This window comes from Catharus ustulatus, chromosome 2 (genome assembly GCF_009819885.2).
Source record: "Catharus ustulatus isolate bCatUst1 chromosome 2, bCatUst1.pri.v2, whole genome shotgun sequence".
Taxonomy (NCBI): Eukaryota; Metazoa; Chordata; class Aves; order Passeriformes; family Turdidae; genus Catharus; species Catharus ustulatus.
This window is the reverse complement of record NC_046222.1, coordinates 5,226,619-5,297,066: the sequence shown is the minus strand read 5'-3', so window position 1 is coordinate 5,297,066 and position 70,448 is coordinate 5,226,619. Positions and strand designations below refer to the sequence as shown.

The following is a 70,448-nucleotide window of genomic DNA, read 5'->3' as shown; positions in this document are numbered from 1 at the left end:
GGTTGAAAATTTAAAAAAAAAATACTTTGAGAAAGACAAAACTCCAAACAAACCAAAACAAGCTACTGTTTACAGTTTTTCAAACTCCTGCATCTCTGATACTACTCAGGATGTAGACTTCATAAGCTATTTGGCAAAGAAATTATTCCTAGCCTTTGCATGCTTTTAAATTCTTGAAGAGCAACTTCCCTTTTGGGGCAGAACAAAAAGAGCAACCCTTCTATTGCAAGGGATCAAAACCATGCGAGTTTTTTCTTGCTTTCATAGGCAGGGTGAATATTGTCATATTGGAACTTTTCCCAGAGAAGTATCTTTTTTTTTTTAATGCATACAAATCTCATATATGGGGTTTATTTGCTCAAGAGAACAGGCATTAATGATTAAAAATGGGACCTTACAGAAAGAAGAGAGTATATGACTGTTTAACTATTAATGTATGAAACACAGAATTTAATCTGCAATTTTTAAAACTCACAACCCTTGAACAGTTGCGCCTCTGAGCGAGAAGGAAGACAGAAAATCCAAAAAGGAACAACCAAGCAGAAATTAAGCAAACCCATTTAAAAGCAGCAAATGAATACTTGGTGGCTCGCCTTGTGTTCCTGCCTTTGATGGAATTAAAGTGCCTCAACAGCTGCATTAAAATAAATCAAAATTTTTACTCAGCCTGGGTGGTGGTGGCTGGCACGATGCATGTGTCACTCTTCCAGGTGTGGAATGGCACTGCTGCTGCTCAGATTCATCCCAAGGAGTGCTGAGCTGGGGGAGATTCACTCAGTTAGGCTCAGGAGGAGCCTGGGAGGGGAGCAGCAGCAGCTCCAGCTGCTCCAGCGTTCCAGTTCTTCTGGGGTGAGCAGGGAGACTTCAGCGCCTGCAGCCGCTGCCACGGGATCCCAGTGCTGATGGCTGATCCCAGGCAGCTCCTGCACACCAGGGAACTGCAGGGATGTTCCTGGAGCTCCCCTCCCTCTCTGTCCCCAAGAAGGGCCCAAGTATAACTGCAGTGGGGACTATCTCAGTTTAGGAGATTCCATCCCAGGCAGTGCCTGTGTTCAGCTGTATGGTCCATCAGTTTCTTTGTTGGTTCTGAGACCTGAACATGCAGCTGATTTTTCTCACAGGCAGATAAAGCCTCCACCCCCTTCTCACCATGAGTCAAAAAACGCACTGGTGGAAGTACACTGCCCTGAAGAGGATGTGGCAGAGTTAAATTGAGAGAAACTGCTTTGTGACATGTCACAACCTTGACTGTCTGTTGTTACACATCACACGCCAGCCACAAGCCTTGAGCTGTGCAAAGCACCAACTTAAAACCAGGTAAATGCATGCAATGTTCAACATTATTTAAATATTTACTAACAAAAACTGAAGGAGGAAATCAACCTCACTTGCTTGCTCAATGGTTTTTTCTACAGCTGTCTCCTCTAGGTTGTTAATCTCAAAAACAAAATTTTAAGTCATATCAGCCCCTAGTTCATTGACTGTGGAGTTAAATAGATCTTCTGTTGTCACTCCTGTGGCATATGATTGCTAATGGTTTTCAGTCTGGATGACTAAGAAAATTTCCTGTGACACAAATCTCTGGAGTGTTTCACTCTCTAAAATAGTGTTCAGTAATTCTTTATTTGCATCCAAAGTCAACTCCCCAGTGTATCCCAGGAGGGCTTCCTTTGACATCTTTTCCTGGAATAATTCTGATGGGAACTAATCTACGTTATCCACGTTACCACTATTTTTTCTTCACATCTTTAAAATGTGTTTCTACATATAAACAGTACATGCTCATTTACCACACTAAGAAACACCAGCCCAGGATTCCAAGTTCAGAGCTGACTGGGCAGTTCCTTAAGCAACAAGAGATCTTCCCTCTTTTTCAGAAGCTTCAGGTCACAAGTGACCCCTTGACAGAACCTTGGACTAAGGCGCTGCTGCAGATTTCACTACAGCTACAAAATACTTTCCACTTTTACTTTAAAGAATGTCCAAAAATTGTCCAGTGATGTTTCTCATTTCCATATCCAGTATAATATCAAATTGGGTTTATTTTCCATCAATTAACAATGCAAACAGAAAGATTAATTGAAAAATAAATATGTCAAAAATCCAAAAATAAACAAAGATGTCAAATACTACATCATCATCTGTCATGTGCAACCGTCTACCCAGAAAACAAAACAAAACAACAAAAAAACTCTAAAACTCTCTTATTTTTGCATTTCTGCTGGATATATTGCTTTGACCTTCTGTGTTTGGAGGTCCCTCATGTCACCTCCAGTTTCCAACACAACTTTAAAGAGAATGCAGTTGCCAAAATGGAAAGAAAAGTGCTATCTTTACACCAGCAGTCTTTTATCTGGCACTGAAAAATGTCCATTATTTTTTTTGAGGAAGGGCAGCACACACATCAGAGTCCTTTCAAACAAAATTAAGGTATTTCCCTAATTCAATCTTTAAAAGTTCCAACTTTTTCTAGAGTTGTACTGATATTTAGAGAGAAAGAAAAAAACTTATTAAACAGTCCTTTCTGCCCCACCACTGTCAGATCAGGAAAGACAAAGGCTTTTGTGGGTAAGGTCTGAGGCGTAAGAGTTGAAATACAAGTTTGAGTAGCTGAGTCTCATTAGTAGCTGAGCTGGCTACTTCTGCTTACACTGTTGTAAGCAAATATAAACAGATCTTGGGCTGTCATTCTCATAGATTCTCTCTGGAAATTCAGGAGGCTGGAGTCTTCTCACACATGAAGATGGGAACTTGCAGGTATTAGTCTGCTACAGGAAGAAAAACAAGTACCATTGTATTACACTGTAGAATTTCGTGTGATCACCATTGCTACAAAAAGCAAGAACAGAAGAAACCTGGTAGGTAACATTACTGTTGCAAAAGAAATGTGATTTCTCTGAGGGCAGAGCACACAGGGTGAAACATGACCTGGCAGACAGATGCAAGAAGAGCCTTCACAAAGCCTCAACAGGACAGCATTTGAATTTTTTTTTCTTAATATGATCGAAAACAAATTTTGAACTGCTGGTATCTACAGCAAAATAGATAAAAATGAACAATGCTAGCTTCTAACACCAAAACAAAGCCGAAAGCAAAACAGACAGACTACAAACAATCCAATTTAACAGCTAAAATCATTGGAAGCCTTTGATCTCTGCAACTCCCTCTCTCATCAATGAAATTGTCCTGAATGCCACACAAGAGCACATCAGGAAATGCAGCATTCTAACTTCAGAGCACTCTGACTTGTTTGCAACAAACAAGACACACAACCATTAATTAAATCATGTTGCAGAAAAAATAGGAAATAATTGGTCTTTCCATGTGCATTAAGTGAGGCAGAAGCCCTGAGGAAAAGCAGCACATTTTAATTTTGTTAAGCATGTATCACAACGCACTGGAATTGGAGAGTAAGTAAAAGTTGTGGTGGCAGATTTATCACTGCTGACTTGCAAGTATATGAACTGCCACGTAAAAAATAAAAATTTCATAGCAGTGTTTGTCTCCAACACAGCTAAACAAAGTGGGGATTTTTCCCTCTTTGTAAAAGACATGTCTGGTTCCATCCAATCTTTAATCGGGCAGGCTTCTGCCATTAAGAATAAACATTCTTAAGTAAAACATCTGAGCAAAGCCTACTCTGTGAAGCAGAAGTATGAAAATACTAAGTTTTGGAAGAGTTAAAATTCAGCATTGTAAGTGTAACTTATAGATAGGAAATGCACTGCTCCACTCTCTATCCAGTACTCAAACAATTGCTCAAATACTCTGATTATACACGAAGGTAAGGCCATCCAAAAACAGACATTCTCACAGATGATGTGTTCCTCATTCCCCCCTCCAAGTGCTCACAGAGGAAAATGGGAGCTTTGTCAGAGTAGACACATTGCAAAGAAATTAAAAGTTTTAAAAGTGAAGAATACACCAAAACCTGCAAAGCTCACACACGCACAAAGCTCACTTACCGTCACACTCCGCCGTGCCCGTTTATCTAACCAGCAAGCTGAAAGGAGGATTTCAAGAAGTTAGAAAGGTTTGATGGTGCAGGGTACACAGCTGTTATATCTGGGGCTCTCCTCTAGCTGCTCCCAGCTCTTGAAAGACTTTCCTCAAAACACATGTTAAGTTCTTTTTTTTTTTTTTTACATTCTGCTTTTTAACGCACTCTTGCTTTATTTTTCCCTTCATTGAAACTTTTGGTCATGCTAGGTGTCCTGGTTTCTGCTGGGGTAGAGTTCATTTTCTTCTTAGTAGATGTGTTTTGCATTTAGCATGAGAAATTAAACAAATCAGCTATCTAATATGCCCCATGCTCAATTATCTGAAAGATATCAAAGTATGTACACTTGCCCAAGGGAAAACTTATTACTGCTCATGGAAACAGAGCAGTTTGTGCTTAGTTTATGAACTGTCATTTTCAAGTATAGAATTTTATGCCAGTAAATGCAGAACAAAATAATTCTAAAAATTCAAAGCCTGTCCTATTCTCAGAAAGAACACTTTTCATCCTGAGTGAATCTCTGACATGTCAGTAATGCATTCATATCCCAATACCTATGGCTCTTCCCAAACTCCAGACTTATTTTAAATTGCCACCCCTTATTTTGTTATGACTTCTCCAAAAGGACTGTGCATGTATGAAAATCTTCCTCAACCCTTGCCTTCCACCTCAGTCTAAGCAATAAAGTGCCTGTCCTTGTACCTGCACATAGTCAGCTATGAGATTGTAATGCATTTCAGGTTCACCAAAGGACTCACCTCTGCACCTGAAAATCAAGCATAAAGTCACCCCAGTGACAGCAATGACACCTGCAGCTGCTCCTATCAGGATGTAGAGAAGCATTTGGGAAGTGTCTGAGCAAAGAGAAAAGAGAACAAGTTACAGAGCTACATGTCAGGATCCATTCATTTGTGACATAACTGCCTACCTTAACTGGAGAAAAAAGCTAATCCTCTGCTTCCAAACAGAGAGAAACAGATGAGTTGTCTGCATGTCAACCAGCTATAAGGAGCTGCCTCACACCCCCAGTCCTCTGTGTGTACAAACACATTTTCATTTTCAACTCATCTGCCTTTACACTCTCCTTTTCTTCAAGTACTATTAGCTCTGAACAACAAAACTGAGCAGCCATCCCTGCAAAATGTTGTTATTAATGACTGGTCTATATACTGATTCCTGTTCTTCATGCCCTTACTGAGATATTTTGGGGATATGAGCATTTATTCAGCTGTTCTTACAAATCCTACTGCAATAGACTTCCAACAGGTCCAGCACAGCCAGAGGAGAAGTTGAATTTTAATCTTTACTACCTTTGGAACACTTGCAAGTCTCAGACAGACATGTCCCAAGGAAATCTTCTCCAGGCCATCACCACTGTGGAAAAGCTGGACAAAATATTGTGGGGAAGGTCCTTTTAGATTCTTTCTTGTTTCTCGCTATCCTGCTTTGATTTGTCTGGCAAGAAATTACTTTGTCTCAAGCCTCTTTTGCCTGTGACAGAAATTGGTGAATGATCTCTCCCTGTCTTCACCTTGACCCATGAGCTGTCCATTGTTTTTTTCTCTCAACATGTCTTGTTGAAGAAGGAGAAGCAGTAGAACAGCTTGGAGAGCACCTGGCAGCCAGCCAAGGTGAACCCACTGAAAGCAGAATAAGGAATTCTTGTAAAACAGAAGAGGAATTGAAAAAAATCATGCTGAAAGCTTCTCCATACAGTTTCACGAAAGATTTGGTTTCAAAAGTACTAATTTCTCTCTCAACATGCACTAGGACATCCCCTTATAACCTAGTTCCAGGGCCCTGGCATTTAGTGGGAACAGCTACACAGAACAGCAGAGAGGAGCCCAATACATGATGAAAAACAATCACAAAATAACATTATTTACATCTCAGGTCCAAGTCCAGAGTCTGGTTCATGGCTGGGTGAGTCACCAGGCAGGTGACAGAGGGCAATGAGCTGTTGGTCCAGCCAAAGTAGCTCACTCTGGTCACTGTTCCATTGGGGTGATGGAATTCTTCCTCAGAGCTGTGATTGCTTGCAGGGATCCAGGAGATGTCAGCAGGTGGCTTTCCTGCAGTTGCCTGACAGACAGCCACCCTGCTCGTGTCGTGGGTCAGAGTCACCGTAGGAGGGACTGCAGAAAAAATTTTTTAAAGCCACAACCATTACTTCTATTCATATTTTATGTTTCTACTTCATTTTTAACATAAAATCACTGAGATACTGACAAACAAGTGGTGTTTTTTAGATTGTGTAACAATTATTGAGATTTTAAAAGAATATTAAATATTAGCAATCTTTAAGGAAAAACAATATATCAAAAAGTCCAAGGTGGACATCTCAAAAACTAGCTGGCTGCATCTAAAATACTGCTTCCTCCTGTTTTCCAAAAGGTAATGACTGATTAACAGGAGATGGGATGACAGAAAGGAGTGGATTAAATAAAGATTTGCAGTTTAACTGATGAAAAGGCAGAATGCTCAAGCTTCAGGTACAATATTTAGGAGTTTGAATATGTAGAATCAAAAATCTGATAGCAGGGAAATAGAAGAGGAGTTGGACAGAACTGTTCTGCTTGAAGTCTAACCTCTCACATTCTGCATTTGGTAAAGCCAGGAAAGGCTCACACTACACCTACATCTTTATCAGAAAGGTAAGATTCTGCAGGGAACAAAAAACAGATTCTGCAGGAAACGCAAAACCAAAACAAACTAATAGAAGAACCCAAACAAAACCCAAAAAATTCAAGTGACTAAAATTAGTAAGAGCAATCATAGAATTGAAAATCTGTTTCTTATATTTTTTAGTTATAAGGAGATGATTTAACTATTATAGCCAAAACAAAAGTCTTCCTGTGTTTGTTTTGCGTTTTTTTAATTTATGGAAGCCTAGATACAGTTTAGATGAAAAAAGTGATTTGATGTCTTTATTATGCTTCCTAATATTATTTTACTCCTGCCTATGTTGCAAATAGACTCATTTAATTTTTACTTTAGTGATGCAGTCTTACCTATCACAGTCAGAGAAAAGAAACAATCAAAATTCCCTTCCACGCTGGCAATTTGACAGGTGTAATTTCCCTCATCCTGGAGGTTCACGGGGTAAATACGAAGTGCAGGGTCACTGTCAGGTGAATATTTCCATGTGATCCTCTCACTGCAGTTGTTCCTGTTTATCTCATTTTTATCCCTTCTGTAGGACAGCACACAGCAAGTGCTGCAATTCATCTTCCATGTCACCAGCAACAAATCCACCTTGGAGATCTTGGGGCAACTCAGCACAGCTTCATGGCCAGCCTCTACACTCACCCTGTTGTGAGCTGCATAAAAATGTAAAAAAGACATTAAAAAGATGCTACAGTTGTTGTAAAAGCACAGGAAACTCTTGGCTTCAGTTAAAATACACTTCCTGACTGTACTGGCTGCCTTGGGGCACATACTGGTATTCACCTTCCAGATCCACCTTCCTGAAGTTTGGAAGAGCAGTGGAGATGGTGCCTTTCTGCTCTGGACAGCGATGCTGCAAGTCCTCCACCTTTATTTTAGGCAAAAAATTCCTATCACTTTAAGACAGGCTTTGAAAAATTGATGGGGCAGGCAAAATTCACTCTTAAGGGAAACTACTTTCTAAGAATTGATTGTGTTCCTGAATTAGGTGCCTTGCTTCAAGTGCCAGTAAAACTCGGGATAGCGGTGGCACACACATGTGGCACGGTTAAAACCAACATCACTTGGAGCAGTAGTTTATAAGAGACATAGGTGGATCCCTTTTATTCCAGAAATCATAGCTCCCCTGCCATTGTCCCAGCTGAAAAGCTGTGTCTTTAGATCACCAGTTTTGGATTCCTATCAGATTTATCATTCTTTGCCACTCCACAAGGCACTCAATTATTTTGCCAGCTGAGGTGACATTACTTTTTCCATTCCTACTAAACAATAGACAAAATTTGTTCTGGTGTATTGAAGTTTCAGTGTCCTGGCAATTTGGAAATACAGAGTACCAGACAGTGCTAGATGTAGTTTTGGATCTTTCTCACTTACTTTCAACCAGGTTGATTGGCAAGAAAAGGAGCACAGCCAGAACTGCCTGTTTCTGAGCCATCTTTAGCAGAAGGAATCAGCACTGCAGAAAGTGAAGGCAAAGAAAATGGCATGTAGTCACAAATCATTGTGCTCATCCCTTCAAAGAGGACATACAATAAAACCCCTGTTTCCTTTGAAAGCAGGAGTTCTCAATATGACCCCATGTCATACTGAAAAAAAGTAAGGCAAACAGGGTTGAAAATTAAAAAAAAAAGTTTAAGAAGAGAAAGACAAAAACCCCAAACAAACCAAAGCAAGCTACAGTTTACAGTTTCTCAAACCCTGCATCTTTGGTACTACTCAGTATCTAGACTTCATCAACTATTTGGCAAAGAAATTATTCCTAGCCTTTGCATGCTTTTAATTTCTTGAAGAGTAACTTCCCTTTTGGAGCAGAACAAAAAGAGCAACCCTTCTATTGCAAGGGATCAAAACCATGCGAGTTTTTTTCTTGCTTTCATAGGCAGGGTGAACTAGAGAGCATTTGTTAACTCCTGCTATTCTACAACTATGTAAACTTTTAAACAAACCATGTCTTATAAATGCTATGCAGCATTAAAGATTTCGTTTTAAATGTGAAATAAGCCACGTGAGGATGCTTGGTGTGGAGCAGAGAAGCCACAACAGTGCCACAAATGTGGCACAGGAAGAACAAACGTTGCCACAGTCACGAGCCAAATGCAAGAGCTGGTGTTTTCCTCACGCAATGATACAAGTGCAAATTCAAGTCACTGAATCACAGAATAGTTTGGGTTGGAAGGGACCTTAAAGATCTTCCAGTTCCAACCCCTTGCCATGGACACTTCCACCAATGTTGCTCAGAGCTCCATCCAACCTGAACACTTCGAGGGATGGGGCATCCACAACTTTTCTGGGCAACCTGCACCAGCATCTCACCACCCTCAATATAATTGCTTTCCTCAAGGAACTGTTTTGCTCACAATTCTAGCAAAGAATTGTAATGCATCTGGATGAAAAGCTTTCATTACAACCTGGTAAAAATGCTAATAAAACTATAGATCTCTGTTCTGTTACTAATGTGCAACAAGCAATCTAACTCTTACACTAAAAACATCTCAAATTTAATTTTCGTCCATGCAAAATATTTGTCATAAAGGAAATATTTTGTTTTGTTTAATTTTATTCAGTGCTGTCAGAAGTTTTGGGATATTTTTTTCCTTTGCAATTATGCGTGCAAAAATTGCTTTCAATTTAAAAAGTTTGAAACATTAAAAGCTGATTTTTTTAAATCAAAACAAAATTTTAAAAATACATTTTGACCAGACTTATGCACTGAACTTGACCCAATTTGCAAAGAATTTGTCTCTTCCAAAAGGAAAGTAAAAGACAAAAACAACAAAACTTCCACAATTTCTATCAACAAATTCAACATTCAGCAATTTTGATGGGTCCCATAAATATTCATAACAGAATATTGTCATATTGGAATTTTTCCCAGAGAAGTATCTTTTTTTTTTAATGCATACAAATCTCATATATGGGGTTTATTTGCTCAAGAGAACAGGCATTAATGATTAAAAATGGGACCTTACAGAAAGAAGAGAGTATATGACTCTGTTTAAATATTAATGTATGAAACGCAGAATTTAATCTGCAATTTCTAAAACTCACAGTCCTTGAACAGTTGCGCCCTGAGCGAGAAGGAAGACTGAAAATCCAAAAAGGAACAACCAAGCAGAAATTAAGCAAACCCATTTAAAAGCAGCAAATGAATACTTGGTGGCTCGCCTTGTGTTCCTGCCTTTGATGGAATTAAAGTGCCTCAACAGCTGCATTAAAATAAATCAAAATTTTTACTCAGCCTGGGTGGCGGTGGCTGGCACGACACATGTGTCACTCTTCCAGGCGGGGAATGGCACTGCTGCTGCTCAGATTCATCCCAAGGAGTGCTGAGCTGCGGGAGATTCACTCAGTTAGGCTCAAGAGGAGCCTGGGAGGGGAGCAGCAGCAGCTCCAGCTGCTCCAGTGTTCCAGTTCTTCTGCGGTGAGCAGGGAGACTTGAGCGCCTGCAGCCGCTCCCACGGGATCCCAGTGCTGATGGCTGATCCCAGGCAGCTCCTGCACATCAGGGAACTGCAGGGATCTTCCTGGAGCTCCCCTCCCTCTCTGTCCCCAAGAAGGGCCCAAATAGAACTGCAGTGGGGACTATCTCAGTTTAGGAGATTCCATCCCAGGCAGTCCCAGTGTTCAGCTGTATGGTCCATCAGTTTCTTTTCTTTGTTGGTTCTGAGACCTTAACATGCAGCTGATTTTTCTCACAGGCAGATAAAGCCTCCACCCCCTTCCCACCATGAGTCAAAAAGCTCACTGGTGGAAGTACACTGCCCTGAAGAGGATGTGGCAGAGTTAAATTGAGAGAAACTGCTTTGTGACGTGTCACAACCTTAAATGTCTGTTGTTGCACATCACACGCCAGCCACAAGCCTTGAGCTGTGCAAAGCACCAACTTAAAACCAGGTAAATGCATGCAATGTTCAACATTATTTAAATATTTGCTAACACAAACCGAAGGAGAAAGAGGTTAGGTATCCCATCAGTACATCAGTTGTCACCAGAACTTTTTAAAGGATATGCAGTATAGCATAGAGTCATTCCTGTGTTTAACTCAGCAAAATATGGTTCTGTTTGGAACTGAAACCACATTTTAAAGGGTACACAAGACCCTGCCTTAGAAGTGTGTTCTGTGTGTCTTTGGGCAAGGAAGGGCTGGAAGGGCTGGCAAAAGGAGGAAGCAGTGGTACACATCTATATCAACTCTCTTGCTTCCTCTCATAAGGATAAGGTTTTGCTCTGCAAATCAAGACTACATTATTTAAAATCCAAACCCACACTTGCAGCAGTCGGAGCAGCAGCCGCGCCTTCTATGAAGTATTTGATGTTTCTACCTCATCACCAAGACCACACAGCACCCAGCTCAAAAGCTGCAGCTTTTCTGAAGTGAGACATTTCTGAAGTGAGTGACTTTTTCTGAAGTGAGAGTGTTTATGCTGTACTTTCAACATCCCCAGGTCAGCCTCTTCTGCTCCTGTTTTTCCCTAGCAATGGCCCTCTGCTGGGAATTCCTCAAGTCTCTCCACTGAAAATGAAGCAACAAAATATAGCAAGACTTTGAATGCCCTGGGTGGAAGACAAAACATACCAAAAGGGTCAGCAGGTAGATATTCCCCAAGTTGAAACTGAAAAGCTCTGGGGGGAGAGGAGAGGCTGTGTTCTTTCTCTGTTCTTAGGCATCTTCCTTGGCCCCTGACAATGCTGCTGGGTAATGGACCTCTGCTTTGACTTTAGAGCCTCCTGGTGTTTTTATTCTCTGAAAGATATCCTGGCCCTGAAAACTGATCCCTGAATTCCTGGGCTAGCAAAGCAGAAGACTGTAAGCACTACCAGAACCTCCACAGTGCATCTTCTTCTCAGGCTCCCCATTTGTCTCAGTTGCTGGCATCAGTTGAAGCCAGAGATGACTTGAAGTTTAGTCCAGCCAGTTTGTGAGCTAGTTTTATTCAGTTCTAAACCACAAAGCTTCCTCTGCAAAATGGGAAATAGAGGGTGGATGGCTTTCTGAAAGAGAGAATTAGCCTAATAGAATGAGCTCTCAAAACAATCACAAGCAATTTACACAAAACAACTGTAAAATTACAGTGTTTAGGTAAATATACCTAAAGGTAAATAGGTCTGAAATTTTCTCCACAGCAAGGCAGGGATTTGTGCTATCTGTTGAATTCATCAATATACCAATATTTGGAGTAACACCAACATTACAAAGTGTGGATTTTTCCCCAGGGAAAAAAAGAAGTTTATCATACACAGTAGCTGTAATTCCAGAAAGCAGTTGGGCATCTCCCTTCTTGTCAGATATATTCACCTTTTTATCACTAGCTCATCTGGAAAATGGCTTGGCCCCATGAAGTTACTGCACAAGCCAAGGCATATTCCTCACATCTGTAGCTGCCTTGCAGCCAGTCCCCTCAGAGAATAAACCCAGTGTTGAGAAGGGGCAGTAGCAGCAAAGGATGAATGAGAACAACACCCCCAGTAGCTCATTTTCTTCCTTTCAGAAAGAGAGAAGACATTTGCTTTATCTTTCCCATTTTAGGCAGGAAAAAACCCCAGTTCTTGTTCCTAACACCTTGACTTTCCCAGGTATAAACCATTTGTGGCTCTCACCAATGTCAGCAAACAGATGAGGGAAAGCCCTGCTGATAATGAAGCCTGTAAAACCTGACACTTCCATGTTCAAATATCCAGAGGCAATTCTATCACAGTCTGCAGATATCAAGAAAATGTATTTCTTTCTTAACTGTAGCTGATTGCAGTGGGCCAGCAGGGCCATGCTCAGCAACTTCTACTCCTGGTCTTAGAGAATTCCCTTATTACTTGTAGGTCATTAACCTCAGGAGCTTCTCTCTCTATCCCTGCAGCAGACAAATCCACCACACATATGTTCATGATCTTAACTGCTTTAACTCCTGCCCCCTATGGGCATACAGCTTTTTGCTGTTGATTTCCTAGGGAAAAAAACCTGGGATTTAGCAACCCACAAGTGCAATTACTGCTTTCAGGGCTGTGGATAACCAGAGAAAAAGTCTTCCACACAATGATGTATGTTCTTCCATTCAGCGATGAACAGAGAGGAGATGGTTTATAGCTTGATTTATAATTCCTAAATCACTCTGGTCAGCATCAGAATGTGTCTCAGGTTCCCCAGATGAAAGTTTCCTCCCACTCCACAGCCAGACATGATGGAATTGCACCACACATCCTGAACTGCACATATAGAAGCTACAAACCTCAAGTAATTCCTGCTTTAAAAATATCAGAAATAGCAGAAGATCTGGTGTATTGCAGAAATAAAATCCCCAGGTATTCCTTCCTCACCTGTCAGTCTTACCTGTATCATCACTAACCATGGTTTAGGCAGTGCTAAGCAGGAATGGACACATAATTTTCTCTGAAATGTACAGCTTCTCCATTCCATGGACAGCTGTGAAGATCCTGCAAGAACCCCCAGGATCCCCCATCAGCTGAGAGACAGCTTCTCCAGCCTCAATAAGCCCTCACTGAAGTTATCACACAGAAGATATTTTACTTACTTTGTATTTAAGGAAGAAAAAAACCTGCCCCCTGTGTTAATGGAGCAGCTAGATCAACACTTAACATGAAATACATACTGCTATTGAATGGCAAAGGAGGAATAGTTTTCTCCCTTTCTGTGGTTTTTTTTTTTTTTTACAAGTAGAATAAATTGGTTGTATAACAAAAACAGAAACCTAAAATAGAAACCCACATCTATACTGGAAAAAAACTCACACATCCCACCTCTCAAATGCCAAATAAAGTCATGTCACCAGGGTCAGGATGCCATTTATCACCACCTACACTCTCTTGGTGCAGTGTAATACACCAGAGGGGATGCTTGTGCTGTTTCCTTCCTCACCATACAGGTTTCTTTGCTGTCACAGACTCCCTTTTTCATGAGCCAGTTAGCACCTATAGCTCTGTGTCAGTGGTCTAGGAGAATTCTCTCTGGTGGTTTCCAGTGAAATTTCTCACCTCATTTCTTTTCTGGTTACCAGCACCTCTGGCAGATTTTAAGCTCTGTTGGAGGCAGGATGGTGCAGGAGAGGAGGAGTCCTACAACATGTCCTTATTCAGGTTTCTGCTGAGAAAACTTCCCCCCATATTTTGTAGACCAGTGGTCTGCAGGTGAAAACCACAGCATAAATTCAGGGCATCTCCCACAAATTTTAATGCTGCCATGGGACTGTGGGAATTGCTGATAAATAATCTTAATTTTCTCATTTTATCAGAGTGGTTTAAAGTACAGCCCAGAGGGGAAGCTCCTGAGGATGAGGTGGCAGAGCTTCTCCAGGCTGGGGGAACATGCACATCAGTGTCTCCTGATTCAGTGTCCAAAGGCGCTGTGTGAAAAGTTGAGGTGCAGCACTACGACAAAAATTAAAGAGAAGATTTTAAAAAATAATAAATTTTTTAAAAAATAAGGTCAGCTAGTACAAAGAATGCAGAAGTGTCAGACAGAGACTCAGGAAGCCTCTAGCTCTGACCACAACGACTTTGCTGACTGAATTCATGCCACAGACCACAGCTTTTTTGCCACCCCTGTCCTCAGGCCTGTATAGGCTATGTACATACATAGGCTACAGCCAAAAGGCTGTGTCTGTGCACAGCTAAGAGTTCACTTAAAACACATGAAAAAACATGTCTTAATTCACTAAAGTGTCTGTGCTGTGGACATGTCTATGTGTATTGCTACATTAATATTTTTTTTAATCGTTATATAGAGGTACAACTTTATGCACACTCTTGGAGCTGCTGCACTCAGAGCCCTCTGATACAGCAGAAAAAGTTAAGTGGCTTGTTTGGAAAGTCTCCACCACTGGAAATCTGAGTTTTGCACATTGCTTCCACATGGTTTGCTGTCAGAGTTAATTTATGGGCTTTTATGATTTATGGGCAAAATGATTTTAAAAATGCATCCAAAGGGATAAACTAGAGGCAACTCTGAACTATACAGGCTTCCAACAAACCCAGAGAAGGTAATTCCTCATGTGAAAGAAGATGACCTGTGGACAACTGATGGCACTTTGCATGGGGGATACCTGCAACTGAACAATGAAGAAAACAACCTCACTCAAAGTCCAGATTCAGTGAGTCCATCAGGGTTATTGTAAGTATGCTGCAAAACTTCTGCAAAGTACTTTTAATGCAGTTAACAAGGGGATGAGGAACCTTGGGGTTTAGTTTTTATGTTTTTCAGATTACTGCTGATTGGTGTGTAACTCTGAAACTTCATATTAGGTGTTAGTAAGTTCTCTTCACAGGGTAGTGACCAAACAATCCCTTCCCAGCTAGAGAATCAAGGACAACCTGTACCCAAAAAGTATAAACAGCAAAGGGAAGGGGGCAAGCCAGGGGGCTCAGACTTCATGGCCTGGGGCTGTGGTTGGACAACTGACCCCAATGTGCAGATGAACCAAAACTTATAAAAGTGTAAAAACTTGTGACCTGGATCCATCTGGGATTTGATTTGGGTGTAGCCCCAGCCAGGCTCTCACACTGCCCAAGGTGTATCCTTTCAATAAATTCCTATTTTATTCCATTTCCTCTGCCTAGTCTCTGTGCCTGGTCAGCCTTTCCAGGCTTCAGTGGGGTGAGGGATCCTGACTGAATGCATGCCTGGAGAATTAGCTTGAAAACCCATTTTCACTGAAAACAACATTTTGATCTGGGAGCTTTGGACTAACAGTCTCTATTTTTTATAGGCTCTAGGAACATGTGTTGCACAGTCTACCCAAAGTTTTATTTTGCTTGTTTACAAGGGGTGGTTCTGAGATGGATAAAGAACTTTTCATTCTTTCCTGTGAAACAGGGAGGTGGCATTGCCCTGGCATGGGACAAGAAATAGATTTCTGAGCAGGTCCTGAAAAAAAACCCAGCTCTGGCTCTACTGTTGTCAAGGACAAGGAGAGGTCACACTGCCTTGTGCAACAGATTTTTGTCTGGGAAAATTAGTGTTTTCTTTCTACTGAAGGACACTCACAGAATGCCTCCCTCAGTCTCCTCGGGCTGCACTCTGATTTTAAAATGCTCATTAGGCCTTGGCCTTCATTAACTGCATCTGGGCTGAGCTTCTCCTGAGCTTACCAGAATCACTGTCTGTTCCCAGGAACTAGTGCTGCCTAACAAGCTTTTGGTTTTTAACAAACAGCTTTGGAAACTTATTTTTCTTGCCCAAATAATAACCTGAGTTTAGGCCTGAGATGTTGGCCAGGTCCAAGCCGTAAGTTTGGCAAGGCAGACCTCTCTGAACATTGGGAGGGCCTTCCTTTACTGCATTTTATCCTTATCTTTTCCTATCTTTACCCTTTTTCCTTCTCCAGCCTCAGTGTAGATCATTTGTGGTTGATTTTAGTTTTAGATTGATTTATTTCACAATTTAGCATGATTTTTCTCTGTGCTTTAACCACCTAACAAACAGCAGAGTGAGCCTTGCTAACTCATTTTGTCACGCTTTCACTTTAATATTAAACCTGCTTTTGCCAATTCCTTTGATTTTCTTTGAGCTACCTAAAACACTCATTTGTGACCAAAAAATTTGCATTTTCTTGTTACCCAAGGCTACTCACATCACAGAATTCCTAGTCTGGATTATATCTCTTCCCTAACAGTACCTGGCTCTGTAAAACTGTTGTGCCTATCAGACAGGATGTCAAGAGCTGGAATTTCACTAGGTGTGTTCATGCTGTTACCATGGATATACACTGATGCTCTTTCCCTCAGAGTGAAGTGTCTCTCTGGTGTTTTACTACTCACAGACCTGCTGCAAGAACCTTGTTTTTATGACCCTTCACCTCAAGGACTCATATTCACAGTTGTTGCAAAGCAGGGTGTTTGAAAGCAGTTTCTATCCTTACACACAGATAGAATACTGAATGCCAAGGAGTTAAAAATCCCCTTGAGCTCAAGAGAACTGCCTCTTTAAAATTCCTACTTCATCTTCTAGTGCCTTGCAAAAACAAAAACAAAAAAAATCTCCTTAGTCTCTCCACAGCTATTCCTCACAGTTGCCAGGAGGTGGAAACATAGCTACACCAAGCTACAGGAGAAGCATCGTGCTGATGTGCAGCTCTACAGCATCCTGCCTGCTGGAGAATGGTGCTAAAAATAGCTGCAGCTTTAATATGAGCAGTTTTGGATTGTTGGAGCCCAAACCAGCATCACACAATGCTCTCCCTGAGTCTCTCCACATCCCCACCTACAAGATATCCCTACTGCTTGCTTTGGGTGTCCTTAAAGCTGCTGGTTCTGTCAGATGTGCCGCACATTAATTCCAACAGGAATCCAAAATCAGGCTGCCTGTGATTGAAAGGCTCCCATAGCAGCCATTGCAGCCCTTCAGAACTGATAAACAATCAGATCCCTTGCAAAGGGACAGGGAGATAAATTTTCACTTGGTCTGTGTGTCTGCTCTGACAATCAAATGTTACACACGTGTCCAAGTGTGAAAAACATGTCAGAGATCAGCAGTGCTCACCAGACAAGCCTCAGTCACCACAGAAACAGACACAGGTTTGTACCTGCACAATCTTCCCCTTGTCCTTTGGCACCAAATTTTAAGGCCTGAGAGAGAAGTCCCTTCCCAAAAGGCAAATTTACATCAATACTTGGAACACAGCAGTGCTAAAAGGCTGTAGGTGAAACAAGCTTTCAAAATATCACAGAGTTGGGTAAAACATCCCAACTTCTTTTGGTTTCTGTTTATACGAGAGTGAGTTTGACACCAACTTCATTTCTGCTTCCTGTGCATTCCCCACCTTGAGTTCATCCCGCTGAGAGTGTTCTCATCTTTCCCAGCGCAAGCTGAAGAGCACAGAGGATGGACTAGGAATGAGTCAGAAGATATTCCAGAGGACAGAACACAGGAAATCCTTCTTTAGCAGAGAGCAGTAGAAGAAAGGAAAAACCTCCCTGCATGGGAGGCAGGTCCCAGAAAGTACAGCTGGAAAAAAAATGGGAAAGGAGTGTCAATAAATATACAGACAATGCCAGAAATCCACCCAAGAGGCTTGTGATTTTATAAAATCAATCATACATCTTATTTTCAGAAAAAAATAAAGTATATATCTTCTTACCTTTGACATACACAATTATCCAGGATATCATGACCACAGCCCACATCTTTTCCAGCCCAGAATCCACCCTCAGAGCTCTGTTCTGTTCCTGGTAAACCCCTATACTCTCTGTGGAATTGGCAATGCCACACTTGATGTAACAATGATGAACATGCAAATAAAAGTCTGCAGAGCTGCCTCTTTCCTTACCTAAAAATTGGTGTCAAAAAGGTGACTGAAGCTGTAATTTTCTTTTTAGCCACAGTATTTTGGAGAAAACTTTAAGAAGGAGAAAGGTGAATATACAAATCCCTCAAGACCCACTCCCCCTAAGCACCAATCCTCCCTGAGGTCTACATATAGGAAAATGAATTCCAGAGGTGATAAGGCTGGGATGTTTGCATACACAAAGCTCTCAATTTGAGAAAATTCATGGATCTCCATTTTAGATAAAATAACTTTGCTGCCTGTGAATGCAGCTGCGGCTGTGAACCCAGAACAGGTGCTACTGAGCTGGGGTAGACCTGCACCTAACCCGAGACTAACACACATTTTCCCACACTGCTTTTTTCACCCAAATTCCTTCAGCTCTGCTAACGGTGCTCAGAGTAGAAATCCCAGGGGAAGCTATTTCCATTAGCTCAGAGGAATCCACAGCCAATCTAAAACAAATCCCTAACATTTTCCAGCCTTACATTTAGCATGCACAGATGAAGAGACAGAGGAGTATGAAATGTATTTCACATGCCACAGCGTGGCAGCAATCAATTTCAGTTTCACACCCTAGGAGGAGAGGATACATCTTCATGAACATGGTTTTTATCATGCAGAAATTTCTGCTGAGACACCCTCGTGTCAGCTCCCAACTCCCTCTACAAGCAAGCCCCTGGGCACACAGAGCTTATAAATTCACTCACCATACTGAAGTGGCCCACAGGAGTTGGGAAAATATTCTTTATTTTGGCTTTGCACTGATAGCAGGCACTGACTGACTGCTTGGCTTCCTATATTTTCAGGAGTTTCCAGTGTAGATGTGAATTTTGCTGTGGAGTCTGCATTTTGTGAGAGGTGCAAGCTTTCCATCTCCTTTCCATCTCCTGTCCTTTATTGGCTCTTTCCTGCCAGTGAGCCTCGGTTTGTGATGACTGATTCTGCTGGTGCCTGATAAGGCAGTTTCGATTCAGCTTCTCTCCTTCTTCCAGGTATTTCGTGGCAGATGCATAAATGATTTCCAGCATGCTGTGTTCTGGGGTGGGAGAGTGCAGGCTTAAACTGAGCTGAGCTTTGTGCCAGGCCAATCCCCCTCCCTCTCCATTCTTCTCCTTTTTCATTCTCCTTCTCCCATTCTCTCTTCTTTATGCACTGTGAAAGGAGGGGCTGTCCTGTGCCTCAGATGCGCACAGAGCACCCAGGAAAACAGGCACAATGAAAACAATACTTTTTCCTCCACATGAGAGGACAGAAAATCTATTTCCTAACATAGATCTTGCAGCAAAGGCCTTATACCAACAGAATATTCTCTATAAGCTTTGCTGTTTTTATAAAAATGGAAGATGAGGAAAGCGTCCTCTCTTCAAAAAATAAGTGAAAGCATCAGGAGGGAGGGATATTTGGGAGGGCTGTTTGTTTTTATTTCTTCAATCTGAAAGTTTTTCTTTTTATCAAATATTGAGCTGTCCTATTGAAAAGATAATCTGAAAATACTGATTGGCTCAAAGTAGTTCTCTTTTGGGATAAGGTTTCACCCAACAGGTTTCTGGGCAAAACTGAGTATAGAGAAAACAAAAGACTGAAATAAATGATGCCTCAACAGAAGCTTATTGCAATAGATGTTCTTTCTTTCCCAGAACCCAGGCAGCACCTCCTGGCCACACCAAGTAACTCCTAAACTGGACTGAAAAAAATGCCAAAAGCAAGCAAAATTCCTTTGCAATTGTTTCTCCTCCTCAAGAGGGCACCTGTATCAAATTATTTGACAGGCACAGGTAAGAGCTTGACAATATGAATATATAGAACAACATGCTACTGGCATCTCTTTTTCAATAATGAAAAAAAGATCAATTCGTATTAATTCTTATTATCAATTCTTATTAATTTGTACTTTAAGTAGGAGAATTCTGATGTGAGCATCAGGAAAAAAAAATTCTGAAATAAAAAAAATAATGCTTACCACAACATCCTCCTGTTTCAGCCTAGCGTTAAGAGGCAGGAGAGTTTCTTTCTTTACTTCAAAATACAGATTTTTCTTTTTCCTAGAGAAACAAAGTTGTCTTTTAGAAACACTTTTAGGTGCTGGACCAGCAAGTGGAATTTGGTACACAGCTGGAAAGGAGAAAACAGGAGTGGTTTGCTTTGCCTCCATTTTCTAAATGGGTAGGTGGCTTGAGAGGTTCTATGGTTCAATAGGAAACTGAAAATCAAAATAAAGTGTTTGTCTGCTTGGGGATTGTTTTTTTTTTTCCCTTCTCACCTTAGCCATAGAAGGATTTCTGATTGTTCCACATTGCCAGGTCCTTGTTAGCTGTGTGCTTGTGTGAGTTAAATCAGTTATTTTGGGTGTGCCCAGATCTTCTGGTTGGCAGGAGAGGACAGCAAATGGGATTGAAAATTACAAAAATGGGATTGAAAATTACTTTTCTAAACTGCATAGAAATTCCTGTGAAGGCTGGACTTGCAAGAAGTTAAATGTCTGGTTGGTTTCTGTGTTATTTTAACTACTATATGTATTTTTCACTTATCTTTCAGCTCTCTGTTGGTGTTCTAAAAGGGTCCACATTGCACTTTCTGGTGTCAAACTTCCAATTATGGGTCAGCTAGCCAGGACCAGGAGATTGTGTTGGATTTACTAAGGCCAGCTTGGCTTAGACTTTCCTGATGGCCAAGCGACTTTCAGACTCTCAGAAGACATTTCAATTTCAGACTGAGGGAAACAGGCAGAAGTTCAGGTGCTATTTTAGCAGCTCCAGAGGTGCACAGAGCCCATTGGTTCATGGAAGGGGAAAAGTGGGACCTGCCAGCTCACAGCAAGTCATTGAAGCAATCCAAGCCCTTACTACTAACAAAAAGCAGTTCAGTGTCCCAGACATGCTTACTGAAAATGTAAACTCTCTGTGCAGGAAAGCATTCACTTCCAGAGTTGCTTCCAAACTTCCTTAAGAAGACATGAAGGGTGCTGCTTGAGACCTCAGACACAAGCAGCAGCCATTCACAAAGCATGCACAGCTCAGAGCAAAACAAGATTTTTTTTTTTCTCCTTCCACTTTCCCCTGTCTCATGCCAATCCCAAAGCAATCCCTTCTCCTGCAGAGCCAGCAGTGGACTTTGGAGTCCTAATCCCAGTTCCTCAGCCTCCTCAGAGAAGCCTCTGGATTCACACTCACCAGCAAACAGCACTGGACATGTCTCCGAGGTTTTTCCCTCAGAACAGGGTAGTGAACAACCTCTTTATCTGAGAAAAGCCTCAACATTCTCAGCAGTGTGGGAGCTGAGCAACACAGGAAGACAATGTGCTTAGGGCTTAAAAGAGGGGGGGAAATCTCCTATTTCAATTAAAAAAAAAAAAAAGGTAAATATCAACATAGCAAAGTTTCTCTTGATGAGTAAATCCAAATATGTGCCTTTTGTTTTAAGGCAAGCGAGACCTCCTCAGACAGCCCAGCCTTGGTAAATCCATCAGATTCAGTACAACAGTTAAAAAACTTCATTACAGCATTGCAAGGCAATCAGGACTAGGAAAAACATAGATTAGAAGATCAGTGTGTTCTCCACTGTGCTCCTGTATCCTAAATATGTTCTGCTTTAGGAACCTACCTCCTCTTGAAATACAGTAATTTCACGAATACAAGCCGCACCAATTTGACTAAGATTTTGCTCCTAAACCGGAAATGCGGCTAATAATCAGGAGCGGCTAATACAACCTCAGAAGTGCCTGCCAGAGTGCTGAGCCGAGCAGCTGCAAAGTCGGCATTTTGCGATTGTTACAAATCGCTACTTTGTTGCACCGCGGGTGGAGCCTGGCTCCGTGTAGGCAGAACAGGGGGCGGGGAGAGAGGCGGGAGAGCTCTCTTTCCTCCTCTGCCACAGCCCAGGGGAGAGACGGGGGGGGGGGGCCCGGCGCCGCCATTGCTGCAGCTCGGGGAGGAGAGGGGGGACCCGGGCCGCCCCTACCGCGGCCCGGGGAGGGGGGGGAAGCCGGCGCCGCCATTGCTGCGGCCCGGGGAGGGGGGGGGAAGCCGGCGCCGCCATTGCTGCGGCCCAGGGAGGGGGGGGGGGGAAGCGCGCGCCGCCATTGCTGCGGCCCGGGGAGCCGACGGGAGCCCCGCGCAGCCATTGCCGTGGCTCGGGGAGCCGACGGGGTGCTTTGTCCCCGCCCGCCGCCGCCGCGGCAGGAGCGGGGAAACTCCGTCCCTGCCCGCCGCCGGCGCCACGGGCGCGGGAAAGCTCCGTCCCCGCCCACCGCCGCTGCCGTAGGAGCAGGGGAAGCTCCGTCCCTGACTGCCACCGCAGGGCAGCGCCGACCCGGGGTGACCGAGCCCAGTGGCAGCGGCGGCCGGCCCCGAGCTGCAGCACCGTGCTGGACCACCTGGCCCCGTCAGCGGCCCCTAGCGGGCCGAGCCTGCACAGCCTTAGCTCAGCCAGTAAACCCCGCCCTCCCGCCGTTCTGTTAATAATTGCACGCGGGTCCTCGCTGCGAACGACAGAGCGGCTTATATTCGTGTGCGGCTTATCTATGGACAAAAACCAAAATATTTGCCAACACCCAGAGATGCGGCTTATAGTCAGTGCGGCTTGTATTCGTGAATTTACTGTAAGAAGAAAAAAAAAAAAAGATGGTTTGAGTTCTTGTGTATTTATATTAACCCAAAAGATTAAATAGTGACATTTAGCTACTGAAATCCTGATATTTTTATCCTATTTTGTTTTTTAAAAATGCATCTTCATGGGGAAGAATACATATCCAAACAACTCAATGATGACAAAAGGCACCTGCTTACCCTCCTGCTTTACCTCAGTTTCAGACTTAGTTCTCTGGGTTTGTTTTTCTAGAGTACCACTTCATTATAACATACCTAATACATTGGCTTCTAGAAATGATAAATAGACTGTCAGTTTTACTTTCTTTTATCAAGATAGAAAAATAAAATTTAAAAATTAACATCAAAACCCAAGAGTTCTATATTGAATTAAAACAGGATACCAATTAGTGAAAAGATGAACCTTTTTTTAATCAATATAACAAAATTAATTATGTCAATCAGATAACAAGTATGCAAACCTTGAGAAATCAACACTGCACTGTTAGCTAAATTAATTAAAGATGTTACTTCACAGTATTACAGTGGAACAACAGAGTAACACTGTCAAGTGATCAAGCCCTCAAACTAAAATAACAGATTATTGTCACTCAGTAAAGTAACCCAAAGAGAGTTTAAGATAACAAGATCCTTCAGTTTCAATTACCTTACTTAATATAAATGCACTTAGAGTGTGCACTACGAACTTCTTTCTTTTATTATAGGAGGGTTCATACTCCATCATTCTCTTTTTCAAAAGGACACAGTGAGCTTTTAAAAAAAAAGGTCTAATACTTAAGTCATGCAACAGCTTAAAATGCAACCATTATTATGAGAAAATCTGACTCAGTGAGAAGTTCTGGTTTAGGTTTAGGAAATCATTAAAGAACTCTGCTGGGAATCTCTCATGTGCATAGAGACCTTTAAATTCTTCTTCTGCTGGATGACCTGCCAAGGAATCAACTTCAGTTGTGTCTGTGGATAACAGGATTTTTTCTTTTTCCTTCTCTGCTCCTTACTTTATGAAAGAGCATGTCCCACTCACTGCAGCTCTCAATCCAGTTCAGCATTTCAGGATCATTTAGGATCATTTTTTTAGCTCCAGATATAGTCATGTCAGGATGATCAGGGTGATTTTCAAGGCAGGCAGTAAGCTAAGATGTTGGTGGGTATTTTCTAGAAAATTTGTGTCATCTTCCAGTTAAATCAGGGGCACAAGTTCTGCTGTAACCAAAACCAGTTTTAGTCTTACAGTTTAGCCAACCTTATTTCCAGATATACATTTTATTGACATTTATCCTTAGTACTTAGGCATGGTTTCATGGTAGGATCTGTTGTTTATTGGGAGGAAATTTTAAAATAATAAATTGGCTTTTACACTATATTAAAATAATTTAATTTTATACTGTTTTTAATTTATTAATTTTGGGTTCAAATAGGGTCTAGATTTATATCCCTCCCAAAGCTTATAATAATGCTTTTCAATAGTTACACAGGAAAAGGGCTGCATTCTGCACTTCTGCAGTGCCAAACATAGCAGTAGCCATTTCCTTTTTGTGATAACAGATAACAAACCTTTCAAAGCCACAAAGTGACAAGAACTAATAAAGACCAGGCATTATCCACCCTCACGTTTCTATTAAAAGTTCTATAAGCATCACAAAAGCCTCATCAGAGCAGAACACAATAGTTCTCCCAACACAAAAGCCAATATACAGTGACCAAGAAGATGGAAACCCACAGGAAGTTTGTATTTCTCTTTGCCTTCAAGGCTACATTCAGATTTTTTCCATTATGTTCACTGATCTCAGATAGAAAGGTAAATGAATGCTAGTCCAATTTAAATCTTTCTTGCTGCAAGAGTGAATGCACCCAATGAGAAATTTGATGCAGAAGTTGGGTCCTAATTAGCTGAGGCTAAAGCACCCAAGCACTCCCAGTATCAGTTCAGCCTGACCTCAGGGTAATGAAATTTCAGAATTGAGTCTTTACTGGCAAAGGGAAATTAAACACTGACTACTACAGAGAGGTTAATGCAGAAATTAGGGGCATTTCCTTGAAGGATCACAGACTTGGAGGGTGGGAGTGGGATGAGATGGGACACAGGGAACAGGAAGAGGAATGGAAGATGGGAAGAGAAAGAGAAATCAGTGCCTTAGGTTTGGATACCTCCTGTCTAACTGGGCTGTATTTCTGGAGGAAGAGTATATGCTTCCTCTGGTAATTGTATAAGCACTTTTTCATTCTACTCCTTGAGGAAAATAGTGAATTAGACATAGTGGCTATTATTGATACATTTCAAAAGCTTAAAAGAAAAGGAACACAGATTTCTGAATTTGACAGTAGACTATCTCCAAAGGGCAAGAAATGCACTTGCAATAGAGAGATAAGTAGCTTACACTTTTCTTTCGTTGGTCAAGGGGAAAAAAAAACATTTTATAAGGGTACATACTGTTGCAAAAAGAAAGATCCATGAGCTGAATGTGAGCTGGATGGAAAAATCCAGACTTGCAAATTTATGACATTATTTTTTATGTCTCATGCAGTGTCCTGCATGTCCAAAGACTACCAAATGATAGAGCAACTGAAAGGCAAAATTGAAGAAATAGAAATCCAAGAAATGTCCGATGGGATGAGCTGGAATGAAAAGTCTTCTCAAGATACCAGAGCCTGAGGGAAGAGGAGAATTCCAAAGGCATTTCCACTCAAGCAGCATTAATCACACCAACATCAGCTCCAGTTACCCACACAGTGCTGCAGACAGCCTGATTGCTGTGCATGCATGTGAACTTATCCACGTGTGTTCTTCCATTTGCAAGAGCAAACACAGCAGCTCCACCAAAAATGTCTACTTATCTTGCATAAGTCCTCATTTTTAAGACCTTTGAATTTTTGCTGCAACAGAAATTTTCAGGTTTTTAAGTTTTTAACACTGATTTCAGTCTGACACATAGAAGACTTCATTGTTACCTCAGCAATAAATTCTGCAACTAAAAGCCCAAATTCACGATCTGTACAGAACATTCTAAAGAAGAAATCATTGTTCAGAGTTTAAATTCTCCAGTAAAAAGGGCACTAGGGAAGACAATTCAATATTTAAAGCACAAAGAGCAAAGCCTGGGGCAAGAGGACTGCCACTTCAGTTCCTTACTGGCAGGTCCAGGGGATAGAAAACCTCTCTTGGTTGCAAACACAGGAACAGCAAATAATTTTTTTACCTCTCCTACTTTTTAGTAAGTCATAAATCCAAAATGCTCAAAGGAGGGTTATTCTCCCCTTCCTCTAGGATCCTGCAAACCAGTAGGATTGCAACATTTGCTTTCCCTCTTTTTTTTTTTTCTCTGAGTCTCTATCATGTCAGGAGCATGTGGTCACCAGAAGAGAAAGAATTAATTACCACTTGGCTTCGTACAGGATGACTGATGAATATTCACTTGGCAGCTCAAATGGACTTTGCTTCAGTGGAGGACTTCAGTGAACCAAATATTTCTATTACCAAATCACATGGTGCTTTATACAACACTTGTCAAACTAAAGTGGGAAAACCATCCCTGGCAAAAGAAGGGGCAAAAGGAAAGGGTTGCAGTGATTTAGAAGGGCTCACATAGAGGAACAAATAAAGTATGCTTCCAAATATTTGACAGTGAATTTTCATTAACTGCTTTGTCATGAATCCAAGAAAAGGATGGCACAGCAAGGAGAGAAGTGAGCCTGTGGTCAGCAAGTCTACAGTGAGCAACAGGTGAGCAAGCACTGTTTAGAAATCCTCATCACAGCAATTTTTAAGGGAGGTACCTGCTCCCAGGCAAGAAAGTGAGTCACCATCATAAAGAAGGAACATTTTTACACCAAAATAGCCACATAAACCTTTTGTGAACAGAACAATGCTGGCACAGTTGCAGATAATTTGAGCACAACTTTGTTTTCAGAACCAAACATATGAAGTATATTCATTCAATGTTAGGGCTTGTAAAAGTGTGTTTATAACAAAAAGCACCTTTTAGTCGACTGAACTTTGTGAATTTACACTCCTGTTAAAGACATATAAATATATACTTTACCTGTGAATTTACTGAAGTCAGAGATCCCAGCAAGTACCAAAATCAAGAACAAATTCCATTTCCTCCATTCACCCAACACCCTGAGGAAATTATATGGACACTTATAACTACTAGAAAACCCTTATTTCTGACCATTTTTGCTAACACAGGTGAGTTCCACGGAAACTTTTCTAACCAAACACCAGGAAAACTTTGGTAAAAAGAATTACAGAAAATATTTTGTAAATGTCATTCCACAGGATAAATCCATGACACTAGAAACAAAGGTTCATGTGTTACTACAACCAGGCTTCAGTTGGAAAGGGACATAATTTGGAGAAAGCAGACACCCTAAGTCTAGTCCCTGTGCTAACAGAACCACACCACCTAAGCCATTGCTGCCAACTCCTGCAATATAGGAATATTGTAAATTAGGAGGGTTTTTTCAGATTTTATCACTTTTCACAGTGTTAAAAAGTTGTGGTCCTTATCTTGAATTCTTTAAGCTTTTTCATCTTTTCTCCCCATGTCCTTTAGAGGAAAGGGGTGACAGTGGCTCAGGTGATGGTGAACCTACCACAGTCCTTTCTTTTTCATCCAACAGTGGGCATAAAGATTTTAACCAGTAACTTCCTAACCTGCAAACAAACACTGCTGGCCCAGGTCAATCCAGCACAACCCAAACCTGCTCCCTTTAAGACATTTCTCAGAGCAGGAGAAGGCTCTTGCCCAGAGCAAAGGTTAGGCTTGCCTCAGATGACTCCTTGAGTGAGTTTTTGAGTATAATATCAGCAGGAAAAAAATGCAAAGCTGATGAGAAATGCATGTGATTAGCACTTATGCCCACAAGGACAAGACAGTCTATAAAGATATCACACATTCAGAAGCTTGGTTAAATAAATCATCTTTTAAATCAACCTTTGCCCAATCAAAGTCCAGTCTTACTTACAGGTACAGTCACAGGAGGAACAGCAAGAGAACTCCAGTGAAGGCTGCTTTACATAGATACACAGGTAAGAAATTCCTTTGTTCCTAATCCCTTTTCCCTTGGAAAACTCCTTTTAGCAATACAAATAATTTTGCACAAATCAAAAGGTGTTGTAGGCAGGGCATTGTAACCTTCTCTCCACTTCTAAATATGAAGAAATAATTTTTCCCATCAAAGTCCACTGTTTCTCTGTGTAGTACTGGTTTTGCATGTTAATTCCTGGGATTATCACAGATTGCCAGTGTTTGTCAAGAAAAACTGCTTTGAATTGTACTTGCAATTGATACAGTCTGATGTGTTCTAAACCATGTTCAAATAACAGGGAGGTTAGTTAATTAATTTAATTTGTTAGTTATTGCCAGTGCAATACACAGAGACTCAAAAATGCTCAAGGCACCTGACCATGGACTACAGGTAAATCATGATCTGCAGGCTGCATGTCCTTGCAGGCTGGAATTCCTGTATGCTCCAGTGACATCTGTGCCAAACTCACACCACACATCCATGCTGTTCTGTGTGCTGCCCAAGTAACATCAGCAGTGCAGCTTCAGCTCCCACAGCAGAGTCTGCAGCATGAGGAGCCACAGCAGTGGCTCTGCTCTAAATTGCTCTCACAGAAGGATTTGACTGCCAGCAGATATAAAGAACTGACTTCTGTCAGTAAAGAGACAAAAAAAGTCTTTCCAGTAAAATAATAGCCAAAGTTGCTAATTACCTGGATTTTTCAGCTGGAGGAATTTGTCTTCACCTGCCTCATTTCCCCATCTTCATGGATCTTTGGCAGCACAACACCTTGGGAGGTGTTCCCTGGCCCCACCTGTTATTTACCTTCCACCATGGGGTACTCCTGCATGGCAAGCTTCACCCAAACCAGAGTTCCTTTACATCACAGAGCAGTTTAGGTAGGAAGAGACTTCTGGGCATCTCTAGTTGTATCTGAGTGCCCCCAAGAGGAAAAGCTGGTTGGAATTCCCTTGCTGTGCTGCAGCCTGTGTCTGTTGCCTCTCATCTTCCCACTCTAATTTCCAAGAAGAGTCTGGCTGTGTTCTCCACACAATTCAGATATTCAGTGGGAACATATCAGTAAGAAGTTCCCTGTACTTTCTCTCCCCAAGACTGAAGAAATCCAGCTCTCTCAGCCCCCTTGAATAAGTGCTTCAGAACCAAAATGCCCTCTGTGAACTAGCTCCAATATGTCAATTACTCGGGGAGATCAAAACTGGGGACAGTACACACGTGGCCTCCCTAATGTCAGATGGAGGGGAACAATCCCTTCACTCCAGTTATAATCCCTTTTCCCAAAACTTCATTTCCTCTGTAAGACTTAATCCTAGTATTACACCTCCTCCTCAATCCTTACAATGTTTTCACAAGGAGACTTTTCTTATTTCAGTTCTGCAATTTGCTTAACATCATTTGAGATACAGAGACAAAAAAAGCAAGGAGAGTCAGAGAAAAGGGTTTGATTTCTTCTCCCTAGCCTTGTTAACTAAATTCAGCTTTGCACAGCTGGATTTCCTGAGGCCAAAACAAAACTCCACACCAAAAAAAACTCACCCCAAGAATTCTGACACTAACCCTCTCAGCAAGTAATTAGAGGGAATATACCCTAGTTAAGCTTCCTGTTCTTACTCACAGGTATTTTTTCCATCCTGTCTGGTAGGGATGACTTCTGCTCTGCAGCCCCGAGAGTGTACAGTGACCAAGAAGCCCCAGAAGAAGTACGGCTTCTTCCTGCGCATCGAGGAGGACACCGCGGGGCACATCATCCGCGACGTGCGGGACAACAGCCCAGCCCAAAGGGCGGGCCTGAAGGATGGAGACAGAGTCCTCAGGGTTAATGGTGTCTTTGTGGACAAGGAGGAACATGCACAGGTACAGCTCTGTTCAGTCTGGGATCCACACCATGCCCCCATTACCCAGGCTGCTGTGTGAAGCTTTTTCTTCCAGTTTTTATGGCTAGGAAATCCAGGAGCAGAGTCAACTGCTCAGAGTATCTCCCTGCATCATTCATTACTCACCATGGGCATGGAATGTCTTTGGGGTGCCAAAGACAGTGGACAGTGCAGGTTTTCCTCTTTTAGCTCCATCACTCAAGTGCCTGCTTCCATTTCCTCTTGTGCATTACAGGTGGTGGAGATTGTCAGAAAGAGCGGGGATTCCGTTGTTCTCCTTGTTCTGGATGAGGCATCCTATGAAGAGGCACAAAAGGAGGGAGTGAATTTGGAAGAGCTGGGTCAAAAGGCATCCACAGGACAACAGCAGGAGCAGCAGCGCCCTCCATCCACGGCCAACAGAGGAACCACTGCGACTCCACAGCCCCGGCTCTGCTACCTAGTGAGGGAGGAGACGGGGTACGGCTTCTCCCTGAAAAGCACAGAAGGTGAGAGCCTGGAGAGAAGAAACTGGATAGATACAGATTATATAGATGGTGATAGATATAGATGATATAGATATATCTGGCAGCAGGGACAGAGACAACCACAGTTAACACGTGGGGGCTAATGGGGACACACAAACTGTTCTTGCTAACAGAAAGAAAAGTGAGAAGTAGCAGGATGAGTTCAGACCCATCTCCAGCACGTTTCTGTTCAGCATATGCAGTGCAAGGTTTTCTGAGGACCATGCTTCTCATGGGGTGGAAAACAGACCAAAAAAAGAGAGGGAAAAATAATAAGCTATTTTCTGCTTGTTGTTTAACCCCACCTAACAAAACTAAATTTACAGTCCCTGCTCAAACACTTGATATACACTCAATGTGCTATGTTAAGTCCTGTTCCATTCCTCAAAATCACCTCAGGAATCAGCACATGAGGTTCTAGACAGCTGTAAGAAACACTTTCTCTGATTTGTAAGTTAATTCATTTAGAAAGAAAAGGATTTCAAACCTTTTCCATATATGCCTTTTTTCCAAGGCCAGTCAACAGAAGAGGGAGGTCTTCTGGAAAGCACCACCTCTTAAGAGCCCTCTGAAGAGTATTTTGGAATGCAGTATAATTGAAGGACCAAACATAGAAGGCTTCCAAACACAAGAAATTATGGAATGTATAGAACAACAGTAAAAGCAGCTTCTCTGTTCAAAATTATGGGGGGGGAGGAGGGTGGTAGGGAGTAGAAATCAAATCCCTTTCAGCTATGTTAATCAGCTGCTTTGCACTCCTGGTAGGGAAATAAACACCAGTTTGAGCTGCAGATAGTGAACAAAAATCTCCCTCCACCACTGAAGTGATTTTTCCAGGCCAGAGTAAGAGACAGAGGAGTGTCTGTGTGGAAGGTTTGTGGTGCTCCTGCAATCTGTGTGCAAGCAGAGGCCAAGAGTCTCTGAGGACATCAGTGCTGAGTTCCCTTAACCACTATATTCAGGCCTATTGCAGTGACTTACCCTGTGTAACGAGTTTCCATTTATTTTAGGACAGAAGGGCTTGTTCCTAGTAGAGCTTTTACCACAAGGAGCAGCTGCAAAGGCTGGTGTCCAAAATAACGATCGTCTGATTGAAATCAATGGGAAAAATGTGGAAAATGACACACACGAGGAGGTGGTGGAAAAGGTATTGATTTATCTTCTGTTCTGGCCTGCTTTCACAGCAACCTGTCAGGGTTACTGAGGAGGCCAGGCTGGCTGATTAAAGCACTTCTCAGTAGATCTTGGGAGCTGCTGTTCATGTACCATCAACACATCAGGGTAGCCCTCTGCACCGGCTCTGCTGTCAAGCAGCCTGTTGAACTGCCTCTCAATGAACACTGCCACCAAGACAGGCCAAAGAATTTTAAACACAAGTATGCTGCTGCCAGGAACCCTATTAAATAAATTCATTTCCTAGAAGTCCTGGAAATGCTCCTAATGGCAGGAGGGCAAGTCACCAAGTGTGGTTTCCAGGCAGGAAGAAGGAAGCCTCTGATCATACATTCAGAATGGAGCAGGGAAGATTTCATTATTTTAGACAGTAGTCCCTTTCTCTGTGAAGAAGTCCGAAACTCCTGAAAATTACTGTGCAAGGAATTTCACTAATTAGCTGCAAAGAATGTGGCTAATGAGGCTTACAGCTTTCTGCTGTTGGCACTGCTAAAATACAGCTGGAGCTGAAGAGATTTCAGAGAGCCATGAGACTCCAGCATTCCAGCAGCATTCAGTGCACATGGCTAACTATGGAATCATGCAACACCTGTGTTTTGTTGAGCTACTGCAACACCAGCAGCAGAGTGACACTGGTTAAGATGAGTAAAAGGAGCACCCATTAGAGTAAAAAGGATTAACACAAAAACAGAATTGGAGAGGTTGAGCAGACAGAAAAAAACCCCTCAGAGTCAGTAATACAGGGGGACAGAAGAGGACCACGAGTGACAGAAACTTGACTCCTGTCACTGTAATCTAAAATATAAAATCGAGGTATAGATGGAACAAGAAGTCTATATTGTAGAGTTCCATACCTAGAATAGCAAATACAATCTACTCAGGCTCCCTGGATTCTGCAGCACTTATGTCACCCCATGGCCCTCCACAGGTAATTCCTTACAGGTCAGAAACACAATCTGAAATTTGGAAAATTTTCTCATGCATTACATGCCCCTGATTTTGTTGTGGTCCAGATTTCTGACTGAAGGGGGGGAAAAGAAAAATCAAATTTATAGTAGCATGGTCTGGATTAACAGCACCCAGACTCTGCTATGTGTCAGTGCACCAGTTACCAAATATCCACAATTCCCACATGCTGTTGAAGGGGTGACATCTGAGATTGTACATGTGCTGTCACAGGTAAAGAAGTCTGAAAATCATGTTATGTTTCTACTTTCAAATGAAGAAACAGACAGCTATTTCACAAGCCAGAGGATGGCACTGAGCAAAGAGAACGCCAACCTAAGTTTGCTTCCCCTCAAACCACGATTTATTGAGATCCAGAAAGGAAAAAGCGGTTATGGATTTTATCTGCGGATGGAACAAAACTCTGGTGGTAAGATCCAAGTTAACACACATACTACGGCAGCTGTTGTACCATTTCCTTCTATAGGATGTTTGCAGCCCTCATTCTCTTTGGGTTCTCACTGGCCATCTAGGATAAATCCTCAGGGAAAACAGCCTCAACATGAAGTGCAATTCTGACCATTTACCTTCGCTTTTTAACATCTTTAAAACTCACCAAGCTCTGCCTTCACAGCAATTTTTCTCCCCTTCTTATCTTAGACCACATAATCAAAGATGTTGATTCTGGAAGCCCAGCAGCCATGGCAGGTCTAAACAACAATGACATCTTAGTGGCTGTCAACGGAGAGCGAGTGGATGGGCTGGATCATGAAAGCGTAGTGGAAAAAATTAAGCAGTCTGAGGAAAGAACCTCCCTGTTGGTGGTGGATAAGGAAACTGATAGTATGTACAAACTGGTAAGAAAATGCAAACTACTGCTAGGAACTTTTTCCACTTGCAGGAAATGTCTAAGAGACACCTGTATTCCAGCAACTCCACTTACACTTGTAAAGGAAGTCACTAAACACCCAAATCTTTGGCCTCTTCTTGATTTTTATAGACACTATTGGAACAATTCTAAATTCAAACACATCACAAGAAAGGTTAAGGTTTGCTGTTAAGACATCAAATTCAGAGCTACATGACTCTAACCATTTATGAGTAACAAAGTTCCCTTCTCACATAGATCAACACTGTAGTTTTCCACTCAGAATAGGGAAGAATTCTTCACCGCAGCTAAAGTCAGAGTCATTATCAAAGTTTCAAACAAAATATATTAAGCATGAGAACCTGAAACAGATTCCACAAAAGAAGTTCTTATTTTAATGTAGTTTTGTCACTTTTTTTCAGGCTCAAATTTCCCCTTTCTCATACTACTGCAAAGAACAGGATTCAACCCCAGCTAAAACAGAGGAAAGAGTGGAGCTGCACATGGAGCAGAAAGTGAATCATAAGCCAAGGATCTGCAAGATGGTGAAAGGACCTCATGGATTTGGCTTCAGTTTAAACATGATCAAGAACAAACCTGGATTGTTCATTACTGAGGTACTAATGAAGAACGAGGAGCAAGGAGAAGCTCAAGTAGTTTTGGGCAGTTTCCTCCCCTCCATCCTGAAAACAAATGCGAGAAAAGCCACAAGTCTCTTTTCCAATGTGCTCGGATCAGAGCTAGAGTTAGGTCAGACTGACATTGTTGTTTCAAGATAAATTATGAGCATCAGAAAAACATTCCCTTTTCTGCTAGACATCTAGAAGGAGAATTCAGCTTTTGCATAATCATGAGTCTGGCACACTAAAATGAGTATTTCAGACAGAATTGGTTTTTACTGTAGAACAGCTTAATTAGAGAGATGCCTTTGCCCTATTCTACCCACCTTCTCTGAATTCCACAGCTGGTAAAAGCCAAACTCCTCCTTTCCCAAATTACATCTGTAACTTCAGCTTTCTTCAGAGCAGGGGTCCCATCCATTACTAAGGGATCTGTGAATTGTACTAAACTTTGAAGTTATTGAACAGAGATCTCCAAATAGTTAGAAAACTTTTCCTATCTGTCTTCATGGTTCTACCATGCCACATTCCTATAACATAAATCTATCAATATCAAGAAGCATTTTAAAATCTCAAACTGATGGGAGCCATGTTTATGATGTCTGGGCCCATTTTCTATCCCAGGTCCTTCCTGCCCCACAAACCTCCCCTTCCTCTTGCTCATTTCACCTTAACACAGGCAATCCCTCAGCTGTTGATGCATCTTTCCAAGTTTTATGCCAATATCCTGCTTTGAACCCCCCTCTGCAGGTACAGAGCCAGGGGCCAGCTGGCAGAGCAGGTGTGGAAAACAACGATTTCCTGGTGGAAGTGAACGGAGTGAACGTGACCAACGAATCCTATGACAAAGTGGTGGCAAGGATCCAAAGCACTGGGGACAGACTGACACTGCTGGTGTGCAGCAAAGATGCTTACAGGTACTTCCAAGGCCAGAACATTCCCATCACAGCCTCCATGGCAGACTCTGACACTTCTGAGCCTCCTGCTCACACAGAAAACCATCCATCAGAGCCAGAGAGGAACTCACCTGAGCCAAGGGAAAGGGTGAGTAATCCTGCATTAGGCAGATCCTGAGGAATCACACAGGGGAGACGAAAAGAACTTTGTTTTCAGGTAGTAAGTTTTCCAGAGCTAGGACTGTTGACTTGCTTGGATTTTTGCAAGTTATTAAAAGGAAAGTTTTAATTATCACAACAACTCTTCTTTTCCCCCACATGTAATGCAGGTGAGTATCTTTAATGCAAGATTAAATCACTCAAAGAACACATGTACAAGAGATGTTATGGAACAGGAGAATCCAAACAGAGTAATCCCAATGATGTGAAACAGGCAATACAATTGTGGAGGGAAAATGCTTAAATTCACAGAAAACATAAACAATGCTTGTGAAACCACATGAAATATTTCAAAATGAATCATTTTGGAGAAGGAACAGCAACTGATACCTTATGATGACATTTTCCACACAATGTGCTGATTTGAAATTATTTTACTCACTTCATGCCACCAGAAAGAATCTGAAGCATCACTAAAGTCAGAAAAGCAAGAAAGTATTACTTCTTGAAACACTTTTAACCCTCTGTGTGGTCAAGCTTTAACTGTTAGAATGCTTATTTTCTGATCATGCAGAAGAGATAGACCTCACCTTACAAAGGTAAGACCAATAGTGTTTCCCATTGATTTGTCTGCAAGTTTTTTCAAGAATGTCTTAGTCCCCAAGCTGCATTTTGCAGAAGTTAGCACTACTGTTGTCTTCAAATTAAGCAGATCTGGGAATTCAACAACAGAAACGCTCTACTGAACAAATTTCTCTCAAAATATACTTAACCAAAAAAACCCTTCAACGACAATGGTATTTGTTGGTTCATTCTGCCATCTAAACAAGTGTGTGATTAGTGCAGATGAAAACAGGAGTCTGCAACAGTGCAGACTATCAAAAACATGTTTACAAATTGAAAATAATCACAACATCTTTGTTACTCCTCTGCAGGCAGACTCATCTTCCTCCTCACAATCAGCTGCCTCCACAAGAGCTGACGACGATAACAGTGATGACACAAAGTTGTGAGGAGACAAAACCATGCCAACAACAACAAAGAAACCTGCCAAATCTTTTCTTCAGTTCTTCTTTGCTATTCCACCTCTCAGAACTTGGCTGCTCCAAGCAGTGCCAGAGCCATAAAGAACACCAAACTCTTGATGCAATAAACACTTCAGTGTAACCTGCATCCATTTAACACTCTGCAGTTGTGCTCCACTGGCACAATTTCTGCCTTGTGAAGTGGGCACTCAGTCACTTACTTCTGAAAAGGCTTAAAGAACTACAACTTTGTAATTAATTGTCCTGCAGCAGATGCTGGAAATGTTTTATAGATTCCTAAGCATCCTAGCCTGGTATGGATAAGCTCTTAATAAAGACCAATTGATTTCTGCCCATCTCCCAGGAAAGGCAGCTCTCCCCCTAATCCAAGTTCATCACTTCAATCTCTGTGGCATCTCTTTGCTTACAGCAGTACAGCTGCTCTAAAATGGCAAAAGCCCAGGTACTTTGTGCATTATGATTCTTTTTCCTGCTCACATTGTGGAAATTTCTTTCAAACACTAAGCTAACTTTGTAATTCACAACTCAAGAAGTTTCATCACTATCCTCTGCATACAGCTGTGGATTAGAACAGTGTATGTAGTTCAGTCACACGTTTGTCTAACCTCAAGTCACCACCATGTTGTGTTGAATGTGACACAAATGGTTCTGTAATACTGCTGCAGTGTACTTTGCCTCCTTCCTGTACACCAAAGACAATACAGAAATAAATTGTTTAGAGTGGTTATTTTCCCCCCTCCCAATCTTACTCTCACCACCGACAATGCTCCAGAACAAATATAAAACAAAGCCTCAGAGAGTGGTCATGAGAGTTTAAGTCACAGGAATAAAATTTGTAACATACAATGTAAACAAGGCATGGCAGTGGTCTTCAACTTAACACTTAACTCTAGCAGAGAGGAACCCAAAACCTCAGTTCCACTTATACAGAGGGAAAAGAAAGCTGACACACAGTAAGAGAAAGCAAATCTCCAGTTCCTAAGGATAGTAGGTACTAGTGATACACATTAGTACACACTACGTACAGAAATGGGAGTTCTCTCCACTCCACTTCTGCCAGACAGGAAATCCTAGCCACCTTCTGGCTCAAATCCAGCCAAATCTTTGGGACTGACAAAAAACAACTGTGATACTTGCATATTACAAAAGCTTATTTAATTCCACAGACTCCAACATTCAATTCCAGAACTGCTGTCCTCCAAATCCCAATTATAAGTTGATTTTCAAAAGAAAAATCACATTTTTTGGTGCCTTCTGTGAAGATGATGTTCCGACAGTAGGAGGTGTTCCCTCAGCCAGCCTACCACAAGTTCTGATGCCCCTGGATAGTGGTGTATCCAAGATTGCTTTTATTGCCTGGCAATGAACTGTTTCAAGTTTCATACACACACCCCCATCCCTTTCCAGCTGTGGCACTGAACAAAACAAGCCACAGAGCTGGATGATGACGTGTGGAGGTTCAAGGAGCCAGAACACACAGAGTAGTCCTGTCTCTCCCAGTTTTGCAGTTACACTGCCAGAACACACACAGCAGTCCTGTCTCTCCGAGTTCTGCAATCCACAGGAGCTGCAGCTGACAGAACAGAGAGCAGTGCATGGCTGCAGTTCTGCCTCAGAGAGCCATATGCTTTTCTGGGGCTTGTTTGTGTGCTAAATAGAGAAAGAGGATACTGGACAGGGCACTAACTAGGAATATCACATCAAACCACCGGTGATAGAAGTTGAACTGGAGCTCTCCCAGGACTTCTGTAATAATGGTGCGGTACTCCGGAGGCATGCTCATGCGGATCAGGAGCACTGATGACACAAAGTACATTCCCTGGAAGTGAAAACAGGGACAGCAGTTACTGCTTCAGCACAGGCTCTGTGGCTAGCAGGGGGCAGCACACAAAGACATGGTTATGTGTTTAAACACACAGAAGGGATGCATGCAGAAATGCACATGAGCGTGCCCATGGTTCTCCATACTCACCATTATCTGGGCTAACAGCAGAACAATAACATTGGAGGACTTGCTGCTGGAAATGGCATAGAAGAACTGGGGGAGGAAAAAAAAAAACAAAAACATTGGAAATAAGCAGTTAGGTTAGTCTGATCTGCCTTGGGACAGCATGAAAAGTACATACCATTCAATACCTTTTCATCTAAAAATACCCAATCAAAACCATACTCGAGGGCTACCTTTCATAAACCCTACTCTGAAACATCAATCTCCCCCAACCAGTTGCACCTTGTGTTAAAAATCACAAAACAGTACAGAGCTTAAGTTTAGGTACCAAAGGCCAGGTCAAGTCAATGAGTCACATGTCTGTTGAGTTAATGCCTTTCAGTCCTACCAGCAGCTTAAATTAAGTAATCCAAATGCTTTTAATCACTATCTCATCAACCTTATTTAACAAGCCTTGGCTACAACATCATTTTGAACCTTTGCTTACATTTAGCATCTTATTTAATATCTAGATCCCTTTCTGACAGAGACTGGGGTAATATCCTGCAAAAAGTTTTCTTCCTACCTTCCCTCCCTCTGCAAGAATTTTTATTCAGATATTTAAACATAAATGCATATTGAAATTTTATACAGTACTTGTTCCATCAAAAGGTAAAGATCTGCTAATGAATTTCTCTGTGTAAAATCACTTAAGTGTCCTGGTTCTTACCTTTGTAAGTGTGATTAACAGCCCTCTAATAGAGGTAACAATGATTATTCCAACAAGAATAAAGGAAATGTGCTGAGACCAAAATTTGACCTGTATCAACAAAAAACACAGTTAAAACTTTAACAGTAATCTTATTTACACCACATTGTATAGCTACCAACTCTTCAGGGTCTTTGTCTCTTCTAATTGTACAGATGTCCACTGTAGACAGGTTCATGTAACAGACATTTTCACAAATGTATTAGCAACCGTTTACTCCAAACACAAGAGAAGGAGATTTAGTTTATACCATTCACAAAGAACCCCATTTTCACAGGGATATGTTTTCAAAGTGTAAATGACAGAACAACTATTTGCATAAACAATCAAAATTAATTACAGCTCTGTAGCTGAAATGTATTCATCTAAGCAGACTGTCTAAAGTCCTTCTATTTCTCCTCTCTGGCAAGACCACATCAGCATCTCAGCATAAAATCAGTATGAAAGCAACATTCATGGCACATTTTCCTTTCCTCCTCAATAAGTCAAAAGCCAAATCCACATTCTCAGGGTCTATCACTTTCTCCCTTAGCAGCAGGATGATTTAATTTAGATAAGATATGAATTGCTGAAAAGGCTGTAAGAATTAATAAAGGCTCACATCAAACTGGATTCCCAGGTAATTTACAGTGATCTCAATTCCTCTTGTGACTGGATCAGTCTTCCCCACACGGTCAAATACAATATTGATGGTTGCCTGCAAGAGATGGATTTACATTTAAGCGAAAAGGCAAAAGCATTTCTTACTCTCACAGGTGAGGCATGCATGACTTTTCTACTGTACCACCAAGGAAAGGGCAGGGAGTGGCCAGATTGCCAAAGAAGGCACAAAACACATCCATGTAAGAATTACTGCTCTAATGCTGTATGGAAAAAGCCAGATACAGAGCTTTATTTCTATTCTTTCAGAATTTCTGGATTTTAATGAAACTAGAGAATTACTTAATGAACTGCATGTGTGGCATAATCTATGCAGAGTATATTTGCATACATCTACAGAAAATGCAATAAAATATTTACATACCATGAAGATTTTCCAGACACAATAGATGGAGAAAAAATAACCCAAAAAGTTGAAGTATTTTCCCTGGAAAGTTTTGGAATATTCTATTCTCTCCTGGAAATACAAAAAGAGGGAGAGGGAGAATATAGAAAAATAGGTCATTTTCACAATCACCTACAACAAAATTGTAACAGAGCATCAAGAGTAAGCAAGCACAGCCCTATCTTTGTACATCTTTTAATTCAAAGGTTTCTGAACTCCTAAGTGTTAACTCATAAGCTTGTGAATGGTTATATAAGGCAGACTCAAGGATGGATTTGAACTGTAAGGGAATGGTCATCTTAGCCCCAAAGTTACAGATCCTCACTCCACTGCATTACAGCATTTCACCATTTACCTATTGAACAGGTTTCAATTCCTCATAACACATGTTCTCTTTCAAACTACTTTAACCTCCCAACACCCATCTGGGCAGTTATTTGCTGTGTACCTTTGTTGCATGCAGGTCAGCAGTTTCCAGGAAAAGCTGCCGACTCAATTCTTCCAGGGCATCCACTTCTTGCTGGATAAGGGACAGATCTGGCAAACCAACATAGTCAAGGCTAGAACACATCATGAACTCTTAATTAAGAACAAAACATTCCCCACCTTCAGCCCAAGGGCCACATCTAATGGTTTGGTTTCTTCTTAGATCCAGATCAGCTTTGTCATTCAAGTCTTCAAGCTCTTCATTAACACAGCACCAAAGAAATCTCAAGGATGTACCTGATGCACACTACTCCAGTTCAAGGAGGTAGGCAGGACACAAACTCTTTATTTCTTTGTCACAGAACAGAACCAGAGCTCTCAAAAACTGCTGCTCCACTTTGGTCAGTGACCCTTGCCACTGAAGTGCATCTCACAGTATGTCATCTCAGATCATCTTCATAAACAAAACTGCTGAGTAACTGCTGCAAGAGATGAGTGACTACTATGAAGAGTCTGTCAAATAGCCAAATTCTGATTTTAGCAGCTAGTGTGAAAGGAGGGGAAGAAGAGTCCTGAGCCTTAAATATGCAAAATATATACTTCAAGTGGTGTGACAGAAATCGTTGGTAAGCAACTCTGTTAAAGAAGTACAGACCCCTGTCACTCCCACCAGATTCTTTCTACAGGGAAGGTTGAAACTGGATGATCTTTAAGGTCCCTTCTAACCCAAACCATTCTATGATTCTGTGGTAAGCATGCACACCAAGCATCCCTATGATCTGCTGTACACCACACCCACGGTGATGCAACAGAACATTTATAGAGCAGGGCAGAAACATAAAACTTCTGCCTGTGTCACAGTAAAACTGTGCCCAAGGCCTGGGCAAAACGTCAGACAGTGCTGGAAAACAAACCTCCCAGTAGACATTAGGTTTGAAATGTGTTGAAACACAAATGCTTTGTGACTGTCCCAGCTAACACTCTACCTCTCCAAACAAGGCAAGCTGGATCCCCCTCCCAAGGCAGGTGCCAGCATGCAGATGAAGGATACTTTCACTGCCAGGAACAGATGTTGTAACACTTTTTATCATTCCCCAGAAGCCTGTGGGTCTGTTATGCACTTCTCCTCTCTGGAACATTGTCCTGTGAGCCACTGCTATCCTGAAAGAACAAAATACACAAGTCCTTAGGAATATAACATTTTTATGAAAAATCAAACCAATAAAAAAGAAAAACCCACCAGTTTCTCAGAAGATGTTGTTAAACAAAATTCACCAAAAAGAGATGTCCCTTTTTTCTTCCCCTAAACACCAATCCTGCTACATACAATTATCCTGATTAGCTCTGGAGTAGCGCCCAGATCTAATTAAATGAGATTCAATGAGACACTTCCCAAGTCTTCCATTCAGGATCCTGTTTCAATCCTAAAGAGATTGAAACCCAGTAAAAATTCAGGATTCAAATGGATTTCTCAGTCATATGATTAGTTGCTTTCCTTTCCTCAAACACATGACTATGCTATCTCAAGCTCAGGAATTAAAAGACTTCTCATGCTCCTCCCTCCCCTTGGACACCTCTTCTTTATCACGGCACATCCGCCTTTTCCATGGAGCCATGAGCTCTGGATGGTGTGCAGAGCACTCTCTGATATGCTGTCACTCACTGCTGGGCTGCATGACAAGTTGTTATGAAGCAGAAACACACAAATCCATTCTTGGACTGAACCACTGGATGCTTCAGGCAATCTGAACATGACTCCTGAAGTTAATTCCAACACTCCAGCAGCAGCTGTGTATCGTCCCTCACACTTCCATGTGCACCATGGCATAATCCCCACGAGCAGTGTTGGCTTCTGGTCTCGTTCCCTCACATTTCTCCCCACAGAAATTTGTGAGCAAGTTATCCATTCCTAAGCTGAAAACTATTCTCAGGATGATCTATGATTCTGTGGTGTTTAGTTCCTCTCTTGTAGCTGCAGCCAGCATTGCTACATTTGGCACTGAGTCCTCTTCAAGGCTGTTGATAAGCAGTGTAATAAAAAAAAATTAAAAATCATTCCATCATTCCTTTCATATCAGCAAAAGAAACACCCTTGGGGCACCCTACATGCAGATAAAAGCACATATGGCCACAGACTACAAATAACAGAGATATTAGAATCCTGATAGCTGCTAAATGTAAGAAATGCATTTTTAATCCTTGCTTTCTTCACAGTACACAGATTCACGTGCTCCATCCCAAATGATCCACAGCACTGCAGCAAAAATGCAGCAACATCCAGGTGATGCACAAGGCTGTAGATACACAAAGGTAAATCTTCTCTTTTAAGAGGTGGCAGGGATTTCTGTATCCACACAGTAGCCAGGAGTTCTGGAGTCCTCAGAGAAAAGATCCACAGGCAAACCCCACACACTCTGTGCACACTGGTAATGATGTTGCATGATATTTGGGTGTCACATCAGCTGATCTGACTCTAACATGATCCAAATGAAACAATACCATCAGAATGCTGGCATTTCAAACCTGAGGATTAGTTATGTCACACCTCCAAGAATAAGTAGAAAGACTCTGATAGCCTTAGAGGCGAGCTTCCATAAGGCTTTACTTGATTGTGCTCGGGAAGGAGAGAAAAGTGATTCCCTGCAAAAACCCTCAGGGCAAACAACTTTCACCAGCTACCTCCTACTGACTAGAAAGCCAGCATGAATAAGGGTTGGCATGAGAAGAAATGCCAGGATCAGCAAAGAAAACAAAAAGCTTTATGTTCTATTGCCTTACAACTCTTGTGCTCTCACTGGTAATTCTGAACTATCAGTAGTACTGAGAAGGTGGCCAGCACATCACTGACAATTTATGGAACTGTAGCACTGAAAATATTGCTATTCCCACTTGTTCTGCCAATAACTTAGCTGCATTTGTACTGATAGATATCTGACCTTTCAAATTCAGCTTTATAAGAGCAAAAAGTCCAATCACGCAAGCCACTGCTTCCCATCAAAACAAAAAAGAGAAAACAAAATCTACAAAATTGCTTCATTATAATGACCAAGTGATTAATACATGGTTCTTCATAATGGTTAAAAACTTGCCATTTTCAGAAGATTTCCTGGCCAAAGGAAGGCAAGAAAGTGCTAGGTAGTTACGAGCCTCTGGCATCCTAACTTTTACTCCAACATCACTTTCCCTGGACCAATAGTCCTAAAACACTGTACAAAAAAAAGACCAGGGTCAAGAACAGCACTGTCCTTTAGCTCCAAAGGCAGTCTTTTAGTGTGCTTCCAGTCAATTAAATCAATTAAACCTGAGTAAATAAATTCTCTCACTACTCACCATCTCACACATGACCACAGAGTTAACAGTTGTTCACCACTGAATATTTTCAAAGGGGAAGGAGGTTATGCTTTACCTACACTTCCATCAGCTAATACTCATCAACATGGTGATAAATTTGGCAAGGTTAGGCTATCTAAAAGCTCCCCTGCACACATTACAAGCTTCCATTGAAACATTAAGGCACCAAAAGTAAAGTCTGGGAGACTGCTGGGTGAGACAGTCAAACCTTTGAAGTGACTCCAGTAACTGGATTTATTCTGCACTACTAGCAGGACATGAAATATGCAATATTGATATGAAATATGCAGACAAAAATCTTTGCAGTGTAAATGAAATGACAATGTTTCTGGAAGTAGGTTTTTTTAGCTTGGGGGACATGGAATAAGCTAAACCAGTGCCAGCAGAGTTCTGATGGCACACTTGTGTATTACAGTATATCCATATCAGCAATGATTTGCAATTCTGCAAAACTTAAACAACATAAACCTTGCTGTTTGCAAGAATATAGCTATGTCCATACCAGCTCACTACCCCACTTCAGCTTTGAGCAGCATCTACCATATGCACAAACCACTTTCTGTCCTGAAACCAGGAGTAAGAGCCAGCTGCAGTGGCCTAAGGGTCCCTTACTCAGCAGTGCCCACCCTACAGATTAGCTATGTTGCCAGCAGAGAGCTACAAATGGTCTTGGAAGCCTCATCTGTGCCGCTGCAGCCACAAAAGGCACTACCTAGTGTTAAAAACAGTCATGTATCAGGCCAGAACCACACCACACAGCTCAACCCAATTCAGGTTTCAAAATCCATCTTATAGCACCTCAAGAACCATCTTGTACCATACTGACTGCAAATGCTTGAGATAAATAACTTTGTGCTACTGTTGTCCTCTCACCTTTTTTTCTTGCTAACAATCATGTCCATAGTCTGGAGGAGTCGTCGCTCCAGAGCCAGAATATCTGCATCTGTCACGTTCCTGCAAAATAAAAACCCCCAGTTAGGCCTGCTACCCCATTTCAGAGATGTGCACATGCCCATGAGACAAAGAAAAGCCTGTATAAGGGGGATATGCAGCAGCAGTGGAAATGGTTCTAGCATGCAGACATGACAACAGCTAAATAGAAAAAAGTAACAAAAAAACTTGAAACAATACCACAGGAAGAGCAAAATACAAATCGCAAAAAGCTGGACAATTACTTCACAAGGCTGCAGTTACCTGAGAAAGTAGGACATGTAAGTGTATGGACAGTTGACAGCCCCAAATCCTGACAGCAAAGCCATGAGTGTCACCCCAATCACACCAACACGGCTGATGAGCTGTTCTATAGACAGGATTCCTGAGGGAGGGAAAAACATGGCATCAGCAACCTTGCTCTCTTCACTCTGCTCCACTCTTGGTGCCTTCCTAACACAACTCAGAGCTGCTTAATTGATCTGACTGCCTTCTCACTGCAATGACCCCAGGTAACAGGAAGGACAGACAGGGACTAGGAGAAAGAAGTAGGAAGTCTCCCTCAGAAATTACATTACTATGCTTAGAAGCAGAAATGGGGAACTGCAGCAGTAAAGAAAATTAAGACAGATATATGGATATGTGGAGAGGACTAAATATCAACAGTTCAAAATACCAGGTATTTTGGCTCCAAACTAATAAAATATGCTTGCCATTTGCTGAGGTGGAAAAACACATAATCCATCAGGCGCTTATAAAGGAGTGTCTTCCATAAAGACACTTCTGCAATGATCAGCAATTATTAGCAAACCAGTTGGTCCTGGCAAACTGGCCTAAAAATGTCTGAACCCCCATCCCATTAGAAGTGATCCCTCCAGAACAGATACAAGCTGTGCTTGTAGGACAGGGGAGTTGAGAAGTTTAAGCTGCTCCTGGCTGTTCAGTGCTTATCTAGTTGACACAAACATGTTGTTGAGGAGACCACCAACAGGGTCTTCTACCTGAGCATCAAGTGGACTCTAAAACAATTCAACATGAACATCAAGCCTGTGTTGTAACCATCACCAAGCATAGAAGCTGCATTTACTCCTAAACACAGACCTCAACCTGCCTTCCCAGGACACAGTGCCATGTGTAGTAAACACCAGTCGCTTTTTAGGGAGCTGGTTATAGAGCAGCTGCCACACACAGCACATTTAGAGCTTACACGATTGCAAAGCTGAGATGGCTGAGCTCCAAGCCACATTTCATGCTTCAGAGAAGTGGAATGAATGATGAAAACAAGGCAAAAAGACTTCACAAAGGGAAACCGAGACACCCAGTCATGTGCAGCTGCACAGAGATTTACAGGAGCTACAGAATGTGCTACAATACACTGGCCTTTTGCCCCATACACTGTCAGACTGCAGCACTTAAAACAGAGGTGCCTTCAAAATGACATGACATTCCACTGGTTGGAGCAATGCTTCCCCATGCAACTCACACATCAAGTGAATCAATGTTCCATCAACTCAGATAAAGGTAAGAGCTTTATCAGAATACTGGTGTGTCATTAAGCATAACCTTCCTTCTGCTACGAGCTCCCAAACTCAGGTTTGTTAAGTAAGTTGCAGTCTAAGGGAACCCTTGCTCAATGGTGCACTTCTCAGCTGCAGGACACTGCCATCACCATCCTACCTGCCTGAATTGGGTCACCACTCCCTGATGAAACCCACAGCACCCTGGTCTGTACATGCAGGACAGTAGCACCCCAATAATACAGCAGGGAATAAACATGTAGAATCCTTTGCCCTAACCTCATGTCCACACCTGGTAGGATAAGGCACTGTAAAACTTTTAAGTGGAGGTATCACACCCTGTGAAGTACAATTAAAAACAGACAATACCCTATTACCCATTCTGGAAATCTGCAGGTGTTACACAGCCTCCCAGAACCTTTAGGTGACCTAAAGAGGATTACCCAAACCCCATGGCTAAGTTTCCACTGGATTATTACACTCTGCCAACTCAAGCACCTTCTGCAGCTCATAATGGGTTCAAGTTTTTCTGGGCAATGGAACACTGGGCAGAGGGATCTATACATGCTATACAATTACAAAACACAGATCAACACTTTCTCCTAGGAAACTTTTAGGATCACAGATGAAACAGTGAGCAGACCCTACACAAGTTGGTATCCTTCAGCTTCTCACGTGAGTACAGTCAAGCAGCTTCCCACAGAACAGGAGGACTAAGCTGAGCATTTTGTATGCAGACATATTCACCAATTTCCATGAAAGTGACTCTATTTTACCTGTTGGGAACAATACCCAAACAATTTTCCAGCGCAGGGGAAACAGAAGGGCAATATAAGTTACACAGGTGACAATAGCCTGGTTCTAAGTGTTAAAATCCTTCAGCAAGTCAGGTGCCTCGAGGGTTTAACACAGCCAGGCATGTGCTAACTCTGCTGCACCCAAACTAACCCAAATGTATAGAGTGTCTTCACACTGTAGATACAACCACAACAGAGGCACCCAAACCAATTCTGCACACAAACAGCTCTGGCATCCAGCAGCACTTACCAACCCACACTCCAGTCCCATGCAACTGCACAGCAGGAATCTGTACCAAAGCCAGCACAAGTGCCAGGCCCATTGCTGGCTACAGCTGTGCAGCTCTGGAGTTCAGGCACACTGCTGTGTTTTGGACACAACTGGACAGTCACTCATGCTAAACTCATCTCATTTCAGTCAGAGGTAAGAAAAACCTGACTGAAAAAAAAAAATCAGATGAAGGACTGGTTGTTGATCTGCTTCTTAAATAAACTAGGTTTAGTCTCCACAATAGAAAGAATAAATAAATAAAAATTGTGATCAACTTTTTGTGGAGATAGAGTTTCTGTGTCCTCCAAAGTACACCATGTCCTTACATAGTGCAGGTTCAGTTAGGACTTACTTCCTTCAAGTTTTCCTGCAGTACTGAACGAAAAGCAATGAAAATCCAGATGTATCCACCCATTTCTGTCAGTCTAACAACCTTCACATTGCAGATTTCAAATCAAAGCAGACCCTCAGTTGCAGGAACTGCTTTCTACAGTCTCAGCTGCAGAGCTGAGATAACAACAGACCCAAAATAAAAGTGAAATAACGAAGTCTATTTGCAGGAGGGAAGAAATCAGCAAGAAAATGAAACTCACCATGTTTTGGGCTGAGGATAGGAAATGGATCCCCCAGCTTCCAGAAGAAATACATGAATGTCAACCACACAACACATGCAAAAAGTAGTTTCTGTCTGTGCACTAATGGAGAGGAAAAGTGGAATGTTTAAAATAGATTCTTCCTTTAGGGCTTTTTATAGCTTGCAACATTTCTACATTGCTCTAAATGCTACTTTGAGAACAGGTGGCCAAAGCAGGCGTCACCTGACAGAGCTACAGTTCACAGTGTGCACCCCTTCACCTCCCACAGTTCCACTGTCCACATGGGACCACTTCCTGCTTCTTTCTTGTGTCACCTTGAACACAAATCTTAAATATTTCATCTTGAACATGAATCTTAAATATTTCATCTTCATGGCAAAACTACACATTTAATATTCCCAACCTACATGCCTAAGCTTCACACAACTGAGCCATGAGTATCAACAGCTCAAGGGTTAAGTGTCCATTAGCCCATGGAAGAGGCCTCATCCAGACAGTAGAAACAAAAAAAGCAAAAGTAATTTACTGAGCTTTTCTGCTTCAGAAGTGATTGATTGAGCTTCTCTGCCTCATTTCTTTTGCCCCCCAGCAGAACAACACAGCCTTGCCAAGGGTTGCAGAGTTTGGCTGCAAGTTTAAAAATGCAAAGGAACAAATCCCATAATATTACTCTGAAGTGCTCAATTTTGTTGCAACCCATGAAAAACAAAAACCAGCATTTGCTGGGGTCATGTAAAGCATTTCCTGACTGTTAATGAATGGCTCATGATACAACATAAAGCTCCAAAGAGAAGGTATTTAGCCAGAACAAGGAGGGAGGTACAAGGACAGTGATCAAAATAATTTCTCATTTGTATTCCTATTCTTAAATTAGCAGCTCTCCTGCCCCAAACCAAGTACTCACATAATCTGATGTTGCTGACAACAAAATAACCAATGTAGAAGGGCACCATGAAGACCAGGATGAGCAAAATGACACACAGGTTCAGCTTCCAATGAAAATATCGAGAGCTGGAATAAAGCCAAAATACTGATTAGCATGATATCATAACACAACTAATTTCTCAAAGAAAACTGCATGTCAGTGAAATCTCTTCAAGTACATCAAGCAATGAAAAATATTGGCTTAGCATATACAGTACTCGGGATTTATTTTATTAGGGTAGAGGAGAGGGAATTGTTTGGTTAGGGGTTTTGTATGGTTTTATTTTTAAATACAGAGGTCAAGAATGTGTATTTAAAACTAAACAACTATCCAGAAAACAATGCTGGTTATTTTATCAAATACTGTATTTTCTATAGTAACTAATGACAGTTGCAGAATGAGTCATGTGACTGACTGCTCATCTAGTTGAACAGTAAATGAAATCTAAGTATAAGCAGTAATTCATTTTCTAATGAACAGCTGAACCAAAAAAGAGCTAATTCCTATTAAAAAGACTAAAAATATTTAAAGTTGATAATTCATCATGTTTCACTTCAGAGTTGTCTCATCTGCAAGACTTTGCAAAGCAAGGTTTTATAAACACATAGATAGATAGATCAGTACTCCTCTGACCAAATTAGAGTAGTCAAACACAGGTGAGATTGATTTTGGCTGAACTGACCTTTCACTTTACTTGAACAGAAAAAATACATGTTCCCATCCCCAACATTAACTCATATTCTTTCTATCCTCAGGGAAGAAGAAATTATGAGGATCCTTGTCACTTTTTCCTAACTAATTCAAAGACAAACATTTTCATCTGTACTGAAGTCTAGACCTTTATTGAAGCTTATAAAAGCATTCTCCTCAGTGATCTCTCTGGCTACCAGCCCCACATATTAATAGCATAGAGAACTAACATTACCTTTCATCAGCTCTGTACTTCTTGCCTTTCAACCCCTTTGACTGCTCTCTTATATTTGTATGATCAGATAGAATAAGAAGAAACTTAGCCTCTACATGTTATGGTTCTATCTTCTCTTTCCTATTGACTTCCAAAGAAGACAGTTTTTAATATCACCTTTATGTAGAAGTCCTCACCCTATAGTCAAGCAGGGATTCACCTTTGATTCACAAATCCTGTATTGTTACAGACGTAGCTTTCACTCCACAATTAGCTTTACATTCACTCCTCTGACCACCAAAGAGAAATCAGTGCTTAAAGTTTCTGTAGTCTTTAGCATCTGAGAAGTGCTCTTAGCATGATCTGAAGAGTTACAATACTTCCATGAAAGAAATAATTTCTTTTAACTTCACAACTGGAGAAAGTCAAAGATCAAAGGCTTGCCCTAAGGACCCAGACCAATTAATAGACCAATGTTAATTGCATGGAAAATTGGAAGCTGATGACTACTAGTCCCATGTTGCTGCACAAAACATTTTCATTGAGTTGTTGACAGTTTTCTCCCCTGATTTCCTCAATCCAAGACTAATCCATTAATTTAGAAGTTAGACTAAAGATGCTGCAGAACACAAGGCAGGCCAGTCCCCAGTGGGCTCCCAGACTCACCTGCTGTTCAGCACTCCCAAAATTTCAAAGATGATGAGCTCAAACATGGTACAAGAGAAGGCAAAAGTCACAGAGAAGATCACCTGGACCACATACTGTCTCACCTGCAATGAAGAGAACAATCCCTAGACATCAGGCATTCACATTTCTGGAATGGCATCCTGATACCCCTCAGATAACAAAACAAACAACAAGGTATGATGGCCCACAACTGGGTCTCTTGCTTAAAGGCACCAAGCCCATTATCTGCTTAGGAGGAAGCCAGCCTCTTGGGAAACAGAGAGCAAACTCATACACTAAGAGAGCTCTTTGATATTATTTAAAAACAAAATCCACATCAGAAAAACTGTTGGGATCTGAATTTGGCTTGCACTTAAACCATCTCTGAGAGACTACAATCTCATACTCCACTACGGATAAGAGAATGGTATTTTATCCCATCTAAGCTGCCTCACAGCCAATTCAGCTGCAATTCACACATCTGAGTTCAAAGTTAACCACTGGATTTGATTTTGTCTCAGAAATTTCACTTTATATTAGGTGGGCTTACTGGGGCAAAAGCCAAAACAGTTCCCCCAGTTTCCTATTACCCCTGTATCTCCCTCATACTTCTTTTTATTTAACAGTAGCCAGTATGGAAACTTTCAGCGGCCCCAGAAGAAACAATTCCCTCAGATTTCTTTGAGTCTTTTAAATAGAAGCACAAGAGGAAATTAAAAATAAAGTAATTGCAGCTAAGATAAAAGTGATTAAAGAGACGAACAAGGCTAAATGCAGTTTTAAAAATATTCCTATAATTGGGAGTAATTTTTTAAGATACACACTTGTAATGAAAGACTCCTTCTCACCTCATAATCCTTGAAGAGCTTTCGCATGAAGAAGAGCCACCCAAATCCAAAGAACAGCACCTGCAGAAAAGATGAAGCACTCAACATTAGCATCCTGCAACTTGCCAAACCCAGACCCACTGCAGTGCTGACTGTAAATTATACAAATGGAAGGAAAAGAGCTAACCCAAATACCCAAGATCCACAAAAAACTAAAACTTTCCACGGTACCGTAGAAAAAATATATTTTAAATATTCAAGTGTAACAGACACAAAAGGCTATGGCCTTAAGGAAGATCTAGTCAATATTTGGTGTTCCTAAATTCTCAGAATTCCTCAGTTCCTGGCCTGCACTGCTGATTCTTGTTTCACACTTGTAATCTACAGAATTGGAGCTTATGGGTTTTTTTACAGCTAATACAGAAATGGAGGCAAAGCAAACGCTTCAGTGTCCACCACATACACATATTCTAGGGATGAGTAAATTTTATACACACATCTGCTGTTCCTTGTAGACTAGAAGTGCATGTGAATTCTTTGCAGAGGTACAGCTGGTTAGACACTGACACTGGGTGAAAGGTGCTACAAGCATCTCTGAGGTGGGGAAAAGGCAGTGCTGAATGCCTCACACCACAATCTGGAGCTGCAGAAAGCCACATGGACAAGGCAGGTGAAGCAGAAAAAGCCAATGACACTTTGCATGTCAGTGGTTGTGAAAGCACATTGCAAAATTTTTTTAAGTCTCTCCACACTCCTGAAGGGATCAACTTAATACCACAGCTATATTGCAGATGACTTAAATGAAGTAAATAGAAACTGAACAAGGCAGCCAAAATTGCAATTACCTGTCTTCAGAGAGTAAAAGGAGGCTGTGTTGTCAGGCCTCCCCTGGGTAACCCATCTATTCCTCCTAAGACTGAAAGGGAGTGTAATGACTTAAAAGAAGCCAAGCAAAAAGAGAATTCAGAAAACACTCAATATTTTGATAGAGGTAGCTTTGACCAAGGCAAAGACAAAAAATTCAGAATATGTCAGACATCAAGCAGTGAAGTCAGTGGATCTCCTCAAAGCACAGGGAAAAGGCCAGAACTTTCTGCCCACCCTGCCATGGAGATGGGAAAGATTCAAAGACAAAAACGAAGGAATTACTGTGGATTACCTCCCTGCACATCAGGAGTAACCACAGCAGCAAAGGTAACACACTGACATGATTCACAGACAAGGAATACCTGCAATGCTGGGCAAGAAGATCAAATGCAGCTGCCTTGAAAGAACAACTGAAATAGGAATGAGGTCGAATGAGTGATTTGTAACAGCTGGCAAAACTTGTTTGAGGAGGACTTCAGACTTTAAAGTAGCTGCTAGCAAAAATTAAAGATATTCTGTAAGCACCCTATCTACAGGTCATAAGTTAAAGTATGATAAGCAAATGAGATCTACATAAACTAATTCCACATTTAACAGTGGGAAGGAGGAAAAAGGTAGAGACAAAGTCTTCAAAAAGAAGTAACTAAGAGAGGAAGACTAAGAGATAAGTAAACACAAGAAGAACAGAAAACTGAACGTGAAGATTAGACTTCCCTTGTGTTAGGGACTGTACAAAAGCAAAGAAAGACATTTTGGTAGAAGTTCACATTCCAAGACACTGCAGGTGAATGTGACGTGTAAACTCAGCAAAATCTTGAGCATCTGACAATTACATGAACATCAGCTTGTCCTGTTGAAGAGGATAAGAGGATTCAAAGCTGCCATCAGAAATGAAAGAAAAGCTATTAGATAAGTTAGAGTTCAGAACTCAAAGTAAAAAAAGTGGGACTTTTTGTTCTGGGTGAATTGTTAATAGTACCAAAGCTAGGCTCAGGACATCAGGAGTGAAAAAGCATTCTGCAAACAAAACTTAAAGCATTATCAAATGGGAGGGCACTGTTCTTCTCAGAAACGGTCAGGAAAATTATCAGGAATTAGGATTGTGCACTGAAGTCTATCTAAGACAACCACCTGCTGCTGAGAGGAGAAAGGTTCATTTTCCTCAGCTCACCCCTCATCACTAGAGAACAAAACTTTCACAGCACCTTAAATCAGACCCCTCTGTGAGCCACTCAAACGCATTTTCACCCGGTCCCACTGCCCAGGATCAGCCTTGCTGAGAAATATTAGAAACAAACCCTCAGTAGAGGGTTCAGTACTCAGCAGACAGCAGCAGGATGAAATTCCCTATCTGTTCCAACTCAAATTTAAACTGAAGCGGGGCCCGGCCCGGCCCGGCCGCTCCTGAGGGGGCGCGCGCCCCCGCGCGGGGAGACGCGCACGCGCGCCGCTCCAGCACGGCGCCGCGAGAGGGAAGCCCCGTGACACCGGCACCTCCCCGCTCCCTCGCCCTCCTCCCGGCCGGAGCCGCGGCGCCGCAGCGGCGGGGAAGGCGGGGAGGGTACCTGCGAGGTGAACATGATGCTGGAGTCGATGAGGAAGTTCATGGCGGCGTCCGACGCTGCCCGCTCCGCCCCGCCCGCCGCGCTTCCGGCTCCGGGGGCGGGGGCGCGCAGGCGCGGGGGCGCGCGCCAGGGGGCGGGGCCGAGGGGGCGGGGCCATAGCTGAAGCTCCGCCCCCTGGCGGCCCCCGGGGAGGGAACATGGCGGAGCTGTGTGAGGGAATGGGGACGGGATGAACCGAGCACAGCAAGGACATGGACCTGGAGCCAGCCCAGGGGAAGCCACCGAGTTCACCTATGACAAAAGGCTGAAAGCATTGGGATTGCTCAGCCTGCAAAAGAGACGGCTTAGGGTGACCTAATGGCAGCCTTAGTGCCTGAAGGGAGCCTGCGAGAAAGATGGAAAGGGGTTTTGTACAAGAGCATGGAATGACAGGACAAGGGGGGATGGATTCACGGCAGGTTTAGATTAAACATTACAAATAAATTCTTCACTGTGAGGATGGCGAGGCACTGGAACAGGTTTCCCAGACATGGATGCCCCATCCCTGGCAGTGTTTAAGACCAGGTTGGGTGAAGCTTTGTTATAAAGACTCTGGCCTCGTCCATAACATCTTCAAGCAGCCTAGTCTAGTGGGTGATGTCCCTATCCATGTCAGGGATGTGGAACTCGATGATCTTTAAAGACCCAAACAATTGTGTGATTCTGCCATTTTACCGCTGCTGTGACCCCTCTGCAGGAGCCCTCTCCATCCTCCCTGGGCTGCAGATGCCTTTCAGGAATTGAAATTACAATATATCAAGGAACAGGGCCAGAAGGGAAGCAAAAGTGCAGACAGGGAATTTCCTGATGGCTATCGGTGTGAGATCCAATCCTTCATGTCACATTAATATTCCCACTTGACCTTCATGGCGTCTGAATCTTTTTCGTTTTTTCCTCTTAAAAACACACCTTGAGGAAATGGCCTCAAGTGGCACCAGGGAACATTTAGATTAGACATTAGGAAAAAAAATATCACAGACTGTACAGGGAAGTGGTGGAGTCACCATCCCTGGAAATATTTGGAAAACATGGATGTGGCACTTGAGGACATGGTTTGATGGTGGTGCTGGGTTGGTGATTGATGATCTTGATTCTATGATTCTAACCATTGCTGTTGAAAACTCTTAGTATTTGGAATAATAAACAGGAAGAGAAGAATCAAGTTGTGAGATTAACAAAGCACAGAGCTCCTGCTGACTGAAAATCAGGAAACTTTATTCATTACAACTCATTTCACTAGGAAAACAGATCTATGTTTGGTTGTGCCAAGTCACCAGATTAGTCCCATAGTCTCTGATTGTTTGGCTTTCTGTCTTGCTCTCAGACTTCTTGGTTTGAAATTTGTCTCCTTGTCTGTAGCATTGCAAAGAGAAGAAAAACATTCAGCTTTCATGGAGAAATTATCTGAGGGAGCAGGTTATTGTGTTTGGTCTGAGACTTTTTATTTTACAGTTTCTGGTATCATTACCAGTTAAAGCAGAGCTGAGATCAGGCCTTGCCTGTTCTTTCTTTCTGTATCTACTGCTTAGAAACTGTTCTTTCCTAAAGGGATGAGATTCCTGAGTTTGGAGGGATTTGTGGTTGTTTTGTTCTATGTTGGGTAGGTTGTGGGGCAAGGTTAGCTGTTGGTTGCCTTTTAGAGACTGAGGTTAACAGGAAATCCTTTAAAAATAAGTTATACTGAGCCAAATTCTGCTCTTGTTTATGTCTTGGCAACTCAACTTCCACACAAGGGTAAAAAACAAGGCAGAGTTTGGTCATAGGTCTTAAACTTTCTTCTTTGCATGTGTTTAGAAATAGGCTTGAGACTCTGCTGAGCTGTAAATTACTGATCCCTGGGCCTTGGGAGAAACAAGATAATTCCTACAGGATAAACCCAGCCCCAGGACTCCTCCTTCAGGGAAGACAAGAAGGGTGAGAAGAAAATGGGAAATTTATTTTGTGCTGTTCCTTAGATAGTTGCTGATGTGCTTATGTGGGGAGAAGAGTCCATGGCCCTCCACAGGTACAAAGGCAGCTTCTCAGCTGTAGTTATTCTTGCAAATGTTATAGTGAATGAGGCTATTTTATGTTCAGTTTGTAGAGAAAACAAAATCAAGCCTTTTAAGTAAAGCAGGAAGGTGCAGCATATTGAATTAGATCATGAGGTTTGGCCAAGAGTATGTTTAGAAATCACACAGGTTTCCAGAAGGTGCTATGGGGCATATTCATGACAAATAGCCTTAGCTGGCAGCCAGCCACACATTTTCTTTTCCCTTCTCTCCGGAGGATTTCATTAAAAAGAACTCTGAAGCTGGAAGCATTCCCACATCATTCTGATTTCTGCATTTCTTTTGAGTTTATTTTTGATGAGTTCAGGTGATGATGTTCACTGGCAATTCCTGGATTCCTTTACAGGGTTGTCTATGACCCTTTTCTGAACTAACATGAACGTATTGAAAACTTGCCTGAGCATTTTTATATAGCTTTTCCACCTTGGAAGCCAATAAATGGCTGGTTTGCTTTCACTCTACCAAGCTGGATCTAGCAAGGGGAAGGCCAACAGTCTTTGTTTTTTTCAAAATGTTCTGTCAGTAGCTCTGTAATCACCATTTCTATTCAGTGCTGCTTCATCCCAGATCAGCAAGCTTTAAAACACACAGGTTTTTGTTGACAGAATGTTAAAATGCAGTCCTCTGCACTTTCAGATGGATTTAAAGGCACACTTGACGCTGAAGTTAAAATATGGAAAGACCTAAGCTGCTATATTTCCAAGATTTTATCTGTTGACAAGCATACTCTCCTTTTTTTTCTTTTTTTAAATTTTATTTATAATGCTTTTTCCAAACCAGTTACACAACACGATTCTGGCCTCAAGCAGCTCTCGTAGCTACCAAACATCAGCTCATAGAATCACAGAATCATAGAGTAGTTTGGGTTGGAAGGGACCTTGAAGATCATCCAGTTCCAACCCCCTGCCATGGGCAGGGACACTTTTCATCAGACCAGGCTGCTCAGAGCCCCATCCAGCCTGGCCTGGAACACTTGAACAGCTGACTGTGTGTGGATCAGCCTCTGCTGGTGCCTGGGGAGGTGGTGTGGCCTTTGGGACAGCCTGAACCAGCTCTGCCAGCGCACAGGGAGGCAGCAAGTGCCCTACACGTGTCATTCCACCACGCAGTGGCTGCACTGAGCTTTCAGCTTGGGGTATCCCTTGGGATGGATAGTTCAGGCTGGAAGGCATCACCTGGCCCAGCCTTCAGCGCAATACAGATTAGGATGGTCAATGCTTTTCCCAGCCAAGCTTCATCCCCCAAAGATGAAGATCCCACCATGACTCTGGGCACCTGCTTTAGTGCTGAACCATTCTCCATTTCAACAATTTTTTTCCTTGTTGGAGTTTTTTTAGTCAAAATTTTCTTTTTGCTGCTCATTGTGATTGTTGCCTCTGGTCTTTTGCTGTGCACCTCTGTCAAGAGTGTGCCTCCATCTTCCCTGGAATTCCTCCCCCTTAGGAACCTGAGGAAAGCTCTTAGGGCTCCCAAAGCCCTCAGCCCCCTCCTCTCCAGGCTGAACAAACCTCCTGTGTCTCTTTGTACAGCAGGCTGCTGAGAGGAAAGCTTGAATTGTTGACAGATACATAAGTCTTGCCTCTTCCACTGAAATAGGTTGGTGCCAAGCTAGTGGCAAGGAAAGGATTGTGTGCCAGGCTATGTCTAAGCCAACACATACTCGCTTGCCATGGTTGCTGCTCAGCTGTGTAAGCACATTTGGCGTTGGCAAAAAGCCTTTCCTGAGCCATGTTAAAAGCAGCACACACAGAGCCCAAGTAATGGCAATGCCATTCTGTTGGGGGGAAAAACTATTCCAATACTTCGACAAGTCCCCTGATTTTGGCACATTTATCCAGCCCTGGCCCTCAGGAAATCTGGCACCATACACTGTTTTATCACAGCTGCCTTGGGCTTACAGGAAGGCTTTAGTGTAGTACTCATGGATGTTCCTGTCTTTACTAAACAAAACTAAGCCTAGGCTAGGATTACTTTCGGTTGTCAGCCTGAAAAGCCATTTTCTATACAAAACAGCAAACTGCCACCTTTTTTTTCAGCATTGTGTGACACAGCCGCTCTTTAAATGTAAAACTGCACAGTCAGTGAGTTACTGAGCAGCAGGAGAGATGGGACTTCCCCCATCAGTAAGTAGATTTGATGCCCACACAGACCTAGAGAGCAGAGATCCCCCAAATCTCTCCTCTCCTGCAGGAGGAGGAATCTGCACCTCACTGTGTTTCAGCACTGAAAGATTGTGGGTGTCAGTCTCTGTTGCACTGAGTGGTTTAAAACAGAAGCCCAGCAATATTCTGCATGATGCAACCCTCTCCCACATGCCTTGCAAGCACCTGAAAACTGTCAGAGCTCCACCAACCTGAACCAAGTGCTCCAGGAACTGTCTTATTTAAGCACAAGTGCTGCCCCAGAGTGGAGGCTGGGGATGGAGAAGAGGGGTCCACGTCACCACACTGTCACCACAGCTTCATGCATGGCCTTGGCTAAGGTGGGAGAGATGGGTGAGGGAATCAATAAAGTCTTTTTTACCCATGGCAAGTCCACATCCATGTTAATGTCAGTACAGTGCAGTGTTCACGTTTCCAAACCACCACCCTTCTGACCGAGGAGTCATGTATTACCCAAGTTAGCAGTTCTGCCAAGAAATAACAAGGATACCATGCATTTCAGGAGTGCTTTTCATCAGATCATTCCTACTTACTTTACAAACAGAATTAAGGAAGCCTCACAACATCCCTGTGAGGTAGGTGGAAATTCTTACACCCATTTTACAGGTGGAGAAAACAGGCACTGAGAGGTAAAGTGATTATCACAGCAAGTCAGAAGCAGAGCTGGAAATAAATCTAAGATTATTATCCTAGGTCCACTGCTCTAGACACTAGAGAACACCAACCCCCACATGCTATTGTAAGCTAAGAGACTACCTTGCTCTTCTACTTTCACCTCCTTTGGTGATTTTTGACACTTGCATCTTATGCTCCTTGCAGAGAGCCACGTGATCAGTTAGGAATTTATTTGCACAGGGAGCCAAGGGGGTAAACATGCCTTTAAATGATCCCAGGCATGGCTCTAATTGTCCAGTGATTTCCCCCTTCCCAAGGAAATAATATTCCCTGTTCATCATATAGATCTCTATGTTTTTGCTAAGTTATTTTTTGAGTAGAATCATACACTGAATTCACAGCTCTGAGGCTGTTATGCAACTTCACTAGGAATTTCTTGAATAAACAATTAAGTTTGTCTCATTGAGAGGGAATAAAGCACATTTATGTGCTATCACATCCAGAAATATCAATAATCCTTTGCTCATCTGTCGGGCCTTCCATCCAAGGACTCCCTTCCAAAACTAGCACACGTCAGGCCTCACATCATCATAGTAAGGTAGAAAACAATTCCCAGTTGCACAAGAAGGAAGCATGACTTGCTGACAGTCCCACAGCAATTTCCTTGCAGAGATGAGGCTGAGTGCCAGAGGACCAGACTGTTCCCTGCCCCGTTTGGTGAGCAGCACTGTCCTGATGCTGTGGCCCATGCTTGGTGGCTACAGATTCACTGCCAGCCAGGCAGAGTACTTGAAAACTGGCTTAAAAAATAAAAAAAATCAAGAAGCGGTTGAGTGGATGCAGGAGGGAAATGCCAGTTTCTCCTTGTGCTGTGGAAGAAAGGAGCATCCCTGTGGCAGCTGTGAGAGAGCTGCAGTGTCCATGGAGTACACTGCACATGGTGGATTTTGCTGAGGCTCTCCAGTGAAAAAGGACATAATTAACGTGTGGTAATTAAAGACTGCCCCTCCTGACAGCCATGTGGTGAACAGTGTACTCCTGATGAGCAAGCACTCATGTTTAAGTAGTCGTGTAGTCTAATGAATGTATGAATGTCAGAGATCAGGAGTGGAATTGTCAAGTAATTAGAACTCAACAGGGGTGGGTGTGATTGAAGCAGTCCAGTACCTTGGTATCTGGAAAGGTCAGATGCTCTGATGCAGATACCTCATACTAAACTGTTACAAGGTTGTGGTTTTTACCTGCAGGAAAGTATGTTACTAACCCCCTTCAACAAGTGGGCTGGTTGATGCTTAGAATCATTCAGACTGTCTTATCTCTTTCTATGGAGAAAATAAAATAGATCCCATCTAATGTAAGTGTGGTGATTGTGTTGTTCCTCTAAATCTTAGCTCTTTTTTAGTTCTCCTATCTTGAACTGGGCACAGTGGACTCTTCCTGCTGAAAAACAATCTCTTTCCTTAGTTGTGATAACAGTTTTCCTGTTTCTGTATTGAGAGAGTGGATAAATGGTAGCCTCCAAGCTGTCTGTATGTGTTGCTTTGTCAGATTCTTTCCCAAAACTGAGGAGGGACCTTCCAGTCTTTCTTCACAAGGAAGGACACCCAACAGCCTTTGCCTAAGGAATAAATGTTTTGACCTCAGGCTGCAAACCTTGGAAAAATATGCAAGCCCAAGAGGAGCAAAAGGATGAATAGCTAAAAAAAAAAAAAAAAAAGAAAAAAAAGAACAATACATGGCACCTCTGTGGCACTGAAGAATGCACCCTACAAACTTTCTACATATGTACAGCTTACTGTCACTCAGCAGTGAAGTCCAGCCACCTCCGTGGCTGCGTGGCCAGGCAGGGAATTCCACCAAAGGGGTGAGATCAGGAGCAGCAGGACTGAGTGTACTGGGGCTGGGGCAGGGCCCAAGCCTGCCCAGGGCTCTCACAGACACCCATTTGCCTTCCCTGGGCTTTGAGTCAGACCTGCCACAATAGGAGGCCGCAGGGGTCTTTTCTAGCTAATGGCGGGATGAGTTTGATGCATTGTGCCAAAGACCTTTTTTTCCCTGACCTGGATTAGAGCCTGCCCTGGGAACAATGGGATGGGCTGCAGCCCAGCAGAAAGAATTTGCTGAGATGGCAGGGTCTGAGGTTTGCAGAGCAGAGCAGAGCAGAGTGCATACCTGCACTTTTTTGGCATGAGGCTCAGTTTTGGGGGGACATAGCTGTTAACCTGAAGCTTTTGAACGCATTGCTGCGCTGTCCCAGCCAAGAGTTGCTGCTGTAGTCCTAAAATTAGAAATCTATATTAGACATCTAAACATTTGCAAGCACATAATTTTCTGCCTTCTGTAAAAAAAGATTTTTCTGAGAGATCTGTACAGACCTGTTGGCACAAAAGGTCTAAATCATCTTTTGAAAGGCATTGTCTTACTTGAGCTAGACTTTGGCATTTAATTAAGAAGTAGCCCACTCAATGGCTCCCATTTGTCAAATTATAAACAAAGGCTGTCAAAAGACTTTTTGCCGTATCAGTATTTTCAAACTTGACCAACCAGTTTTGTATTTAGAGGTTTAAAAAGTCACATAGTTACCCAGACCCCTGGTTTAGGTTCACAGGTGCCTTCAGGACTCTGTACCTGAGATTTGCTGAGTGCCTGGGAGCCTGGAAGCTCCAGGAACTGAACACTTGTCAGGATCATACCGTGAAGGCTTGTATTTGGTTACATGCTCTGGGGGCTGTAGCTGTCCCCTCCTTTCTCAGAAGATTTTTCCCTCTTACTTGGCTAAAATATAGCTTCAGATCTTTAAGTCACTAGGCTACAAGTAAAAAATATCACTTGAATTTATTCTTTCCAGTATTCTGAACTAGTCTCAGGGCTGGATGGCCCCCTCTTGGGAACAAATAATCCATTTCTGGGCATCTGCTAAGTCCTAGTAGAGAGCTACTGTTAACCTTGCCCACTGTCAATGTCGCTTGAAGAGCAGAAATAGTTTGACCAGGGAAAATATTTTTACCTAACTCAGATATGCATTCACAGAGAAATTTGGAACATTTTTGCCTTTATTTTCTGAGTAAAGAAGGGAAGTTTGGCTTAGTATTTTAGTGTGTTGATGCTAAGCATAGAATTCACTTTGTGAATTAAATAACTGCAATTCCATGCCAACAGCAAAGGGGAGATCTGCTCAGTGAGCCATAGGAGGAAACAGAAAGAGAAAGACTAGGTACTGTTGTTGATCAGTCTTTCCCCTCACTGGAAGACAGATCCTCCCCACATTCCTAGATGGAACACAAGGCTTTCAGTGAATATGATCACAGCGGCAACATTTGGGTATCGCTGCCATGTTAGGTTTTAAAATAACATCAGTTATGTGTACAGTGTAGGTATTACTGTAATGAGTGAGCTGGCATGTGGAAACAGGGAAATACAGGGACATATGGGGCAAATAAGGCACAGTTACCATGGTGGTACCTTTCCAGTTGAGAATCATAAAAGGAAATAATATTCAAGTGGCCATTTTAGCGCTTTGCTTAAAAATATCTTTTGATTCTTTCTCTATCTCTCCTTTTCTCTTCAACCTTTTCCTTTTCATGTGCTCCCCGCATCCTGCACCTTCATACAGTCAAATCATCTGACCTGGCCCGGCTGCTGGCTTTACTTAGCCTGCTCAGGGGTCTCATATCAGCGGCAAGTTCAGCAGGTGCTGAAGGCCCTTCCACTTCATCTCTCGCCGCCTGCTCTTCTGCTTTCTTCACCCCTGGCTCTTCCTGAGGCCCTGGCTGCTCTTCCTCGTGTTCCTCCTCCTCTGCTCGCACCTTCTCCTCTTCTGGTTCCTTGGCTTGCGCATACGATGGTAACCTCTCATCGAATGCCCTGGAGAGATCTTCCAATGGTCCCATCCCGATCTTCTCCTCAAACTCATTGTAGGCTGATGGAAGGGGGCTGGGCTCAACCCCTACTTCCGTGAGAGGGAAATAGTGGGACACTGGCTTCTCTTCTTCCAGCAGCTTGTAGCCTTTGGCCTTTGGGATGGAGGGGACTGCGATGGCGTGGAGGGGCTTCTCCGGGACCTCTCCAAGCTGCTCCTCTGCTGGTCTCCTCAGAGCCCTCCGGATTCTTTTCATGATCAAATGACTGATCTCCACCAGGTTGAGGAAGAGGGACACAGAGGCCACCACCAGCATGAACATAATGAAGATGGTCTTCTCCGTGGGCCTGGAGACAAAACAGTCCACAAGATTGGGACAGGGCCACCGCCCACAGCGGTAAAGGGGGAGAATTCGGAAGCCATACAGGAAGTACTGACCTACTATGAATCCCACCTCAAAGAGGGTTTTGAAAATGATGTGGAAGATGTACGTTCTCAGGAGAGTACCTTCCAGGCGAAACTTCTTGGTTCCATCAGGGTTGTTGCCTTTGTTTTGGTTTGGAGCCAGGGGCAGCTTCTCTTCATCCACCTCGGCTTGCTGGCGCCTCTCAGCTTCCTCCCTCTCTTTCCTCTTCTCCTCCATGCGGACGTGGTGCACAGCATGCCCGAAGTACATCAGTGAAGGGGTGGATACAAAGATGATCTGCAGGACCCAGAGCCGGATGTGGGAGATGGGGAAGGCCTCATCGTAGCAGACGTTCTCACAACCAGGTTGCTGGGTGTTGCACACAAAGTCTGACTGCTCGTCCCCCCACACGAGCTCAGCGGCTGTGCCCAGGATCAGGATGCGGAAAATGAAGAGCACCGTGAGCCAAACTCTCCCGATGACAGTGGACTGCTCGTTCACCTGCTCTAAAATGTTCCCCAAAAAACTCCAGTCACCCATTTCTTACGGTCTAAGGGAAGAAAAAACAAAGAGAGAGACCACACATTATGCTAAATTTTAAAGGTTTCAGGTTTCCCCGCTGATGTTTTTTGTTGCTTTCAATCAGTATTTCCCTAATATGCTTTGAGAACAGAAAGGCGGTCGCTTGCTTGCTGATTTGCCTGTTCACAATGATTTATTAGCAGGGGAAGGGCTGGTAAGCCAGATCAAGCTGCCTGCTAAATTCTTCCTTCCATGGCTCTAAATGGGCAATTACTTTTCAGCCAGAGAGTATATTTATCTCCTTTTGCAAGTGAGAGTCTTCTGTGGCACATTATAGGCTCAGTTCTGTGAGCCTGCTTAGATTTTGTACACGTACAAACACTCACCAGCACTACAGTGGAACAGATTTATCAGCAGGCAGCTGCAGTGGTTAGAAGAGAGGGTGAAGCTTTCAAGTACACAAGCACTTCTGCACCAGAACCCCTCACGGGTCGAACAGATCTCAAATCTACACCCATCTTGCACCTAAACAAACCTGAATTCTCTCTAGGTTGCAAATGTCAATTCTACTTTAGCAATCACTCTGTTAGGTAAGAACAGCAATTACAACACCATTACCATTAGTAATGCTGTATAAGCTTAACAACTACTATATAGATTAGTTTTGCTATACAGTGTATGTTATATGCAATATAATTATTTTATGCTTTTTGGACTATTCTTTGCATCCCCTTCTGAAGTTGGTTGCCACACTAACAGTGGAACCAACCTGGGGAAAACACCAATGTCTCTAACTGGGACCTAAAATGCTATTTGCTGTCTCTAAAATTGCCACTACCTCAGGTTAACACAGAGCTGGAAGCCAGCTGCAGCTAGACTATTGGAAAGCTAAGACAGTCATCCATTTTCAAGTAAATGCAAGTCAAATATTACATCTTTCATTACTTTGGCATGATAAGAAATTATTCCTAGGTCAGGGCTTCATTCTGCATATCCTGAACTTCCCACTGTATTGTTTCAGGCAAGGGAAGATCTATGAATGAGGAAAATAGAGATGAAAGTTGTTTTGTATGGGTTGATTTAACACATCACAGCAGTCTGAAGTCTCTGAGGAATGCAGAATATTACAGTGGCCCAGAAAGACTGACTTGTAGAGCATGACAAGTGGAAAAGGGAACGTTATTTGTAAAATTGCTGTTCACAGGGATCTGGAAGTTCATCTCTTAGATACTACCCCCATCTATAGTTCCGTAAATGCAGACACATACACAAGCACTGGGAAAAGGAAGGTACAGTCAACAGCATGAAAATCTGAGTATCTAAACTTCCCTCCTCCTTCAGATACCACTGGGATATATTTGTAATGCCTTATGTTATGACACACCAACGCTTACCAATCTGTTTCAACTACTCTGTGTACGTAGACACGCATAGACAAACACAAAAATATTGAGAATTCTATGGCTCAGGGGAATTTAACAAATTTTCAATTAGAAAAAAAAAAGATTATAATAGCATTTTGCTAAAGCATGGTGAACTCATATTCCTTGCCTTCAAACTTCACAATATTTTTACCCTGGACACCCTTGTTTGAAAATGAAGAACAGAACCCGGTACCTTCAGCTTGCACAAACACCTCGCGTACATAAGCAGCAAACATATAATTTAATCACCAAGGAAAATTGCTACTTTCTCAGTCATTAAAGTCGTGTAAAGAAGCGTGTTAATGTCAGCGCTTACATTAACAAGTCTAGCAGAAGATTATGCTGTTTACATACATTATCTAAACTGATTTAAACATCCTCTTTCTGCAAATTCACAGAGCAAAGTACACCCAACAGTTACCAATCACGTGCAACTCTGTAAAAAACATGACTACACACGGTACAAGCTTCATTGTCCCCCAGGCACCTCGGTTAACTCCATCTCTTTCTTTCCCCGTGAGTCACGCTGATATCTACACTACCATTTGAGCATTTCCACTGCAGCACACAAGAGCCACGTTCTAGGTGTGATAAACCTTATCACACAGAAAACTCACTGCACAAGAGGAGGGAAAATGTTTCCTGTCTAACTCCATCACACGCCTTGCTCACAGCTTGCTACGCTTGGCTAAGCCCTCCCTGAGATCACTTCCAACTGGCCACGTTCTTCACAACTCTGCCATGTCCATCCCCTCTGCTTTCTGCAAGGGAAGTGGTTTGAGGTTGCTCACTCGGTTCAACTGCGAGCAGCGATATTGGGTGGATGGATGATGAGTGGCACAACCAGCTCGAGTGTCGGGGATTCCACCCGCGAGCAGCGAGCCGCTCCAGCCTCAAAACAAGGGGTAAGCGAGGCGTTTAGGCAGTCACCTTTTCCCTGAGATTGCCTGCCACAAGGAAAGAGCAGGACTCTGCCTAAGCCCACTCAGAGCCGACAGATTGGTGGCTGCAGACCCCCACCCTGCGCTCCCAACGCCGCAACCTGCGCACGCTACCGGCGAAAGAGGCTGAGCGGGGTAAGGATGGTGAGCAAGCAACTTGCCGCTGTGAGAGGCTCCACCGAAGAAATGTGTCCCCCTCCTCTCTTGGCACTCTGCAGGGAAGAGTGAACTTTTGTCTCTCTTCTTCCCTACCCTAAAAGCCCCGATCTTGTCGCACGACTGAGCAGATATGACTGAATTGGCTCTGATGGTGGGTTTTAGTTGCCCTGCAATATTTAAGCTCCGAGCCAGACGGCTTTATGAAGTGAGTGACAGTCAGTGACGTGGGGAACAATAGGGAGAAAAAAAAATAGAGAGGCAGAGACACAGAGAGGAGAGTCCACTGAACATGAAAAAGCAGAGGGGGGAGAGGAACAGGCGGCAGGCAATGAAAACCTAATACATGCATAAATGGGAGTTTGCTCAGTTAAGCAGGGACCAAAAGCATCTCTGCAATTCCACTGCGGTTCAGCAGAGCTCTGTGCATGTCCACTGGTCTTTAGGTGTTGTAGTGTGGCAGGTGAAAAGGGAACACCAGCATCTCTGATAGTGGCAGCACTCATTGACTTAGTTTGTTACCCTACACCCAGCTCTGACAGACAAGTTGCATTACTGATTTTCAGGTAGATGCTTTGGTCTGCTCTTTAACATATTTTACCTGAAAAAAGCACCAGAAATGGGAAAACAAGATTATCAGTCAATATTAACCAATAGCTGAGAAAGACCAATTTTACAACCTTACCTCTCAGTGAGGCTGTAAATTTAGCTCTGCTTAGTTTTTCCTCCAAATGCATCTTGCACGTGCAGATGCATCAAGAATGTCTAAACCAAACTGTTTTGTTAAGGAGCAGAGCTGAATTCCAGCAGCCCAGCACACAGGAATGTCACCCCAGGCACACTTGCCTACCACCAGTCACCTGCAAAAATGCCAGAGAGGCCGCAGAAGAGAGGAATCACAGGCTCAGTAATGCATCCACAAGTACAACTAAATGCCCTGAGAGTTTTAATTAAAAGTCAAAGGCTACAACCTTACTCTGAGGTATGGCTTTTGTAGTCTTTCTGGAAGCATTGCTCAGAATGTGCTCCTGGTGCTCAGCTCTGAAGAAAAAGAGGATTACTGGAAGCAAGATTTGCTAAGCAGTGATACAGATGCCAGGCTCACAAAGTGATGAAGCAGCAAGTAGCTCTCATCTCTCTTTATGCAAACTCAACACTGAATTTAATTTCCCAGAATGGCATTGGGAGACACTCTGTCTCCAGAAATGCTGTCATTTGAATGAGATATTAAACTACAAGAGCCACAAAATTTTGTACCTTCAAACCAATGGCTTCAGGACACTCTTCTGTGTTTCTGGGCATTTCTGTCCATCTAAGTTCACAGCTTCATCTCAGGAGTTGTCTTCCCAAACAGCTTTTTGCCTGATTTGCAGAGCCCAAAGGTCCAAAGCACAACTGGAGGCAGAGATTATGTTTTTCAAACTGGATTTCAAAAAAACTAAAGCATAAGTGAGAGATGGAAAAGAATCATATTTTGCAAGAGGAACCAGTCTGGAGACACAAAAGAAAAAAAATCACCCTCAATGCATGTAGTTGGACTGAAAGTCATGTTCTGAACACCTTAAGAAATCACTCTCTTAAACAGGGAAGCAGTAGCAAATATGTTTTAGTCCATGCTACATAAAGCATGGGAACAGTCTTCCTGGAGAAAGGACACGCAGTGGAGAATTCACAAGTCCCAAGGACACAAAGTGAATAAGAAAAGGCATGGTTGGATCAATGAGAGGAGTAAGGGCAGTAAGGAGGAGGAAGGAAGACCTTTGTTGTTTTGCTTTGCATATACTACTGAGATAAACCAGTGTCAGCACATGAGTGAGTGGTCATCACTGCCACCCTCAACCCCTCTCTGGGAAGCAGTAAGAGAAGGAGGACTAAACAGTAGCACCAGCACTTTTAGAGAGTGCCTGGAGCTGGTGCATCACAGAAGGCAGGTGGTTCAGATGTTAAACTGCCCATTCCTTTTCAGACCAAAAATGTCTTTTTGGAAAAGTCAGCTCTAGCTGAATGTGCACATCCCTTTCTAGGCCTTTTCTCTCTAATATAATGAGCCAAACCCCAAATCTGGTAACTACATGGCTGTAGTCCATCTCTACATCACATGTAGCTACTATCAGAGACCTTTCCCATTAACCTTCTGTCTGCCTTTTGCTAACACTACCCAAATATCAAACATAGTCTGACAAGTTGCAGAACAGCTTGCAGTATGCAACTGATGCAGAAATTATATTCTAGTCTCTGATTACTGGGTCTGTGTTACCTTCATCCAAATGATCAGGCTGACTTTTCTTTGGTATCACAGAGTGCAGAGCCTTTAGCATGGGGCACACCCAGTTTGCAGGACATTTCTGGTTTGTGGAAAACCAGAGTGCCTTCATCTGGAGGCCTTTTACAGAGGCACCACTGAGCTCTGGGTCAGGCTCCCCAGCTCACTAGGGCCTCCTCCCTCTGAAGAAAAGGGTCTAAATGCAAATGAAGCTGGGCAGTGAGGAATTCCTCTTGTATTGGGGCTGTGCAGGGAAGTGGTTGTTTGAGATGGGCATGAAGAGGAGAGGGCAGAGCATGAGAAGAGCAAGAAGGAGACTGGATTCTCTTAGGCATCAGGGTAATGCTGGAAGTCAGGGCTACCTTTGTAGCATTAAAGCAGTGGCTGTGAAAGAAGGGAGTAGAGACCATAAAAGCAAAGGTCGGGAAGACTGCACCTCACGTGCAGCAGGTGACAGTCACTGAGTCTGCAAAAGAGCTGCAGCATTGACAGTGCCAGACTGAGGAGGGCAAACACTTCCAGCCTGTGCACCTGGCTTGGTATTTATGCTCTCATTAGGCAACCTGTAGATGTGCTGAGTACTTTCACCCCCAAAAAACAGTGCTAAAAATAGTAGCAGCTAGTGAAACTTAATTCTGTTAAAAACACTGTTAACTCATGGTAGCTTTTCCTTGCTTTTGGGACCTTTCCTGCCTTCAAAGAATCATGGGCATCTCCTGCACTTTTAAAATACTGTTTTCTCTGGAAAAGAAGTTTGCTTCATTGCTGACTTCTCAACCTCCAGCTGCTTTGAGGCTGGTGAGCTTCTGTCCCTGGCACCACCGAGTCTGCGAAGTCTCCACTGCAACTCAGCCTTTTGCTCAGAGACTGCGAGGTCACTTGGGGAATGCGGGTTTTTTCATTCCAAACGGATTTCCAACACAGACATGATGTCAGGACAAGGCAGGGCCATGCTATTGAACAGCTCTGTTCATGCATGATGGCAGATTGTGCGATTATATAGCGCACAACCCTGGATAACGATACCCCTCCCTCAAACAAAGTTATCTTCTGGGGATCTGCTTAGCTAGGAAGTGGCACACGCTTCCTGTTCTTCTGCTGAACACACAAACCTCTCCCTCATGGCTGAACACTGGGAGCATTCAGCCTCCCTACAAGAAGCTGGGACCTTCACCCAGCTCTCTAGTAACACGTGTCCTTGTCCATCCCAGAGCCAACGTGATCTGTCCTCTGATCACCAGGATCAGGCTCACAGATTTTATCATCTCTGCCACCTGCCGGTCTCAGAAATCATCTAAGTGCAGCCAGCCCTGGACAAACCTCTAAGCAGATCTTACTATGCCCCTGCAAGCCTGGCAAATGTCACTACCTGCATTTTTTAGGGCCAGGCTCGCAGATTTTCCCAGGACTCTCTTCAGGCACTGGTGGATATGAGTTACTGGGGAATATGTTCTGCTATGGAGCTGCAAGCAAACCATAAAGAAAAGAGGGGGAGGAAGATATAAAGCATTAAGGAGGAAGAAAATTGGAGAAATATGCAACAGGAGGGCAGGAACACAGAAGAGGTGAAGATGGGGCTGGGTTGTGCTGAGCCTCAAGTGGAGGATGAATACTTATGGGAAACATGTTTTTAATTTAAGGGATGGAACCAAGCTAGACAATTAATAAAGATAAGCAGGGCAAAAGTGGAATGTCTTTCAGTATCTGTTAAATGCAATTCTTCTCTGAAAATTACTGTTCTAGGAGGACCTGGGGAATTACAAGCCAGTCAGCCTAACTGTGATACCCAGAGAGATACTGGAACCAATTATGAAACAATCAATTTATAAGCAGCTAAAGGACAATATGCTGATAAGAAACTACCAGCAGGGAATTTGGAAGAACAAATCATGTCAAACCAAGCTAATTTCCCTCTTTGACTAACAGGCCTGGTAGATGAGGAGGAAATAGTAGGTGTAAAATACTTTGACTTCAGTGAACACTTAGAAAATATCTAGATTAGAGGCTCCCAGGGCAGCAAGCAAAGTCACCGTGCAGAGGGTACACAGGTTAAAGTACCATAATCAAGGGTGATTATCAGGGCTTCACTTTTCCAGCTGGGAGGATTGTGTCCCTGAAGTTCTTCAGTATTTCCTTGAGTGTCTTGGACAACAAACTAGAGGACAAAACAAAGAGGATGACAGCTGGGCTGGGGGTCAGCAGTCCCTCCTGAAGGCAGGAGGCTGAAGTGGTTGGAGTTTGAGAGGAGTGTGAGACACTGGGGAGCTGGGCTGCCTCTGCAGAGGTGACTGCACCAAGATCCAGCCCAGGAAAGGTGTCTGCACAGAACCAGGTGTGCTGCTCCAAACCCAATTGTGACTGGTCCAGCAGAGAGAGCTGGGGTGGGACCCAATGTGTGTCTGCTGAGATCCCCACAGAAGAGGACAGATCTCATCATGAGGTGCTTTAGTGCAGGTTTTGTGTATAAGGCAATGGAAGCAATTATTTTGTGTGTTTACTTGATACTGCTGAGCTCCCAGCAGCAGTGTGTCCACTCCCAGGCACTACATTTTACAGGAGATGCTGACAAGTTGGAGCAAGTCCAAAACAGAACAGCAAAATGATAAGAGAGGTGAAAAAAAAACCCATGGCTTATAAGGAATGGATAAAATAATTGAGTTTGTTTTCTCTAGGAAAAGAACAACAGGAGGGGAAGCATGATAACAGTCTTCCAGCACATTAACATTTGTTATAATGGGTGGAGAGACTAAACAGTTGTCCCCTACATCCACCAAAAGTAGAAGAGGAAATAATCAGCTTAATTTGCAATAAAAATGATATAGCTAAACATTAGAAAAACACTTTGCAATGGCAAGAACAGCAAAGCACGGCAGCACACTGCTTGGGGAGGCTGTAGAATCACAGGAGGTTTTTATGAAGAGGTAAACAAACATCTGTTAAGGATGATCTTACCTCATAAGCAGAAAAA

General features: G+C 42.7%; 5 protein-coding genes across 7 annotated transcripts in view; 1 reads left to right on the top strand and 4 right to left on the bottom strand.

Annotated features, from left to right (window-relative positions):
• The window catches only part of LOC117009747 (cell surface glycoprotein CD200 receptor 1-A-like), a 5,241-nt gene extending 3,407 nt beyond the window's left edge, over positions 1–1,834 (bottom strand). The window contains exon 1 of the mRNA XM_033084074.2: positions 1,791–1,834. The gene's annotated coding sequence lies outside the window, so the exon portion shown is untranslated. The remainder of the gene's footprint in view (positions 1–1,790) is intronic.
• An 802-nt stretch (positions 1,835–2,636) lies between these two features.
• On the bottom strand, positions 2,637–19,076 carry LOC117009729 (cell surface glycoprotein CD200 receptor 1-B-like). Of its 3 annotated transcripts, XM_033084057.2 has the most exons (9): positions 18,648–19,076; positions 17,434–17,618; positions 13,652–14,044; positions 8,042–8,123; positions 7,012–7,320; positions 5,887–6,135; positions 4,759–4,854; positions 3,966–4,003; positions 2,637–2,768 (listed from the first exon to the last, which is right to left on the bottom strand). In XM_033084057.2, exons 4-9 carry the CDS (start codon positions 8,100–8,102, stop codon positions 2,637–2,639), a joined length of 885 nt encoding a protein of 294 aa, XP_032939948.1. In that variant the 5' UTR covers positions 8,103–8,123; positions 13,652–14,044; positions 17,434–17,618; positions 18,648–19,076. The 3 variants fall into 3 exon arrangements, with proteins under 3 accessions (XP_032939948.1, XP_032939941.1, XP_032939955.1); XM_033084050.2 differs by lacking the exon at positions 13,652–14,044; XM_033084064.2 differs by lacking the exons at positions 13,652–14,044; positions 17,434–17,618; positions 18,648–19,076 and adding an exon at positions 12,990–13,084.
• A 10,140-nt stretch (positions 19,077–29,216) lies between these two features.
• On the top strand, positions 29,217–36,355 carry PDZK1 (PDZ domain containing 1). The gene is made up of 8 exons (XM_033052356.2): positions 29,217–29,426; positions 29,682–29,934; positions 30,963–31,099; positions 32,305–32,500; positions 32,731–32,927; positions 33,361–33,555; positions 34,309–34,602; positions 35,549–36,355. The coding sequence occupies exons 1-8, from the start codon at positions 29,217–29,219 to the stop codon at positions 35,624–35,626; spliced, it is 1,560 nt and encodes a 519-aa protein (XP_032908247.1). The 3' UTR covers positions 35,627–36,355.
• A 442-nt stretch (positions 36,356–36,797) lies between these two features.
• On the bottom strand, positions 36,798–53,115 carry GPR89B (G protein-coupled receptor 89B). Its single transcript, XM_033052357.1, has 14 exons — positions 53,043–53,115; positions 50,632–50,691; positions 49,784–49,887; positions 48,193–48,299; positions 47,286–47,387; positions 44,372–44,492; positions 44,051–44,131; positions 40,878–40,987; positions 39,849–39,937; positions 39,380–39,472; positions 38,957–39,052; positions 38,317–38,406; positions 37,632–37,697; positions 36,798–37,478 (listed from the first exon to the last, which is right to left on the bottom strand). The coding sequence occupies exons 1-14, from the start codon at positions 53,082–53,084 to the stop codon at positions 37,272–37,274; spliced, it is 1,368 nt and encodes a 455-aa protein (XP_032908248.1). The 5' UTR covers positions 53,085–53,115; the 3' UTR covers positions 36,798–37,271.
• A 7,592-nt stretch (positions 53,116–60,707) lies between these two features.
• GJA8 (gap junction protein alpha 8) overlaps positions 60,708–70,448 on the bottom strand; it is a 22,781-nt gene continuing 13,040 nt past the window's right edge. Inside the window, exons 2-3 of the mRNA XM_033052355.1 lie at positions 66,475–66,655; positions 60,708–62,724 (exon numbers count right to left, since the gene is read on the bottom strand). Coding sequence (XP_032908246.1) covers positions 61,515–62,714 — 1,200 coding nt within the window. The 5' untranslated portion in view covers positions 62,715–62,724; positions 66,475–66,655 and the 3' untranslated portion in view covers positions 60,708–61,514. The remainder of the gene's footprint in view (positions 62,725–66,474; positions 66,656–70,448) is intronic.

Excerpts from the sequence above, each read along its gene's own strand:
- LOC117009729 (XM_033084057.2), bottom strand. The coding sequence starts at position 8,102 with ATGGCTCAGAAACAGGCAGTTCTGGCTGTGCTCCTTTTCTTGCCAATC. Across the intron at positions 6,136-7,011 it reads CTTTTCTCTGACTGTGATAG|TCCCTCCTACGGTGACTCTG; the intron begins GTAAGACTGCAT and ends TTTTTTCTGCAG. Across the intron at positions 4,855-5,886 it reads TCTGGACTTGGACCTGAGAT|ACACTTCCCAAATGCTTCTC; the intron begins GTAAATAATGTT and ends CTCTTTGCTCAG.
- PDZK1 (XM_033052356.2), top strand. The coding sequence starts at position 29,217 with ATGACTTCTGCTCTGCAGCCCCGAGAGTGTACAGTGACCAAGAAGCCC. Across the intron at positions 31,100-32,304 it reads ACGAGGAGGTGGTGGAAAAG|GTAAAGAAGTCTGAAAATCA; the intron begins GTATTGATTTAT and ends GTGCTGTCACAG. Across the intron at positions 32,928-33,360 it reads CTGATAGTATGTACAAACTG|GCTCAAATTTCCCCTTTCTC; the intron begins GTAAGAAAATGC and ends ACTTTTTTTCAG.
- GPR89B (XM_033052357.1), bottom strand. The coding sequence starts at position 53,084 with ATGAACTTCCTCATCGACTCCAGCATCATGTTCACCTCGCAG. Across the intron at positions 39,938-40,877 it reads ATCTGTTCCTGGCAGTGAAA|ATCTGTCCCTTATCCAGCAA; the intron begins GTATCCTTCATC and ends TTGGTTTGCCAG. Across the intron at positions 37,479-37,631 it reads TGCTGTTAGCCCAGATAATG|GGAATGTACTTTGTGTCATC; the intron begins GTGAGTATGGAG and ends TTTCACTTCCAG.